At 48.3% G+C, this 60,948-nt stretch overlaps 1 protein-coding gene across 1 annotated transcript; it reads right to left on the bottom strand.

The window, feature by feature from the left end:
• Positions 1–1,305: 1,305 nt before the first annotated feature.
• Positions 1,306–28,494, bottom strand: LOC147113196 (heat shock protein HSP 90-beta). The gene is made up of 11 exons (XM_085998106.1): positions 28,315–28,494; positions 25,012–25,158; positions 19,734–20,100; positions 9,149–9,306; positions 7,706–8,020; positions 7,138–7,303; positions 5,945–6,135; positions 4,770–4,917; positions 3,182–3,450; positions 2,233–2,566; positions 1,306–1,694 (listed from the first exon to the last, which is right to left on the bottom strand). The coding sequence occupies exons 2-11, from the start codon at positions 25,156–25,158 to the stop codon at positions 1,585–1,587; spliced, it is 2,205 nt and encodes a 734-aa protein (XP_085854232.1). The 5' UTR covers positions 28,315–28,494; the 3' UTR covers positions 1,306–1,584.
• Between the last annotated feature and the right edge of the window lie 32,454 nt (positions 28,495–60,948).

The following is a 60,948-nucleotide window of genomic DNA, read 5'->3' as shown; positions in this document are numbered from 1 at the left end:
CAAGGGGGATGGAGTATAAAAGCAGGGAAGTCTTGCTTCAGTTATAGAGTACTGGTGAGGCCACACCTGGAATACTGCGTGCAGTTTTGGTTTCCATATTTAAGATATACTTGCTCTCGAGGCGGTTCACTCGGTTGATTCCGGAGATGAGGGGGTTGACGTATGAGGAAAGGTTGAGTAGGTTGGGCCTCTACTCATTGGAATTCAGAAGAATGAGAGGCGATCTTATCGAAACATAAGATTGTGAGGAGGCTTGATCGGGTGGATGCGGGGAGGATGTTTCCACTGATGGGTGAGACTAGAACTAGGGGGCATAATCTAAGAATAAGGGGCTGCCGTTTCAAAACCGAGATGAGGAGAAACTTCTTCACTCAGAGGGTAGTAAATCTATGGAATTTGCCACCTCAGAGAGCTATGGAAGCTGCGACATTAAATAAATTTAAAACGGAGATAGACAGTTTCCTAGCTGATAAGGGAATTAGGGGTTACGGGGAGAGGGCAGGGAAGTGGACGTGAGTCTAGGTTCGGTTCAGCCATGATCTTATTGAATGGGGCCATATGGCCTACTCCTGCTCCTACTTATGTTCTTAAACAGCCCCCCCACCCCCACTCCTGTGGCTCAGCATCCGATTTCATGGTTACTCGGCAGGACTGCAGCAGAACCTTACAGGAACAGAAGCTTCAGTAAGTATATAAAGCAGAAAGTGCAGACTGGAATATACCAGAACAATGGCAGCTTCCAACGCTCGCCTGGTGTCAGGAATGACGAGTGCAGTGTGGGAGCCAGTCTTCAGTACAGGAAACTTTGGTTTATCTGGAGGTTGTATGTCCGGAAACCTCGATCTAACGGCAGAAATCAGCATTTTTTATTTTAAAACAGTCGGGCTCTGGAAAGCCTCTCTGAAGCTGTTGCTAAGCTACAGAGACGCTTCCAAGGTACGGGCCGACTGTTTACAAGCTGTTGCTAAGCAAGTGTTTGTTGTCAGATACGGAGATGAAAACCTCCGTATCCTTCAACATTAGCGCTGGTCTGTCCGGAAGTTTTCATAGATCGGCATCACGCCGGTCCCGGATATCGCGAAGTTTCCTGTAGTGTCTGTGTCTCTAGCTAATCTTTCCCAAGGGATGTCTGGCCAATCCTAAGCTGTGGAGTACTGCGGCCAATTGAGCTCCCGGTCTGCGAGTGGGCAACTGGGTTGTTGAGTCCCAGTGTATTTGGAGCAGGACTGAATCGGAATTCCACTCACTAATTGTTCTCAATCACCAACTTTCCAAGGCACAAGAAAACCAGATCCTCACTTGTGCCAGTGGTTTCAGATTTTATTTTACAGCACATAGCTGCAAAAATAAAAATGACATGCATTTTAAAATAAAAAAAAAGGACAGCAACATCTGATAAAGGCTGTAGTGCAAGGCTCACTCCCCAAAAGGGAGCAGGCCCCATCCATGTTGCGCTGACCAGACTGGTCAGACGATCATTACTTTACACACACTGCACAACAGATCCTTTTGAAAGTCCAAATTAAATACATCAGTCCAGTTGGAATACATGTAGGAAGATTGTGGGAAAGGAAGCGGGCCCCCTCAGTCCACTTCCTCCATGCGGGACGCATCCTCGTCTCCCTCCAGGGGTGGGATCTCTTCAGCAGCCTGTGGAGTGGGCTCTTCCACAATCACCTCATCGTCATCAATTCCTTTCAAAACAGACAGAAAACCAAATTCAGCCCCACTGCAAAATCTCAAACTGCATCAGCGCAAGTACCAAAATAGGATTTCACTCTGCCGCTGAAGTGCAGCGCCAGCTAGCCCACATAGCCCCGTGACAGTAAGATACTTTGGGACACGAGGTGACGGGCCCTTGTATAAATACACATCTTTCTAGAGTACAACAGCACAGGCACCACTTGCCAAGGCCAATAGCAGCACTCTAGGTCGAGTCTAACCCAGCCTCATACACAGATATTCCAGCTGGGATCACTGACTAGCAAGAACAGTAGACCCAGCAGAGAAGGGATGACTGTGGTCAGCATGGTTGAGTACTACACTGCTCAACACAGGGATACACAAGATTGTCAGGGGTCACGGGCATCACTTGGTGGCACGTTTATCCACCACACTATGAAAGGGCAGCAAAACTAGAGGCGGCTTCCTTGCCCACCAGGGAACCAAAGCCAGGCGTAGTTAAGCTAGCACAATGATACGCAATGAAACCGCTCATTGACAGCCACTTACCAAGACCCAGCTTGATCATTCGGTAGATGCGGTTAGAGTGTGTCTGGGGTTCATCCAATGAAAACCCGGAGGATAGGAGCGCAGTCTCGAAGAGCAGGATCACCAGGTCCTTCACGGCTTTGTCATTCTTGTCTGCATCAGCCTTCTGCCTCAGGGTGTCCACGATTGGATGGTCGGGGTTGATCTCCAGGTGTTTCTTGGCCATCATGTAGCCCATGGTCGAGTTGTCCCGCAGAGCCTGAGCCTTCATGATCCTCTCCATGTTGGCAGTCCAGCCATAGGTGCTGGTCACAATGCAGCATGGGGAGGACACAAGCCGGTTGGAAACAGTCACCTGAGGCACAGAGAGATTCACACATCAAACCGGCTCCAACTGTACCTTGCCTGGTCTATTATAGGTTATACACCATCAGCAGCCACCCCGCCCCCCCTCAAGGTGCAGACCCTTGCTGGGGTACAACTCTACAGCACCCCCCCCCTCAAGGTGCAGACCCTCGCTGGGGTACAACTCTACAGCCCCCCCCCCCCCCCCTCAAGGTGCAGACCCTTGCTGGGGTACAACTCTACAGCCCCCCCCCCCCCCCCCTCAAGGTGCAGACCCTTGCTGGGGTACAACTCTACAGCTGCCGACAGCCCAAGGTACCTCACCCAAGTGGTCACTCGTGAGTGCAGACAGTGAATGTTAATGGCCCACTGTCCAGCAAGGATTACACTAGGGAACAGGCAGAAGTAAGAACCCCAGCTGATCTTCCCTCCCTAGTTCAGGGACACCAAAACCAACGGCAGTTTCCCCCATGGACAGCAGGAATCAAATCTGGGTCCCATGGGTCAGTAGCACACTGAGCAGAAGTATTTAGGGAGATGACTGAACCTTTATAAATATATACCAAGTTACAGAGCATTCCCTAACTGGCCTAAAAGGCTTTGCATGAACTATCTGCGGTCTTACCTTCTCCACCTTCTTGTCCAAGATCTCTTTCATCAGCTTGCACAGGTTGTCATACTTGGCTCGGTCTTCTTCACGCTTCTTCTTCTCCTCCTCGTCCTCGGGCAGCTCGAGGCCCTCCTTTGTGACGGAGACAAGCTGCTTACCGTCAAACTCCTTCAGCTGCTGCACACAGTATTCATCGATGGGCTCAGTCATGTAGACCACCTCAAAGCCCCGCTTCCTCACACGCTCCACAAAGGCAGAGTTAGCGACTTGGTCTTTACTTTCACCTAAAGAGACAGGAGACAACATAAAACCTCTTCTGTTCATCTGCATGGGAGGGACAGTGAAGCTGCAATTGGAATTCTGTACTGTTGGGTTACTCAGGAACCAGGACAACAACTCCCATAGTCCCAGCCTTCCCAGCTTGTAACAGTGCAAAGTCTGAGGACAGCAACATCTGGCGATGTGGGAGGGACAGGACCATGGCTGCCAGAGGCACCAGCAATCTTGCTGTGTCAAGCTGCCAGTGCTGTAACCACCAGGCAGGCTGGCCCTGTGACAGCATGGAAGGATGGGAATCAGGTATATTTCCACAGCCTCTCGGGCAGCCAAACTCCGGACCCTATCGCGCTGCTCCTAGAAACTGGCCAACAGAGTGTCATTAAAGGTCTGAGTGCAGATCACCTACCCTCAGCGATGACAATGCATCTGCAGTACAGAAAAGACACAACTGAGCATAAAGATTACATAAAATTACAGAGACATTTTTGTTAAGTGAGTGGGCAAAACTAGCAGATCCGAGTATTATTTAAATGGTGAAAAGCTAAGAATAACAGAGGATCGAGAGAGATTTAGGGGTCCATGTACATAGATTGTCAGGTGCAAATATAATCAAATAGGCTGATGGAATGTTGGCCTTTGTAACTAGAGGGCGAGAAAAGAAAGGGGAGGAAGTTTTGCTGCAGCTGTACAAAGCCCTGGGTAGACCACACCTGGAGTGGTGTCCGGTTCTGGGCACCGCACCGTAAAAAGGATCCATTGGCCTTGGAAGGAGTGCAGCGTAGTTTTACCAGAATGATACCAGGGCTCCAAGGGTTAGATTATGGGGTGAGATTACACAAATTAAGCTTGTATTCCCGGATTTGATGAATTGAAGTTTTTAGGATTTTGAAAGAATTGATAGGGTAGATAGTGAGAAACTTTTTCCACGGGTGGAGGAGTCGAGGACAACACCGTAAAATCAGAGCCAGGCCATTCAGGACAGAAGTTAGCAAACATTCCTTCATGGTGGTAGAAGTGGGGAACTCTCCTCCACAAAAAGCAGTCGATGCTAGCTCAATTATTAATTTAACAGGTCAATAGGTTTTTGCTAGCCAAGGGTGTGAAGGGATATGGAGTCAAGGCGAGTGGATGGAGTTAAGATACAGATCAGCCATGGTCTCATTGATCAAGAGCTGAATTGCCACCTCCTATTCCTATGATTGGTGAATTCCCTGATCTCTCTCTAGTTACAAAGCAAGCAGAACCAGGCTGGTCCTGCTCACTGCACGCACCCCCCTCCCCCGGCTGTCAACACCCAGCTTGTTCTCACTAAACAACAACCCACCAGTGATGTAGTAGATGCACTTCTGGTTTTCCTTCATGCGGGAGACATAGTCTGCCAGTGGGGTGAGCTCGTCTCCAGACTGTGAGGTGTGGTAACGCAGCAGCTCAGACAGCTTCTTGCGATTCTGAGAGTCCTCGTGGATACCAAGCTGTAGAAGGAAGTCAGCTATTATACCATGTTACAGCAAATCCATAAGCTCACCGGCAAACCCCTCCCACCGATGTACTGAAAGAACCATTCCAAGTCCACACTAGATGGGAGCCCACATTTACTGCCTTTCTTTACTGCGTGGATCTGGTGATTAAAATGGTCGATACTCCCACCCTCTGTGGCATTTCAATCTTCCTGAAATCAGCAACCAGGAACATCAGGAAAGGCTCTCAGCAGAGGCCACTGACTCATTCATAGAGAGCAACACTGGACCCTTACCCAGTGGAATTATAAAATCAAAGTACAGGAAACCGTGGCTCCATCCACCGGCAAAATTCAGGAGTCGGTTCAGGAAGTTTTTTTTCTTTTCGTTGCTTTTTCCCCACCAGTCAGGCTCTGCAAGGTCTAGCTAAAGCTGTTGCTCAGCTACAGAGATGCTTGCAAGCTACGGCCGACTGTTTAGAAGCTAAGCAACAGGGTTTGTTGCTAGATACGGAGCTCAAAAGCTCCCTATGTTTTAACATTAGCGCTGGTTTGTCCGGCAACAGCTCGGTCCCGTTGGTGTGTGAAAACCCATTCCATTGACTAGGCCAGATACACCTGTACAACAGTCCAGGCCCTGATCTTAAAAGGAACATTTGTCCTTGGCTAGCAATAGTTTTGAGAGGTGCTGAGTGGGCCCCCTGTTGTTCTGTACACATGTGCAGTGTAAGGATAGTGAGTCTCACATTAATGTGCTGAATCAGCAGCCACCACACTAGGAGACCTGTGCACCCGTCACCCCCATACTCTAAAAGGCCCTTCAGACTAAAGAGGTTTTACAACAGAGAGTTGCAATAAGTAGTGATTCTAACATGGTAATAGTAGAGCTTTCTGCTGGGCAGATCCACGTGCAATCCCAGCGAGACCACTCCACATGATCCTGGGATGACATGGCTCGACTATACTCACTAAGCAGAGACCCCCGCTCACAAGCAGCATACCGAGTCTAAGCAAGAAGCACACCCTCCTCCTTTCACCCTTACCTTGAGGTTCTTTGAGAACTGCTCGTAGAATTTCTTGTAGTTCTCCTTGTCCTCCGCCAGCTCACAGAACAGCTCCATGCACTTCTTGACTATATTCTTGCGGATGACCTTCAGGATCTTGCTCTGTTGCAGCATCTCCCGGGAAATGTTCAAAGGCAGGTCCTCAGAGTCCACCACACCACGAACAAAGTCTGAGTAAAAAATGGGATTCATACACAGCCAAACATCAGACGTGAGAAAAGGAGGAAACCATGTTAGTCCAGGAGGGCAGAGTGCTACAAATACCTGGGCTACGGGCAAACTAACAAATGTAACAGTGTGCCGAAGTCAACAGACACAGTGGCCACAGATCTTCAGACTTCCGTGTTTAGCGAAAGCCAGGCTCGAGTTCTACATACACAAAACTAAAATTCTAAAAAAGGATCTGTGCGCTTTGAAATGACTGCAGTATAAACCAACACTGATCCAAGATTGCAAACACAAAATGCATAGCGTGTCTGAAAGGCAGCACTCAAACACTGTCCTTTCACACGTGCTGGAGTAACCGGGAAGCTTTCACAAATGACCAGTGTCACTGCCTGCCATGGTAGGCTACACTACCCATTGTTGGCACTGGAGCCAGACCACTCCCATGAGCAGCTGTTACCAGGCAGACCAGACTGTACGGCACCAAATTAGCCCATCCACGGCACTGTAACTGTGATCCAGCACAGGCACTGGACAAGCCCAGTCTAAAGGAGGCCAGAACTTCCAATGCAGCAGAAAATACAAAGGCAGCAAGAGACTCTCGGAAGAATCCCTGGAGCTGGAAGTATAGCTCGAGCCGTCTACACAGGGAAAGGAACCGTACTGCAGTGTGAATTACTGCGAGGGAAACATTCCTCTGCGCGCCCCCCCCCCCCCCCCCACAAAAGCCCCAAACCAGAGACAGATCCCCACCCCAGCTGTCTAGTAAAACGCACTCAGAGGTACTCTGGGATCAGCTCCTCACAACTGTCCATGATGGATCCCCACCCCAGCTGTCTAGTAAAACGCACTCAGAGGTACTCTGGGATCAGCTCCACACAACTGTCCATGATGGATCCCCACCCCAGCTGTCTAGTAAAACGCACTCACTGAGGTACTCTGGGATCAGCTCCACACAACTGTCCATGATGGATCCCCACCCCAGCTGTCTAGTAAAACGCACTCACTGAGGTACTCTGGGATCAGCTCCTCACAACTGTCCATGATGAAGACCCTGCGAACATACAGCTTGATGTTGTTCTTCTTCTTCTTGTTCTCAAAGAGGTCGAAGGGCGCCCGCCTGGGAATGAACAGGAGGGCACGGAATTCCAGCTGGCCCTCGACAGAGAAGTGCTGAGGAGGGGAAAAACCCACAAGTTATTCTCAACCAACTAACCAACCAATCTCAGCTACCTTCTATTTGAAGACAAATGCCTGGCACTGGGAACTGTTCAGGACGGCCTTTGGGATGCCTGAAATGTTCACAATGAGGGGAACGGAAACCTTTCTGGGTGAAGGTCTCAAGCCCCAGGGAGACAAGTTTGAAATGAAGTTAGGAGCAAGACGGGAAGGTGGGGCGAATTGGACTGTGGAATAAGCAGGTTACATGGGGAGGATACTAAAGCAGCTGGCAGTCTCCAGGCAGGGAGTGTTACTTGGCTCGATTCCACAATATACCTGGCCTAGCATGCTGTACGAGTTGCAGTTCCCCACCCTCACAGCACACTGCTGTTTCAATCACATTGACAAACTCACCTTCACAGCAAGATGGTCCTCCCAGTCGTTGGTGAGACTCTTGTAGAACTCGCCATACTCCTCCTGTGTGATGTCGTCGGGGTTGCGGGTCCAGATGGGTTTCGTTTTGTTCAGTTCTTCCTGGTCAATATATTTCTCCTTGATTTTCTTGGTCTTCTTCTTGTCCTTCTTTTCACCATCTTCTTCCTCATCAGACCCTACATCTTCGATCTTGGGCTTCTCCCCTTCCTCCTTTTCTGCACCTTCCTCTTTCTCAGACTTTTCCTCAGTCTCAGCCTCATCGTCACTGATCTCCTTCTCCCGTTCCTTCTCAACCTGAAGAAACAAGTCACAAGATTCGTCAACATGGCCCATCTCTTCCTCCCCTCCAAATAGCACGTACCCGCACTGTTCCTGGACTGTGTACCCAGGCAGACCCACACCGTCACGGGACGCTCAATACGAGTACCCAGGAAAGACTTACGGCAATCAGCAAATCCGACTTTATAGAGCAGCAAAAAATTCTCACTTTTCAGTGACAGCAATCCACCATAACGGTGGATAATTGAGATCGCACCGTGCTGCAACAGACCGACGGTCGGTCATTCAACGGCATTGCCACACCTTTTAAACTGCTGCTCGACCTTTACCAATAGAAGCTGAAGCAGCCTATGTCACAACAGCAAACAGGTTTACCAATAGAAGCTGAAGCAGCCTATGTCACAACAGCAAACAGGTTTACCAATAGAAGCTGAAGCAGCCTATGTCACAACAGCAAACAGGTATACCGATAGAAGCTGAAGCAGCCTATGTCACAACAGCAAACAGGTTTACCGATAGAAGCTGAAGCAGCCTATGTCACAACAGCAAACAGGTTTACCAATAGAAGCTGAAGCAGCCTATGTCACAACAGCAAACAGGTTTACCAATAGAACCTGAAGCAGCCTATGTCACAACAGCAAACAGGAGGTGGAGAATAAAGCACTGAGCACAGGGGCTTGACAATCACCACAAGCCATGACCATTTAACAAGGCCAAGCAAAAGGCAACTGGGATACAACTTGGAGTGGAATGATCAACTCCCAATTTGTGGAATCATTTAGGTTAATAGCGAGCTAAAGCTCAGAGCTCTGAAACAACACCAGGCACAGCATCTCTTTCCGAGAGCTACAGTAAAATTGAATCCTTGGGTTCTCCGAATAAATCATCAACAAGCATATTGCAAAGCAGTACTTCAGCATGGGCAGAGTTTCCTTCCAATTCCAGTGTTTTAGTACAACTACCAGTGCTGTCAAATTCACCCCACTAAATAAACAGGGTTTCCAAGGTACTGGGACACACTGAGGGCAGCACCACATCAACACTAGTGACAAGGGATGGTGGGGCCCTAGGAATTGGGAGGGAAATCATTTAAACAGTATAGGTTTTGAAAAAGGCTAGAGCCAACAGCGTTTCAGTACTTACAAAGAGTGTGATGGGGTAGCCGATGAACTGAGAGTGCTTCTTCACAACCTCCTTGATCCTCTTCTCCTCCAGGTACTCAGCCTGATCCTCTTTCAGGTGCAGGATCACCTTGGTACCACGAGTGATTGTATCAAAAGAGTTGTCCCCATCACCCTTTCCTGAAGAACAAAATACAGGGGATTAATATAACGTAGATACCGCTCCCTAACCACCCTGCTCCAGGAGCCATCAATCTCAGAATCACAAAGTAATAATGAAAGGGGCAGAGCCATAGCAACAGGAGGCAGCCACTCGGCCCATTCCGTTAGCTATGGCAGTTCCATCTATGTAATGCCAGTTCCCCTAGATTCTGATGACACCATTCAATAAGTATGGGATAGTACACAGCCAATCACTCCAATCTCCCTCCACCCATCATGGGGAGGCTACTTGCTCACCCACTGGGTCTAGACAGGAGATCGGCAGGGCATTCCACAATGGAGAGTATCTTCACTCGTTTACCTTATACAGGGCACTAGATAGTGATCAGCAATGGGAACCCTGACTGACTGCTCATCCCTAGTCCATGGGTGGAGACCCTTACTGCTGAGGTCAGTATTGACCAGAGATTAAACCGGCACCTTCAGTACCACACCAAGCTGTCCCTTTCTGCAATAATTGGACTGCTTGGGTTTACATGTCTCCCTGTGCGGAGATCGTTTGCAGCAGCTCTGAACAGTGAGCAACACAGGTGTCCAAAAAGCTGCTTTGAAACTTTGTATAACTTCCCAGACTGGCTAAAGCATTAAACCATGGCAGGAAAAAACAGAAATTAGCAACAGGACTTGAGGCATGAAGAGTCCTTGTAATAACCAATTCTCTCACTTGAACAGAACGTGCCAGGCTAAGGGGTGACTCAACCACTTAAAAAGGGGCATTCAACAGCCAAAACCAAATGGCCCTCTAACGAGTGTATCAGGAAGGAGTTTTCTGTAACCCAGTAAAAAGTAAAGAGCTTTACATTCACACCAGTCCAGGAGCGCCCTCTATCACGGTGCACATTCAGCAGAGATTCCAGGAGCCCAGTGAGCTAACTCACTACCTACACCTCACTCAGTCGAGCCAGGATTCCACGTCCATCAGTTGTAGGGCCTCTGCTCACGGACACGCTGGCCCACAATTCAAACAAGCACCAGTGGAAAAGCAGCTACAGATTTTGCTAGAGTAATGCTCTACATGTTGTAAGCAGGCTTTAAAACTATGGGTTGGTGTGTGGAACAGTGTAAAAGTAGGCGAATGCACCAGTTCTTACATTCAATGTAAAAGGCAATGTGAACTTGCCACGTGAAGGAAGGAAGCGTGCTGCTGCCTCTCATTACCAATCCATCAGACCTACTAAACTGAGACAGCAGAGCTCAGAGAAGTCTGAAAAATAACAGCATTAAACACCACACAAACTCTCAGCTGCACTGCTATCAGCAATACATCAAGACACTATTTACCTACCGCAAGCTGACACCACTCCCAGTGTGAACTAACCGGTAATAAGGGAGTATGGCGGAGCAGAAGATACGGGTTCAGTGCCTGAACAAGTGTTTTAATGACGTGCCTCCGAGTTTTGGGGCAACACCCAATGATCCGTTTAGTTTCTGTGCGTGTGACGATTTTACTGCTCGTGTTTCGGATTGTGACAACAGGTGCATCAGTAAGTTGATCACACTGCACACGGACTAGTCCAGTCAACCCAGCATCATCGGTTATGCATTTACCTAAAAAGGTGGCTCAACCGTGGATAACGAGGGAAATTAGGGACAGCATAAAATCAAAAAAAAGGGCATATCAACTGGCAAAAAAAGCACCAGACCGGAAGATTGGGGGCAGTACAGGATACAGCAAAAGAGGACAAAGGGATTAATCAGGAAGGGGAAAATAGAATACGAAAGTAAACTTGCAGCAAACATAAAGACAGACTGCAAAAGCTTTTATCGGTGTATCAGGAGGAAAAGACTGGTAAAATCCCAAGTCGGTCCCTTGCAGTCCGATTCAGGAGAATATATAATGGAGAATAAGGAAATGGCAGACCAATTAAACTCATACTTTGGTTCTGTATTCACAAAGGAGGACACAAATAACCTCCCAGGAATATCGGCAAACATAGGGACTAATGAGAGGGAGGAGCTGACAGAAATTAGTATCTCTAGGGATATGGTGTTGGGTAAGTTGAGGGGACTGAAGGCCGACAAATCCCCGGGGCCTGATAAACTACATCCTAGGGTACTTAAGGAGGTGGCCCTGGAGATAGCAGATGCTCTAAGGATCATCTTCCGGAACTCCATTGACTCGGGAACAGTACCCGTGGATTGGAGGGTAGCTAATGTTACCCCAATATTTAAAAAGGGGGGTAGAGAGAAAGCAGGGAATTATAGACCAGTAAGCCTTACATCGGTTGTGGGCAAAATGCTAGAGTCCATTATTAAGGATAAAATAGCGGAGCACTTGACAAATGGGGAAAGGATCGGACAGAGTCAACATGGATTTACAAAGGGTAAATCGTGTTTGACTAATCTGCTGGAATTTTTTGAGGAAGTAACTGGTAAAATAGATGGGGGAGAGCCAGTGGATGTGGTGTACCTTGACTTCCAGAAAGCCTTCGATAAGGTTCCACACAAAAGATTATCATGCAAAATTAAGGCTCATGGGATTGGGGGCAAAGTATTAACGTGGATAGAGAACTGGCTGGCGGATAGAAAACAGAGAGTTGGAATAAACGGCTCGTTTTCGGAGTGGCAGGCAGTGACCAGCGGGGTGCCGCAAGGATCTGTCCTGGGACCCCAGCTGTTCACAATATATATAAATGATCTGGATCAGGGAATTGGATGCAATATTTCCAAATTCGCTGACGACACTAAACTAGGAGGGGTGGGCTCTGATGAGGATGTCAGGAGGCTACAGTGCGATTTGGACAGGTTGGGGGAATGGGCGGATACGTGGCAGATGCACTATAATGTGGATAAATGCGAGGTTATCCACTTTGGGGGTAAAAACAGGAGGGTAGATTATTATCTAAATGGCAATAGATTAGGAGATGGGGAAGTGCAGAGGGACCTGGGTGTTCTTGTGCACCAGTCACTGAAGGAGAGCATGCAGGTGCAACAGGCGATTAAGAAGGCAAATGGTATGTTGGCCTTCATATCAAGGGGGTTCGAGTATAGGAATAGGGATACCTTACTACAGCTGTACAAGGTGCTGGTGAGACCGCATCTGGAGTATTGTGTACAGTTTTGGTCGCCCCATCTGCGGAAGGATGTTCTTGCCATGGAAAGAGTGCAGCGGCGATTCACCAGGCTGATACCTGGAATGGCGGGAATGACCTACGAGGAGAGATTGAATAGTTTGGGCTTGTACTCACTGGAGTTTAGAAGATTGAGAGGGGATCTCATCGAAACATATAAAATTATGGCAGGCCTGGACAGGCTGAATTCAGAGAGAATGTTTCCAATGGCAGGGGAGCACAGAACCAGGGGCCACAGTCTAAAAATAGCGGGCAAATCATTTAAAACAGAGATGAGGAAGAATTTCTTCACTCAAAGAGTGGTGAGCCTGTGGAATTCCCTGCCACAGAGGGCTGTGAAGGCTAATTCAATAAATATTTTCAAGAGAGAATTGGATATATTTCTGAAGGCTAAGGGGATTAAGGGTTACGGAGAAAAGGCGGGGACGGGGTACTGAACTGGTAAGATCAGCTAAGATCTCAGACGAAGATCAGCCATGATCTCATTGAATGGCGGAGCAGGCTCGAAGGGCCGAATGGCCTACTCCTGTTCCTATCTCTATGTTTCTACTTAATGAACCCTCCTGCTTGCTAGGAAGTCTTGAATGGATTAAGGAGTTTTATCCCAGTCAAATCCACTATCCAATTTGGAATGGAGCAAGTAATCCCGTGATCAAACAGGCTAATCGTGTCGGGGCACCTGCACCATGTGCCCCTAGCCTTCAATATAGAGCAGGGCCGAGCGCAGCATCCATCAAGACGCTAGCTACAACAGGAGGGAACAGCGATCACCATGAGCTGCACATACTCCCAGAAAAGCTCAGAAAGTCACCGATCCAACAGCATCAACACGTGCCCCATGCCCAGCATTCCAGAGTATCCAGGCTTCCAAGATCTCAAGGTGGGTCCGTTTGACTAGTTTTACTCTCACTGCCCAGTGTGCAAAACCGCAAACCCGCTTCAGTCTCAGAACTGCACCAGGGACAAGAGGATGCGCACTGAAAATGGCAGATTGGTTTGTTTGCATCCAGCATGTATGGTGCTTTCACAGAATAGAATCAGAGATTCTTTCACAATAAGCCATTGCTCCTCCTGGATTAGCAATAGAAAATACTGGAAATACTCAGGTCAGGCAGCAACTGTGGAGAGAAAGTTGACGTTTCAGGTCAATGACCTTCCAGCAGCAGTTTGCTCCTCTTGGAATTTGTCTAACACGACTGGAATGGAGCCTCCACTGGAGCAGTGTGACTGGAATGGAGCCTCCACTGGAGCAGTGTGACTGGAATGGAGCCTCCACTGGAGCACTGTGACTGGAATGGAGCCTCCACTGGAGCACTGTGACTGGAATGGAGCCTCCACTGGAGCAGTGTGACTGGAATGGAGCCTCCACTGGAGCAGTGTGACTGGAATGGAGCCTCCACTGGAGCACTGTGACTGGAATGGAGCCTCCACTGGAGCACTGTGACTGGAATGGAGCCTCCACTGGAGCACTGTGACTGGAATGGAGCCTCCACTGGAGCAGTGTGACTGGAATGGAGCCTCCACTGGAGCACTGTGACTGGAATGGAGCCTCCACTGGAGCACTGTGACTGGAATGGAGCCTCCACTGGAGCACTGTGACTGGAATGGAGCCTCCACTGGAGCACTGTGACTGGAATGGAGCCTCCACTGGAGCAGTGTGACTGGAATGGAGCCTCCACTGGAGCAGTGTGACTGGAATGGAGCCTCCACTGGAGCACTGTGACTGGAATGGAGCCTCCACTGGAGCACTGTGACTGGAATGGAGCCTCCACTGGAGCAGTGTGACTGGAATGGAGCCTCCACTGGAGCAGTGTGACTGGAATGGAGCCTCCACTGGAGCACTGTGACTGGAATGGAGCCTCCACTGGAGCACTGTGACTGGAATGGAGCCTCCACTGGAGCACTGTGACTGGAATGGAGCCTCCACTGGAGCAGTGTGACTGGAATGGAGCCTCCACTGGAGCACTGTGACTGGAATGGAGCCTCCACTGGAGCACTGTGACTGGAATGGAGCCTCCACTGGAGCACTGTGACTGGAATGGAGCCTCCACTGGAGCACTGTGACTGGAATGGAGCCTCCACTGGAGCACTGCCCCACGTGACTTGGTTAGGTGTTGGAGTTTGATCTCCGCTATTTGAGCCACTCACCTATTGCCAGTAGGGTATACCACCAACGTTCACTTTACACTGCGCAGCGCTCCAGGGGTCCCATGCAGCTGGCTTTGCAATGCAAAAACTGTGTGTGCGGTATTTTGAATGGCCCTCAGTGCCAACATTTTTTTTTAATATAGAGGGAACATTGTATACCACACTCCGTTATTATATGCCACTGCTTTTAAAATATGACAGCACAGCTTGTTCTGCCACCTGATCACTACCTATGGTTTGACAGCACCTTCTCCGTCTGTACATGGCTGCTCTCCCACTTCCACCTCCTGTGTGTTTCTGTTACTCGTGTTCCCCTTTCCCAGGACACTTGGGAGTATCACAATCTGACAGACTAACTCCAGCAGAAGACTTTACCTACCCCTATACTTCACCTCCCACCTTGCCTGAAGAATTGCAGAGATTCTGGTTGAGAGAAGGGCTTGCAATTGAACAGAGTAAAGTTACAAGAAAACTCCCATTAAAAATAGCCTGGTGCTCTGCTCAGGATCACCGGCAAAATCTTTCCAGCTTCAGGCATAAAGACTTTATAAAAAAACATTAGGGGATGCTAACCAATTCTCACATCTCCCCTCCCTAACTTTAGGGTAGAGTCTGGCAGGAAGCCTTCACTCCAGCCCCGCTCTCCATATTTCCAACAAGGGGAACAGCACCTCCCAGAACATAGCAGCTGTTAACTCCCTCGTCCAATGGAGTCTCCAATTCCAAAGCATCGCAGGATTGGCCGGGGATTACACCCCCCCCCCCCACCCGAGCAATTCCACGACAAGAGTCTGCAAGACTACTTCAATGAGAGACTGAGGGAGCAGGCACCCAGACGCAGCAGCTGATGCTAAACCGCCGTGCCATCACTTGCTACAACAGCCCTGCGCTGGGATATCAGAAATGCTTCAAAGCCGTGGAGCGGCTGAGTAATTGGCAGTGCAAACACTGGCTGGGGCAAGTCCCAAACCAGCTTGGAACTTCGACACTGCAAGAGTAACTGCTGGAATTAGCTCCCCTTTGGACACTCCAAATCTATCACTGAATATACTCAATGACTGAGCATCCACAGCCCTCTGGGGAGAGAAGTCCATGGATTCACAACTCAAGAAACGTCTCCTCAGCTCAGTCCTAAATGGCCGCCCCCTTATCCCGAGACTGTTACCCCCTAGTTCTAGACTCTCCAACCTGCAGCACGGTGGCATAGTGGTTAGCACTGTTGCCTCACAGCGCCAGGGACCCGGGTTCAAATCCGGCCTCGGGTGACTGTGTGGAGTTTGCACATTCTCCCCGTGTTTGCGTGGGTTTCCTCCCACAGTCCAAAGATGTGCGGGTTAGGTTGATTGGCCATGATAAAAATTGGCCCTTAGTGTTAGGGGGGATTAAATACGTGGGGTTACGGGGATAGGGCTTGGGTGGGATGGCTGTGGGTGTAGGGACCGGGTGCTAGGGTTTGGATGATCAGCCATGATCTCGTTGAATGGCGGAGCAGGCTCGAAGGGCCGAATGGCCTACTCCTGCTCCTATCTTCTATGTTTCTACATCCACCCTGTCAGAATCAGGGTTTCCTCAGCAGCTGACTTGAGTAACAAAATGTTTTTTTAATGAAGTGATGAGGCCATAGAGCAAATAATCAGTCGGATGTGGCGCGGGGCAAATGATCTGTGCCAATTAATGCATTCAGCACGCTGCCAGTTTAAGGCAGTCTAATCTCATGATTGCGACTTTATTTATAGCTCTGTAAATACCGACGCCAGGATGTAGACAAGTGACAGAAGGTACTTGCTTTTAAAACGTAAGCACTGGAAAGCAGCTTACGTTAAGCAGCTACTGTGAAGATATTTACCTCACGTGCTCCACTGTGACTGCAGTTGGGATCAGCCAACTCACTGCCTCGAGTGGAACCTGGGACCATACAGCTGAGCACCGAACATATCCAACTGGACTGCCTTGGAGTTTAAGCTCTCCAGCGGTTGACTTTCCCGTCTGAGCTGTGCCATTATAGGGAGGAGCCGAGGCCTCAAGTCTTCTTGGTAGCAGTGGTGCAAGGGGATCCTAAACACTGGTAGAAGGAAAACTGTCCGATTCCTGCAGTGTATTCTCACATAATGCAAGACAAAACATTGTGGGAATATACAGCAGCGGGTGTGATGGTATCTGAAGAGAGGAGGTGGGTGATGTTTCAGAATTGAAGAGGTAAGCCCGCAGGCATGTTCACATGCACGTTGGGTTGAGTTTATTATCTCTATACAACAGATGACACAGCAGGACCAGGGAACAAGAATTTTGTTAAACGGAAGTTCTTATTAAAATGGATCATCTCGTTAAACCAGTATGTGTTTTATTGAAATAACAGAAAATGCTGGAAACACTCAGCAGGCCAGGCAGCATCCGTGGAGAGAAACAGAGTTAACGTTTCAGGTCTGGGACCTTCCATCAGAACTGGAACAAGCTGGAGATGTAGCAGATATTAAGCAGGTGCAGAGACCGGGGGGGGGGGGGGGGGGGGGTTAGGAGGGGAGGAAGAAATAGAAAGAACATCCTGTACTTTTGTAAGAGGCAGGAAAGATAAAATGTTGCAAATGGGAATGGCAAAAATCATACTGCATGAGAAATGGGGGCAGGGTAATGATCTGAAATTGTTGAACTCGATGGAGTCCGGCAGGCTGCTATTGACAATGGTTTAAAATCCTCAGCTGAACTTACTGTAGGAACTGTACAGACTGAATTCACGGCAATAAACAATGAATAAGATTTACCAATGCAGCATCCTCATTTGACCAGTTGAACAGTATCGGGGCAGAACAAATACTTAAACTGAAAGATATTTCAGAGGGTACCCACATCAAACAGGGTTTCAGCTGAGCAGCATGCGATGGATATGTTGGGGCTGTTTTGTATGGAAACACCTGATGTTTCGTGCTCCTTTCCTGGGGGACAGGCTCCCTCGCCACTGCCACAAACTCCTGCCAAACCTTTACAACCTACATTATTCCACTTAAAATAAAATAATTATAGGCCAGTCAGCTTAACATCGGTGGTAGGAACAGTAATGGAATCCCGACTAAAGGAGAAAATAGAACATTTAGAAACCAAAAATATAATGAAGTCAGCATGGATTTCAAAAAGTCTTGCTTGACCAATCTTATTGAATTTTTTGAAGAGGTAACAGAGAGTAGACAAAGTTATTGCAGTAGATGTAATTTATCTGGATTTTCAAAAGGCCTTCAATAAGGTACCCCATAATAGGCTGACGAACAAGGTCAGAGAATGCGGAGTCAGGGGACAAGTAGCAGAATGGATTGCTGGCTGGCTTCAAGACAGAAAGCAGAGAGTGGGGTAGAGGGCAGCTATTCACAGTGGCAGGAGGTGGGTAGTGGTGTTCCACAAGGATCAGTGCTGGGACCACTGCTGTTCACAATTTACATTAAGTTTGGAATCAAAAACACAATTTCTAAATTTGCAGATGACTCCAAGTTGGGGGGGGAATAGTCAATACTGAGGAGGACTGCAACAAGTTACAGGAGGACATTAATAAACTTGCAGACTGGGCATATAATTGGCAAATGAAGTTCAGCACAGGTAAATGTGAGGTATTACATTTTGGTAGGAAGAATAGGGAGGTCGCGAGTCTAGGTGGGGTAGAGGAACAAAGGAATCTCAGAGTACAAATACACAAATCACTAAAAGTTGCGACACAGGTTAGCAAGGCCATAAAAGCGCAAACCAAGCACTGGGTTTATTTCTAGAGGGATAGAATTGAAAAGTATGAAAGTTATGTTAAACTTGTATCGAACCTTGGTTGGACCACACTTAAGAGTACTGCAGACAGTTCTAGTCGCCATTTTATAAAAAGGATATAGAGGCACTGGAGAGGGTGCAGGGAAGATTTACAAGGATGATATCAGAAATGCAAGGGTATACATATCAGGAAAGAATGAACAGGCTGGGTCTCTAAGAGAAGGCTGAGGGGTGACCTAATAGAGGTCTTTAAAATGATGAAAGGTTTTGATAGAGTGGATACAGAGAGAGTGTTTCCACTTGTGGGGAAGAGCATAACTAGAGGTCATCAATATAAGATAGTCACCAAGAAATCCAATAGGGAATTCAGGAGAAACGTCTTTACCCAGAGAGTGGTGAGAATGTGGAACTCGCTGCCACAGGGAGTGGTTGAAGTGAATAGTATCGATGTATTTAAGGAGAGGCTGGACAAGCATATGAGGGAGAAGGGAATAGAGGGTTACGCTGAGATTTAGATGAGGAAAGACGGGAGGAGGCTCGAGTGGAGCATTAACGCCGCCGCCATGGACTGGTTGGGCCGAATGGCCTGTTTCTGTGCCGTGTACCCGATGCAGAGGCTAGCACTGAGCCTGGGCTCCCACACCACAGAAGTTCAATACAAAGAGCAGACTGCAGCTTTGCCGGGTAGGGTTGGGTAATGCTGCTTCACCCTTTACACCTCAGTTCATCCAACAGAATGGCAGAGGACAAAGCCCCATTCTTCAACATTAGCAACCACCCCACAATTTGTACAGCATCTCAAAACTAAGCACTCGGTAGGAGAGTCAGTTATATAAACAGAGTGACAAGGCGAGTGGCCGAGAGAAGCCCCCTGCTCTTCAAATAGTGCCATAGATATTTAGACGCCATCTAACCAGGCAGATGGGCTTTGATGTAACAGCTCACCCAAAGAGCACCAACAAAGCACCCCCTGCACACAGTACTCGAGCGTCAGGCTGAAATACAAGAGTTGAACCCACAACCCAGATGCTGCCAATGAGCCAGGTGCTAACACAGGAAGGGACAGTTGAATACCACTTGCTAACCATTCCTCACTTGTGTTCCTATGCCATTAACTAACTTACTCACCTCTTGGAGTTGACTCCTTCACTGGAATGTGGTTTCGAAGTGGCAATCACACTGTCACCTTGAAGTGGCCATTATTCAAGCTAGACAGTGAGCGCAGGCTATCCAACTGGAGGACAGGCCAGCTAAGCCCTAACCTGGCATCCACAAACACTCGCTCCTGCTCTAGTTTAGAGTTGCAGGCTACACCTCAGGCATCGAGACTACAATCATTTCAATTCCCCACTGTCCAGTTTTCACCCCATGGGTGCAGGGTAGGGTGGGTGACAATCCTCACTGGGTTCTACACTCGTTACTTACCAGTGTAGGTTTTGACGGTGAAGGAGCCTCCAGCCGATGATTCCCAGATGTACTCCTCGTCATCATTGTGCTTGGTCAGCACGGTAACCTTCTCAGCCACCAGGTAGGCAGAATAGAAGCCAACCCCAAACTGCCCAATCATGGAAATATCTGCACCAGCCTGCAGAGCTTCCATGAAGGCCTTGGTGCCAGACTTGGCAATGGTGCCCAGGTTGTTGATCAGGTCCGCCTTGGTCATCCCAATGCCGGTGTCGATGAAGGTGAGGGTGCGCTCACGGATATTGGGGATGATTTCAATCTTCAGATCCTTGCCGCTCTCCAATTTTGAAGGATCAGTCAGGCTTTCATATCGGATCTTGTCCAGAGCCTACGGATTCAAATGCAACGGCAATCAGATAACGAAACTAACCCATGACCGTCAGGCAGCAAGTTACAAACCCCTGCCAGCAATGGAATCCCACACAATAGAGAGAGATAGAACCAACATACTACTCGGAACACATTGAAACATTTACACCAGGGCAGCACGGTGGCATAGTGGTTAGCACTGTTGCCTCACAGCGCCAGGGACCCGGGTTCGAATCCGGCCTCGGGCGACTGTCTGTGTGGAGTTTGCACATTCTCCCCGTGTTTGCGTGGGTTTCCTCCGGGTGCTCCGGTTTCCTCCCACAGTCCAAAGATGTGCGGGTTAGGTTGATTGGCTATGATAAATTGACCCTTAGTGTTAGGGGGATTAAATATGTGGGGTTACGGGGATCGGGTGGGATATGTGTTGGTGTAGGGGTTACGGGGATCGGGTGGGATATGTGTCGGTGCAGGCTCGATGGGCCGAAATGGCCTCTATCTGCACTGTGGGGTATCTGTGATCTGTGATGAGGCAACTCTCCCCCCCCCCCCCCCCCCCTCCAATCAAGAGGCTTTGGAAAAAGTTCAAGAGGCAAAAGTATTTTGGGAGGGAGTTCCAGAGAAGGGCCCAAGCTAAAGGCTTTACAGAGTGGATGGACCGCACAGGGAACTGGCTTGTTAACAGGCACATAGCAGAAATAGAGGTGAAGGTGGGTTGCGACCATGGAGGAATTTACTTTGTACGAGTGGGGAATGGGGTGATTGGCAAATGAGACTGTCCAGTTTTGGGAAGATTGGAGTTAGATATATTTCTTAAGGCTAAAGGGATCAAGGGATATGGGGAGAAGGCAGGGACAGGGTACTGAATTTGGATGATCAGCCATGATCGCATTGAATGGCAGAGCAGGCTCGAGGGGCCGAATGGCCTACTCCTGCTCCTATCTTCTGTTTCCCAAGGGTGGAGGATGAGAGGCCAGCACGGAGGTCAAGTCTGATGGGGTTTCAGTGGTGATGGGCAACACTGCAGAGGGAGGAGGATGCAGTCTTTATGATATATAGGGCCGGAAACTCAGCTCAGTTTCATTGGTTGCAGTCTGGCTGAGCAATCTACAGCACTGTGGGAGTACCTACAGCAGTTCAAGGCAGCGGCTCACCACCACCCTCTCAAGGGCAATCTACAGCACTGTGGGAGTACCTACAGCAGTTCAAGGCAGCGGTTCACCACCACCTTCTCAAGGGCAATCTACAGCACTGTGGGAGTACCTACAGCAGTTCAAGGCAGCGGCTCACCACCACCCTCTCAAGGGCAATCTACAGCACGGTGGGAGTACCTACAGCAGTTCAAGGCAGCGGTTCACCACCACCCTCTCAAGGGCAATCTACAGCACGGTGGGAGTACCTACAGCAGTTCAAGGCAGCGGCTCACCACCACCTTCTCAAGGGCAATCTACAGCACTGTGGGAGTACCTACAGCAGTTCAAGGCAGCGGCTCACCACCACCCTCTCAAGGGCAATCTACAGCACGGTGGGAGTACCTACAGCAGTTCAAGGCAGCGGTTCACCACCACCTTCTCAAGGGCAATCTACAGCACTGTGGGAGTACCTACAGCAGTTCAAGGCAGCGGCTCACCACCACCTTCTCAAGGGCAATCTACAGCACTGTGGGAGTACCTACAGCAGTTCAAGGCAGCGGTTCACCACCACCCTCTCAAGGGCAATCTACAGCACGGTGGGAGTACCTACAGCAGTTCAAGGCAGCGGCTCACCACCACCTTCTCAAGGGCAATCTACAGCACGGTGGGAGTACCTACAGCAGTTCAAGGCAGCGGCTCACCACCACCTTCTCAAGGGCAATCTACAGCACTGTGGGAGTACCTACAGCAGTTCAAGGCAGCGGTTCACCACCACCCTCTCAAGGGCAATCTACAGCACGGTGGGAGTACCTACAGCAGTTCAAGGCAGCGGCTCACCACCACCCTCTCAAGGGCAATCTACAGCACGGTGGGAGTACCTACAGCAGTTCAAGGCAGCGGCTCACCACCACCCTCTCAAGGGCAATCTACAGCACGGTGGGAGTACCTACAGCAGTTCAAGGCAGCGGCTCACCACCACCCTCTCAAGGGCAATCTACAGCACTGTGGGAGTACCTACAGCAGTTCAAGGCAGCGGTTCACCACCACCCTCTCAAGGGCAATCTACAGCACTGTGGGAGTACCTACAGCAGTTCAAGGCAGCGGTTCACCACCACCTTCTCAAGGGCAATCTACAGCACGGTGGGAGTACCTACAGCAGTTCAAGGCAGCGGTTCACCACCACCTTCTCAAGGGCAATCTACAGCACGGTGGGAGTACCTACAGCAGTTCAAGGCAGCGGTTCACCACCACCTTCTCAAGGGCAATCTACAGCACGGTGGGAGTACCTACAGCAGTTCAAGGCAGCGGTTCACCACCACCTTCTCAAGGGCAATCTACAGCACTGTGGGAGTACCTACAGCAGTTCAAGGCAGCGGCTCACCACCACCCTCTCAAGGGCAATCTACAGCACGGTGGGAGTACCTACAGCAGTTCAAGGCAGCGGTTCACCACCACCTTCTCAAGGGCAATCTACAGCACGGTGGGAGTACCTACAGCAGTTCAAGGCAGCGGTTCACCACCACCTTCTCAAGGGCAATCTACAGCACGGTGGGAGTACCTACAGCAGTTCAAGGCAGCGGTTCACCACCACCTTCTCAAGGGCAATCTACAGCACGGTGGGAGTACCTACAGCAGTTCAAGGCAGCGGCTCACCACCACCTTCTCAAGGGCAATCTACAGCACTGTGGGAGTACCTACAGCAGTTCAAGGCAGCGGTTCACCACCACCCTCTCAAGGGCAATCTACAGCACGGTGGGAGTACCTACAGCAGTTCAAGGCAGCGGCTCACCACCACCCTCTCAAGGGCAATCTACAGCACGGTGGGAGTACCTACAGCAGTTCAAGGCAGCGGCTCACCACCACCCTCTCAAGGGCAATCTACAGCACGGTGGGAGTACCTACAGCAGTTCAAGGCAGCGGCTCACCACCACCCTCTCAAGGGCAATCTACAGCACTGTGGGAGTACCTACAGCAGTTCAAGGCAGCGGTTCACCACCACCCTCTCAAGGGCAATCTACAGCACTGTGGGAGTACCTACAGCAGTTCAAGGCAGCGGTTCACCACCACCTTCTCAAGGGCAATCTACAGCACGGTGGGAGTACCTACAGCAGTTCAAGGCAGCGGTTCACCACCACCTTCTCAAGGGCAATCTACAGCACGGTGGGAGTACCTACAGCAGTTCAAGGCAGCGGTTCACCACCACCTTCTCAAGGGCAATCTACAGCACGGTGGGAGTACCTACAGCAGTTCAAGGCAGCGGTTCACCACCTTCTCAAGGGCAATTAGGGATGGGCAATATGTGGCTTTGCCAACGACGCCCACATCCCAGGAATGAATAAAATAAAAAGAAACATGCCAGGAAAAGCTCGTTGGGTGAATGCAGAGGGAACGGTGCAGGGGATGGAACTTATATAGAACCTACAGCTCAGGAGGCCATTTGGCCCCATCCTGCCTTTGCTGAATCTTTGAAAGAGCTATCAAATTAGTCCCACTCCCCATCTCTTTCCCCATAGCCTTGCAAGCTTTATTTTTCAAGTATTTATCCAATTCCCTTATGAAAGTTACTATTGAATCTGCTTCCACCACCACAAGGTACTGGATTCTACATTATAACTCGCTGCATACATTTTTCTCAGCTCCCCTTTGGCTAGAGATGAACTGGCTACCTTCCGATAAGACAGGAATGGAATTACATTAACGCTTCAGTGCTTCAAGGGGCAAGTCACAATGGAATAATTTGCAGAGCTCTGGGGAAAGAGCAGCGGAATGGGAGTAATTGGACAGCTGTTTCAAAGAGCCGGCACAGGCTCGATGGGCCCAACGGTCTCTTGCTGTGCTGTGCAAGTCCATGAACGAATTTGAAGAAAGGAATTGGAGATGAACGTGGAGCTGGGAGGGAATGAAACACTGAAAGACCTCGAGGAAAGGGAAGTTGCAGTTGTTAACTGGCAAGGACAGGTCGAGGGGGTTTTAGTCAGAGTGGGTAATAATGGCAGTTTTGAATTGGGGGGGGAACCACTGACTGTGTCAGCTAGCACAGGGTCAGGAAGGGGAATTGAGTGCTGGGGAGTGGGGAAGGGAGTTAAATCGGTAGGTAGTTGGCAGGGGACTCAAGTGTCATTACATGCCGAGGGATTGAAACGTGTGGTGCGGTGCCAGGAGTATGGGGAAAGGCTAAAATATGAGTTTGGTACAACCAGGCAGGGGGTTTTCGGTAACAATGAGCGTACTCACCACCCATGAGCCATGTTTCTGCCCGCGCCAAACCAATATAAATCAAGCGCCATGAGACCGTGGATGGAAAAAGCAGCATTACACACAGGTAACTGAACACCCTGGCGGGGCAGAGATTGCTGGCCACCAGTGGAAGGGGGAGGAGGTTGGTCAGACTAATCCCCAGAGGACACGCTGAAGGAGATGGTCAGCAGGGTGCAGCATTAGGGGTCACACTGAAATGTGCCACGACAGACCCGGTGGAGAATACCAGAGGTGCACAAGCAAGTCAGTTTGTGGGGGTAGAGGAGCTTGGAAGCCGCTTGCAGCCAGTGAAGGGAGTCTAAATTAGATGACATGGTTTAGACAATCAATAATGCAACTCATTCCTAAAAGCGTAAACATCAATTCCTAACCACAAGTGGATACTAAGGACACTATAACTTTGCAGCCCTAATATTGGGACAGTGCCAAGGGCAGCCAACTCATTCGAGACACAGAAAAGGAGCCAGGGCGGGTAGAGCAAGGCGTCAACACAGCAGCATTTCCAAGAACAGGAGAATGGCAGAAATGTCTGAAGAACTCACATCAGAAGCGTTGGAGATGAGTTCTCGGAGGAAGATTTCTTTGTTGGAATAGAAGGTATTGATGATCAAGGACATAAGCTGAGCAATCTCAGCCTGGAAGGCAAAGGTCTCCAACTCATCATCAGCGGTGTGAATCTCTTCAGGCATCTAGGAAACAAAACCTCTCATGAGTATGGGACAAAACATTCCACTGGCTTTCTCATGCTCCACCTCCGCTACGATAGAGCTGCAGTTAGCTCACTATATAAAAGGAACCCATTAATCTTCTACTTCACGCAAAGGTAACCCAACAGACATTATTTCTCACATACGGAGTAACTGACAGCAGCAGAATAGTCCAAGGACACCCTCCCCACAACCCCAGGGCCAGGTGTGGCCCACAGGCTCCGACAGCCTAGCACTCACGTCAAGCACTTCAGCCCTAATTGCACTTCTTGTTTATTTACTTGGATTATCCGGTTTAAATCTTGTGGGCCTCAAAATTTGGAAAGGGCGGTTTTAGTTTTGTGATTTGGATGGTGGATAAATCATACATTAGAACAGCATCTGTTAGTATCTGCAACTTAATGGTAACACAGGTTTACACATTATATATAGCTCTCAAGGTTCTAGGCTTCTGGGATGTGGGCATCGATGGCCAACATTTATTGCCCACCCGGTGTTACAACTTGAGCACCTTTAATGCAGGAAACAGCCAAAGGCAGGTCTGTACCTATGCAGCATTTCTTAATACCGACCAGTGTTGGCACAGGCCCCAGAAATAGAAATCAGCATTTAGCGAGTTGGTGTCAATCACACTGACATTCAGGTGGCCCTCACACAAACGATGTCACAATAAACATATGCCTCCATTAAATACGTCTGAATAGTTGGGCTATTCTCTTGCTCAGACCAGTTAGTGCCAGCAAATTAATGGGAACATGCAATTAAATCTGTTGCCCGTGATTTGCGGCCCGTGAATATCGGATGTTGGGGCACTCCAACCCACGTTTCACCTTCGGCAAACAATTAAGGGGCAGTGTAATTGGGGGCTGGGGCCCTGGTCCCACTCATCGTGAGATTGTGCATAAGCAAAATACTGCAGATGCTGGAAATCAGAAATAAAAACAGAAAATGCTGGAAATACTCAGCGGGTCAGGCAGCATCTGTGGAGAGAGAAAGCGAGTCAATGTTTCAGGGTGGATGACCGGCTGAGTATCTCCAACATTTGCTGTTTTACACCAGAAGCGCCCGGGGGCAGAGGGCGGACTGACGTCAGCACGTTGCTCACTGCGGCACCCAAATCCGCAGACTCATGCTAGCCGGAAGTGACGTCAGCGGCCGCAATTTCCGCTTCCCTTCATAACATGGCGGCGCCGCTGAGCGGTGTTGAGCACATGGCCGCCCGGTGAAAGGCCGCGGGGCGGGGCCGGGCAGAGTGCAGCAAAACCCGGCTCCAAACAGCAGCGGCACCTGAAGGGCCGGGCCGGGCCCGGACACTCCCCGCACCACCTCCACAATATCCGGAAGGCCGGGAACCCGCAACACAAGGGGCAGGGCCGGGCCTCCCCCCCACCCCCCCGGGCCTGGGCTCGGCGGCGGCTCTGAACCGCGAGTGAGCGGGTCGGGTTGGAGCCCAGCGCCCTGATCACAGCAACATCGCACACACAGGCGGAACAAGTGGTGCAGCGTGTTGCTGCTGCTGGGTCACAATGGGCGGTGTGTACACCGGAGGCCCCGGTACAACACTGGCCACATTAAAGCCCGGCCTCAGGAAAGACCCAGCCCCTGCCCGCTCCCCGGTGTCCACTCCTCCCACTGAAGCAATGCCGGGCTGGGCTCTCTAGAGCGGAGGGCGGTGATCCAGCCCCCATTATTGGGGGGTGGTCCCAGTTCACAGCGCAGTAACTGACAGGGCCCCGAGTGTGGCTCAGTGACTGGCGGGCGGGCTGCAGTCCCAGCTCCTGTTTCACAGCGCGGGGCCCGGGGCCCAGAGCCCGGGAACAGGCCCAGCCCACACTGTCTCCAGCGGTGGGAAGCTGCACTTACAGCAACTCGAGTAGCGGCCGAGACAGCCCGCAACACTGAACAACAGAGATTTATAAATACTGAGCTCGGACACTGCCCCGCACTCTCTGGCTGTACCCACACACACACACACACGTAGGCGCTACTCCAATGTTAGGGTCCATGTCCTGCCTCTCCTTATATGTTCACACGGAGCTTGCTGCTCTCTCTGGCACCACTCCACCACAGCTGGCTGTACATTACACTCATCATTCTCAACACAAACCTAGCACTCACCTTGCTGCGTTTCTCTGGCACTTCATTTAATTACATTACTTACATGGTGACATGAGGCACTGACCTCCCCATCGCTCTCCCCCCCCCCCCAGCTCCCCTCACCCTCCCTCTCTCCCCCCAGCTACTCCCCTCACTCTCCCCCTCCCCTCCCCCACCCTCAGCTCCCCCCTCACCTCACACTCGCCCCCCTCCCCCCACCTCACTCTTCCCCCTCCCCTCCCCCACCCTCAGCTGCCCTCAACTCTCTCGCCCCCCTCCCTCCAGCTACTCCTCACCTCACTCTCCCCCCCCACTCCCCTCCCCCACCCTCAGCTGCCCTCACCTCTCGCCCCCCTCCCCCCTCACCTCACTCTCGCCCCCCCTCACGCTCCCCCCTCCAGCTACTCCTCACCTCACTCTCCCCCCCTCTCCCTTCCCCCACCCTCAGCTCCCCCCTCACCTCACACTCGCCCCCCTCCCCCCACCTCACTCTTCCCCCTCCCCTCCCCCACCCTCAGCTGCCCTCAACTCTCTCTCCCCCCTCACCTCCCTCCCCCCTCCCTCCAGCTACTCCTCACCTCACTCTCCCCCCCCACTCCCCTCCCCCACCCTCAGCTGCCCTCACCTCTCGCCCCCCTCCCCCCTCACCTCACTCTCGCCCTCCCACGCTCCCCCCTCCCTCCAGCTACTCCTCACCTCACTCTCCCCCCCTCTCCCTTCCCCCACCCTCAGCTAGCCCCTCACCTCACCCGCGCCCCCTCCCCTTGCTCCCCCCTCACTCACTCTCCCCCCCTCACTCTTCCTCACTTTCACTCCCTCCCTCTCACTCACTCTCCCTCTCCCCCTCACAGAAACCCCAGTGCAGATAGAGGCCATTTCGGCCCATCGAGCCTACACCAACACATATCCCACCCTATCCCCGTAACCCCACGTATTTAATCCCCCAACACGAAAGTCAATTTATCATAGCCAATCAACCTAACCCGCACATCTTTGGACTTGCGCCCCTCGCTGTCCCTCTCCCCTCGCTCTCCCCCTCACCTTGCTGTAGTTGTGCCGGGTGGTTTATTCCGGGACTGTGGTGGATTTCTCCGGTAGCTGGGCCTGTGCCGGGGTATTTCGGGCCGGGTGTGGGTATTTGGAGCCGCTGTGGGTCGATCAGCCTCTTCACGCTCTCCCGCTTCTCTCCCGCTCCGCTGCCTCCGCCGAAAGGAGCGCCGCGCCCTCCGCCCGCACTATATAAAGCGGCCGCACCACCCGGCGCGCCAGCCGGGTATCAATCCGCGCGGAGCCAGCCGACAGCCCGCTGCAGCCCCCAACCCCCCACCCACAACACCGGCCGACAGCCCCCTGACCCTGTCCCGCTCCTCACCCCTCTCCCTCCGGGCTCCCACCGGGCTCGGCGCCCGCCGGGGCGGCCGCACTATTTGGCGCGGCGGGGGCGGAAGGCAGGCGGTGAAGCGGTGCAGCGGTTTGTTCCAGCACTTTCCACGCGCGGCCCCTGCCGTGACGTCAGCCGTCACTCGGCGGCGGGGCGGGGCCTGGAAGCACGGGGCGGGGCCTGAGCGGCGGGGCGGGGCCTGGGGCACGGGGCGGGGCCTGGAGGCGCGGGACGGGGCCTGAGCGGCGGGGCGGGGCCTGGGGCACGGGGCGGGGCCTGAGCGGCGGGGCGGGGCACGGGGCGGGGCCTGGAGGCGCGGGACGGGGCCTGAGCGGCGGGGCGGGGCCTGGGGCACGGGGCGGGGCCTGAGGGGCGGTTGGAGCGGTTGCCATGGACACGCAGACAAAATGGCGGCATGGCTCCCCTCCCCCACCTCTTCCCCAGTGAAAAGATGCTGTTTTTGGTGCGATCAACTAAAACTGTAACTTCACAAAAATACAACAAATGAAACTTAACAAATGAAATTAAAACCTGGTTACTGGGGTTGATGCCAGGTGAGAAGATGTCCTGCAGGCTGCCCCCACTATTTCAAGGGGCCGCTCCTCCAATTCTGGTTACACTTCAGTTGCCCACGCTCATCATTTTGGCCACCCGGTACGGAGGGGAGAGGCGTGGCGAGTCGGAGGACCTCCTCGTGCGTCCGCGCCTGGACATGAGCACGGCCAAGGTGGTCATTCACTGTTCGCCTGGGCGTGGCGACGTCCACCCTGGCGGTGTCCGCCCTGGCGGTGTCCACCATACGGTACCCCTGGGGCCTTCCGCGACCGGTGGGCAATGCAGCGACTGCAGTGCTTCATCATCCCGGGGAATAGAATTTTAATTTTATTTGTTAAGTTTCCTTTAATGTTTTTTGTTAAGTTACATTTTATTTGTTTGTTTCACCAAAAGAGCTGCAAGATGCACTGCAGCAACTCGCCAAGGATTCTTCGACTCCCAAACCCGCCACCTCTACCACCTAGAAGGACAAGGGCAGCAGGCGCATGGGAACACCACCACCTTCAAGTCACACACCATCCTGATTTGGAAGTATATCGCCGTTCCTTCATCATCGCTGGGTCAAAATCCTGGAATTCCCTCCATAACAGCACTGTGGGAGTTTCTTGACAACATGGACTGCAGCGGTTCAAGAAGCTGGCTCACCACCACTTTCTCTCCCGCTTAGGGAGGGCGGTCAGGTGCTGGTGTGCCTACTCACCTGGGCGGCAACTTTCTGTCTTCGGATGCTGCACAGATACCTGTACGTCGAGAATCCTCCTCGATGGTGTGCGCTGGAGATGTATTTCTTCCGTCAGCTGCACGGCCTCAATTACGACATGCAGCTCCTGTTTGTGGAATTAGGCGCTACATGTGCCTACCTGCGGGAGCTGCCTCTCTTCTACCAGGAACTGCTATGGGTCTGGAACAGCGTCGCCTCCAGGCGCAGTTCTCCCCTGTCAGGAGTGGCGGCTCTCCTTTGGGAGCCGCTGCTCAGGAATCCGCGCCTCCACGACCGCCGGCTCGGGTGGCTGACTGGGTGCAGGGCTGTGCGTGGCAGGGTGACTAGAATCAGGGACCTGCTCGATGGCAGAGGAGCGGGCTGGATGGCGCCAGAAGAGCTGGCGCAGCGCCTGTCCTTGGCCAACGTCCGGCGTGCGGCCAAAGCCATCGAGTTGCTGAAAGCGGCACTGGGCCCTGACTCCACTAGGTGTATCGAGGAGGCTCAAGCATGTGGGGCGATCCCGTTCAAACTGACCCCCGTTCGGACGGAATTCCTCATCGTCGCGCGGCCCTGAAACCCCTCTTGGGAACCGGCGCCTCACAACTTGAGCTGCCTCGGGGAAATACCCTCCGTGCCCTTTAGTTCTGCGCGGAGGGGTTTCCTGTACGGGCTGCTCCTGCACACTCTCCACTTTGTCATCTTTGCCTGCCGACCGGACACGCCTTGGCGTGCCATCTTGCCGTCCAGCGGAGGCGGAGGTCCCCAATGGGGGGCTCTCTATGCGGGAGTCTTCCCCTTTTCTATTGGGGACTTGGCCTGGAGGGTGTTGCACGGAGCAGTCCCGTGCAATAAAATGTTAAGTAGGTTCACGGACTCCCAGGCCGCCTGCCTTTTTTGCGGCCTAGAGGAGTCCGTGTTCCATGTTTATACAGAATGTATGAGGTTGCAGCCCCTGTTCCATTATTTGAAGGGGCTGCTCCTTGATTTTTGGCTGCACTTCAGTCCCACGCTCCTGATCTTTGGTCACCCGGTGCGGAGGGGAGCGGGCGGGTCGGAGGACCTCCCGGTAGGACTGCTCCTGGGCCTGGCAAAAGTGGCCATTAATAGGTCATGGCAGCGGGTGGTCGAGGGGGTCGTCCGGCCCGATTGCCTGCCTCTCTTCTGCGTTTATGTTCGTACCCGGGTGTCCCTGGAGATGGAGCACGCGGTGTCCGCCGGCACGCTCGAGGCCTTCCGAGACCGGTGGGCGCCGCAGGGACTGGAGTGCATCGTCACCCCAGCCAACCAAATTTGAATTTAATTTTGTTAAGTTTTATTTAAAGTTTTATTAAGTTACAGTTAGTTGGGTCTAACCAAAAGAGGACCACCACTTTCTCAAGGGCAATTAGGGATGGGCACTAAATGTTGGCTTTGCCAGCGACGCCCACATGTTGAGAATGAATAAAAAATGATTGTTTGTGCCCCTTTAAAACATAAGAACATAAGAAGTAGGAGCAGGAGTAGGCCAATCGGCCCCTCGAGCCTGCTCCACCATTCAATAACATCATGGCTGATCTGATCCTAACCGCCAATCCACTATCACAGAACCAGCTCCTGAATCTAACAGAATTAGACACACGAAATAGGAGCAGGATCAGGCTACACGGCCCCTGGGCCCGCTCCGCTACCCACAGGGCCATGACCGATCCGAACCTAGACTCATGTCCAAATTCCTGCCCGCTCCCCGTAACCCTTAATTCCCTTTACTTCTAGGAAACTGTCTATTTCTGTTTTAAATTTATGTAATGATGTAGTTTCTACAGCTTTTTGGGGCAGCATATTCCATGGACCTACCACCCTCTGAGTGAAGTAGTTCCTCCTCATCTCAGTTTTGAAAGAGCAGCCCCTTATTCTAAGACTATGCCCCCTAGTTCTAGTTTCACCCATCATCGGGAACATCCTCTCCGCATCCACCCGATCCCACCCCTTCACAATCTTATACGTTTCAATAAGATCGCCTCTCATTCTTCTGAACTCCAATGAGTAGAGTCCCAATCTACTCAACCTCTCCTCATATGTCCATCCCCTCATCCCCGGGATTAACCGAGTGAACCTTCTTTGTACTGACTCGAGAGCAAGTATGTCCTTTCTTAAGTATGGACACCAAAACTGTACGCAGTATTCCAGGTGCGGTCTCACCAATACCTTGTACAACTGAAGCAATACCTCCCTATTTTTATATTCTATCCCCCTAGCAATGAAAGCCAACATTCCATTGGCCTTCTTAATCACTTGCTGCACCTGCATACTAACCTGTTGAGTTTCGTGCACCAGGACCCCCAGATCCCTTTGTACTTCAGTACTTTCCAGTTTCTTGCCATTAAGATAATAACTTGCTCTTCGATTTCTCCTGCCAAAGTGCATAACCTCACACTTTCCAGTATTGTATTCCATCTGCCAAATCTCTGCCCACTTACTTAGCCTGTCTATGTCCCCTTGCAGGTTTTTTATGTTCTCCTCACTCACTACTTTCCCTCCCATCTTAGTATCATCTGCAAACTTTGATATGTTACACTCGGTCCCCTCCTCCAAATCGTTAATATAGATTGTAAAGAGTTGGGGACCCAGCACTGACCCCTGCGGAACACCACTAGTTACTGATTGCCAGTCTGAGAATGAACCATTTATCCCAACTCTCTGCCTTCTGTTAGATAGCCAATCCTCTATCCATGCCAGAATATTACCCCCAATCCCGTGATTTTTTATCTTAAGCAATAATCTTTTGTGTGGCACCTTGTCAAATGCCTTTTGGAAGTCTAAATACACTACGTCCACTGGTTCCCCTTTATCCACCCTATATGTTACTTCCTCAAAGAACTCCAGCTAATTTGTCAAACATGACTTCCCCTTCATAAAACCATGCTGACTTTGTCCTATTAAATTATGATTATCCAAATGTCCTGTTACTGTCTCCTTAATAATGGACTCCAAAATTTTACCTACCACAGATGTTAGGCTAACCGGTCTATAGTTTCCAGCCTTCTGTCCACTGCCCTTTTTAAATAAGGGTGTTACATTAGCAGTTTTCCAGTCTGCCGGGACCATTGCCGAGTCCAGGGAGTTTTGGAAAATTATTACCAATGCATCCACAATCCCTACCGCCACTTCCCTCAAGACCCTAGGATGTAAGCCATCAGGTCCAGGTGATTTATCCGCCTTGAGTCCCATTATTTTACCGAGTACCACTTCCTTAGTGATTTTGATCGTGTTTAGCTCCTCCCCCCCTTTAGCCCCCTGTTTGTCCAGTGTTGGGATATTCTTAGTGTTAATTTGCTGGCCGATTGATGTATCCTGTCATCTTAATTGGCAATTAAAAGGAGAAGATGTCCCGGGCCTCAGGTCCATTTCATCCTTCGCCTCATCCAGCACCTCTCACTAAAACTGTTTTTTTTTCCTCTCTTCTTCCTTTCAGGTTTCAGAGGCCCACAAGATATAGAGGCACTGGCAAAGGTACAAAAAACAGATGGTTATGGGGGTACATGTACACAAGTCTTTGAAGGTGGCAGGACAAGTTGAGAAGGCTGTTAAAAAGGCATACGGTATCCTTTGAGAGGCAGAGAGTACTGAAGCAAGGAAGTTATGCTAAACCTTTATAAAACACTGGGCACCACACTTTAGGAAGGATGTCAAGACCTTAGAGAGGGTGCAGAGGAATTTACCAGAAAGTTACTGGGGATGAGGGACTTCAGTTATGTGGAGAGACTGGAGAAAAATAAAAGTGCGGTTTAAACAGAGTGCTGCGAGTTGGGAATTGGTTCTTACTTTACACCAAGGAAAGAGTCCGAGAGCGGGAGCAGTCAAACAACAACAACTGTGAACCCGCTAAAGTGACGTCACAACCAGGGAAGGAGCTGATTGGTAAGTAGGACCTGGTGAGTATTTCTACAGTCCAGTCGTTAAAGTAAAAGTAAGGTCTCTAGTTTAGAGTAAGTAGTGTTTAAAGGGAAGTAAGGTCCCTAGTGTATTTAATATTCTTTAATTTAAAGGAAGTAAAGGGAGTAAATTAAGGGTAGGACATGGCAGGGCAGCTCGGCAGCATGGAGTGCTCCTCCTGTGCTATGTGGGAAGTCAAGGCGAACATATGTGCAGGAAGTGTCTCCAGCTGCAGCTACTCGAAATCCGCGTTTCGGAGCTGGAGCTGCGGCTGGAGTCACTGTGGAGCATCTGCGAAGCTGAGATCTTCGTGGATAGCACGTTTAACAAGGTGGTCACTGCAGGTAAAGAGTGCACAGGCAGACAGGGAATGGGTGACCGCCAGACAGAGTAAAAGAACTAGGAAGGTAGTGCAGGACCTCAAAGGTAGTAATTTCAGGATTGCTACCAGTGCCACGTGCTAGTCAGAGTAGAAATAGAAGGATATTTCAGATGAATACGTGGCTAGAGGAATGGTGCCAGGGGGAGGGATTCAAGTTCCTGGGACATTGGAACCGGTTCTGGGGGAGGTGGGACCAGTTCAAAGCGGACGGTTTGCACCTGGGCAGGACTGGAACCGATGTCCTAGGGGGAGTGTTTGCTAGTGCTCTGGGGGAGGGTTTAACCTAAGATGGCAGGGGGTTCGGAACCTGAGCAAGGGGACAGAGGAAAGGGAAACAAGGGTAAAAGCAAAAGAAAGGAAGGAGAAAACCAAAAGTGGCAGTCAGAGAAATCAACGGTTTAAATCAAACATGGCCACAGTAAATAATAATTCTAATAGGTCTAAGAGCGTTAAAAAAATAAGCCTGAAGGCTTTGTGTCTTAATGCGAGGAGCATTCGTAATAAGGTGGATGAATTAGCTGCGCAAATAGAGGTAAACGAATATGATTTGGTTGGGATTACGGAAACGTGGCTCAAGGATGGCCAAGGCTGGGAACTCAACATCTCAACTCAATATTCGCTATTCAGGAAAGATAGGCAAAAAGGAAAGGGAGGCGGGGTATCATTACTGGTTAAAGAAGGGATTAACACAATTCTAATGAAGGATATTAGCTCTGATGATGTGGAATCTGTATGGGTAGAATTGAGAACTACCAAGGGCAGAAAACGTTAGTGGGAGTGGTATATAGACCGCCAAACAGTAAGGCGGAGGTTGGGAATGGCATTAAAAGGGAAATTAAAGAAGCGTGCAATAAGGGCACAGCCGTCATCATGGGTGACTTTAATTTACATATAGATTGGGCTAACCAAATTAGTAACAATACTGTGGAGGAGGAATTCCTGGAGTGTTTACGGGATGGTTTCCTGGACCAATATGTCGAGGAACCAACCAGAGATCAGGCCATCTTACACTGGGTATTATGTAACGAGAAAGGATTAATTAGCAATCTTGTTGTACGAGGCCCCTTGGGTCGGAGCGATCATAATATGATCGAATTCTTCATTAAGATGGAGAATGAAGTAGTTGACTCAGAGACTAGGGTCCTAAATTTAAATAAAGGAAACTATGATGGTCTGAGGCGCGAGTTGGGTAGGATTGATTGGGGAATGTCACTCAAAGGGTTGATGGTGGATAGGCAATGGCAAACATTCAAAGACCGCATGGATGAACTACAGAATTTGTTCATCCCAGTTTGGCATAAAAATAAAACAAAAAAGGTGACTCAACCATGGCTAACAAGGGAAATTAGGGATAGCATAAGATCCAAGGGGAGGACATATAAATTGGCCAGAAAAAGCAATAATCCTGAGGATTGGGAGCGGTTTAGGATTCAACAAAGGAGGACACAGGGATTAATTAAGAAGGGGAAAATAGAATATGAGAGTAAGCTTGCAGGGAACATAAAAACTAACTGTAAAGGCTTTTATAGATATGTGAAGAGAAAAAGATTGGTGAAGTCAAGCAGTCAGAATCAGGGGAATTTATAATGGGGAACAAAGAAATGGCAGACCAACTAAATACATATTTTGGTTCTGTCTTCACAAAGGAGGACACAAATAACCTCCCAGAGATGCCGGGGAACATAGGGTCCGATGAAAGGGAGGAACTGAAAGAAATCAGTATTTGTAGGGAAATGGTGTTAGGGAAATTGACGGGATTGAAGGCCGATAAATCCCCAGGGCCTGATAATCTACATCCTAGGGTACTTAAGGAAGTGGCCCTAGAAATAGTAGATGCATTGCTGATCATCTGCCAACATTCGATGGAATCTGGAACAGTACCCATGGATTGGAGGGTAGCTAATGTTACCCCACTATTCAAAAAAGGTGGTAGAGAGAAAACGGGGAATTACAGACCGGTAAGCCTGACATCGGTAGTGGGGAAAATGCTAGAGTCCATTATAAAAGATGTAATAGCAGAGCACTTGGAAAACAGTGACAGGATCGGACAAAGTCAACATGGATTCACAAAAGGTAAATCGTGCTTGACTAATCTAGTGGAATTTTTTGAGGATGTAACTGGTAAAATAGATAAGGGAGAACCAGTGGATGTGGTGTATCTGGACTTTCAGAAGGCCTTCGATAAGGTCCCGCATAAGAGATTAGCATGTAAAGTTAAGGCACATGGGATTGGGGGCAAGGTATTGACTTGGATAGAGAACTGGTTGGCAGACAGAAAGCAAAGAGTTGGAATAAATGGGTCTTTTTCCGAGTGGCAGGCAGTGACTAGTGGGGTACCGCAGGGATCGGTCCTTGGACCCCAGCTATTCACAATATATAATAATGATCTAGACAAGGGAACTAGATGTAATATCTCCAAATTTGCAGACGACACAAAGCTGGGTGGGCGTGTGTGCTGTGAGGAGGATGTCGAGAAACTCCAGGATGATTTGGACATGTTGGATGATTGGGCAGAAACATGGCAGATGCAATATAACGTGGATAAATGTGAGGTTGTCCACTTTGGTGGCAAAAACAGGAAGGCAGATTATTATCTAAATGGCAATAGATTGGGAGAAGGGGAAGTGCAACGAGACCTGGGTATCCTTGTGCACCAGTCGCTGATGGTAAGCACGCAGGTGCAGCAGGCGGTTAAGAAGGCAAATGGTATAATTACATAAGAACATAAGTAGGAGGAGCAGGAGTTGGCCATACGGCCCCTCGGGCCTGCTCCGCCATTCAATAGGATCATGGCTGATCCGAACCTAGGCTCACGTCCACTTCCCTGCCCTCTCCCCGTAACCCCTAATTCCCTTATTAGCTAGGAAACTGTCTATCTCCGTTTTAAATTTATTTAATGCCGCAGCTTCCACAGCTCTCTGAGGTAGCAAATTCCATAGATTCACCACCCTCTGAGTGAAGAAGTTTCTCCTCATCTCAGTTTTGAAACGGCAGCCCCTTATTCTAAGATTATGCCCCCTAGTTCTAGTCTCACCCATCAGTGGAAACATCTTCCCCGCATCCACCCGATCAAGCCCCCTCACAATCTTATATGTTTCGATAAGATCGCCTCTCATTCTTCTGAATTCCAATGAGTAGAGTCCCAACCTATTCAACCTTTCCTCATAAGTCAACCCCCTCATCTCCGGAATCAACCGAGTCAACCTTCTCTGAACCGCCTCGAGAGCAAGTATATCTTTTCTTAAATATGGAAACCAAAACTGCACGCAGTATTCCAGGTGTGGCCTCACCAGTACTCTGTATAACTGAAGCAAGACTTCCCTGCTTTTATACTCCATGTAGTGTATCTACTTTGAAGAAGGAACTATATTATGCAGCCCCTGTATACTGCAGTACCAGTAGTGACCACACCTGTATATAAGCCTGTGTAGTAACTTTGTATAGTAGTTCCAGTTTTGTCTCCATTCAGTAAACACCTGTTATAACCAACTTCTGCAGTCCGTGTCTCAATTACACACGGACATTACATTGGCGACAAACAGATCCGAACTTAACTACAGTTCTGCACCACCTCACGGGGATCCATCCCTGAAGCGAAGTTATTAGAGGTCGAAGCCAGAAGGAAGAAATCCAAAAAGAAAAAAAAACAAACAAACAGAAGAAACGGGTGTCGACCGTGGGCAACCGCCCTCTGATTCATCAAATTCGAAGATTTGCAGGAGAGGCTGTCGAGAGCTGGGCTTGGTCCTCCAGTCTATGGTGTTCCAGCTAATCGAGCTGGTGGCAGGTAGTACACTGATCTTTCCTGGGCTGCGGCGGGCTAGAGCTCGATCGGGTGGCTTTTCAACGGGGCCGAGCAGCGTTGTCGGGAAGAGGAGAGAGAGAGAGAGGGTGGAGTACACAGGGCGCGGCCGGTGCTACGAAGCCGGGCAGCGTACAGACCCGAGAAGAGGGAGGAAAGTGTCCCATAGGGTCTGCTCTGACGATGGGAACAGTAATTAAAATAAAAGAAAAAGAAATTAGAAGCGCAGAAAGCCGCGAGGAGCTGCAGTTTGCCACGGGGACCGCGGAGAGCGGCATTGGCAGCAGCGCGGGGGGAAGCGCGCGAAGACCATAGGGCGTCGCCATCAAGGCATAAAAACGGCAGCAACAGCGTTGGCAGCAGCGGAAAAGACAGAAAGCGCAGGAGGCGCCATCTTAATCCAGCGGGGAAGAAGGCAAAGCGCGGGAGGCGCCATTTTGTTCAATCAGGGAAGAAGGCAAAGCGCGGGAGGCGCCATCTTAGATCTCCAAGATGCCGAAGACTGGCAATATCACTGCCTTCGATAATGAAATAGAAGACTGGACCACGCATGTGGAAAAAGTCGAAGTATATTGCAAGGCAAATGAAGTAGCCGATGAGAAAAAGGCATTGGTACTACTAAACTTAATGGGCGCAAGAACATACGGCCTATTGCGGAACCTGATCACTCCAGTCAAACCGATGGAGAAGAGTTTTAACGAAATTGTTGATATCCTACAGGAACACCTAAATCCTACACCGCTGCTGATAGCAGAAAGATTTAAATTCCACAAGAGAAATCAGCATAAAGATGAGAGCAATGCTGATTACCTTACGGAACTACGCAAGCTATCAAAGCACTGCCAGTTCGGAGCAGGACTGGCAGGTACCCTATGGACAAATTTGTCTGTGGACTCCTGAGTGAAGGAACCCAGAAGAGGTTACTCTCAGAGAAAGAGCTGACGCTAGATAAGGCTTTCAGCGTGGCAGTATCATACGAAGCAGCAGCAAGGGGAGCTGCGGAAATACAGCAAAAGCCACAGGAATACGGCACCCATGAAATGACACGGGGATTTGAAAAATGTTATCGCTGCGGCAGAATAACCCATGACCAGAAGGACTGCTGGTTCAAGGACAAAACATGCAGGCAACACGGAAAGATGGGACACATTGCACGAGTTTGCAGGTCCGGGAAGAAGACTAACGACAACAAAAAGACTACTAAGGAAAAGTACAGGAAAGTACAAAAGATGACGGACAGTAGTTCCGAAGACCAGAAGAGCGATAGTGAATCCGGGAACAAGAGACTAAGCTGTCTCAAACTACACAACGTAATCGCAAAAGAGGATCACCGAACCATTTGGGTCACCCTCACGATAGCAGGGTCCCAAGTCAAAATGGAATTGGATACAGGATCAGCCCTGACCGTCATGAATCGACGAGACTACGAGCGGCTATTCTCACACATACCCTTGAAAGACACGTCCATTGTCTTGAAGACATATACGGGACAGAAAGTATACCCCAGAGGGAAAATAAGGGTGCTGTCGAATACAACGGCAAGGAAATACAGAAATTGTACCTGTACATTCTGCAAGATGGTGGACCACCGTTATTGGGATGTGAATGGATCAGAAAGATAAGTTTAGACTGGCACTCCATTCAGGCACTGACTGTGGCTGGTAAAAAGGATGACGACGTCACACCTGGACGATTGTCAAAAATCTTAGCTAACGCTAAAGAGGTATTTCAACAAGGACTGGGAACTCTTAAAGGCGTAACCACCTCGATAAAAATAGAAGAGAATGCAATTCCCAAGTTTTTCAAAGCAAGACTGGTACCGTATGCAATTCGCCCAGCCGTCGAGGCAGAGCTGGAGAATCTGGAGAATGCAGGTGTGTTATCTAAGGTAGACTGGAGCGAGTGGGCGACACCCATCGTTCCTGTCATGAAGAAAACATTAAACAATAAGTCTGAGGAGCCAAGGAAGGTTCGCATCTGTGGGGACTTCAAGGTGACTGTGAACCCAGTCCTTCACACAGTACAGTATCCTCTGCTGAGGATAGAAGATATTTTTGCCTCACTATCTGGAGGGAAACGTTTTACAAAAATTGACCTAGCGCAAGCATATTTGCAGATGGAGGTTGAAGAATCCTCTAGGAAATATCTCACGATGAACACCCACAAAGGTCTTTACCAGTATAATCGACTGGTATTCGGAGTAGCATCAGCTCCGGCTATATGGCAAAGAGCAATGGAACAAGTCCCGCAAGGGATTCCGGGGACTCAGTGTTACTTGGACGACATCCTAGTGACAGATGAAAATGACAGTGAACACCTTGCCAACCTAGAGCAGGTACTCACTAGACTAAGAGAACATGGGCTACGAGCCAATCGCCCCAAGTGCGAGTTTTTTAAGAAACAAATATCATATTGTGGCCACGTGATTGATGAAGAGGGGTTACATAAGTCCCCTGACAAAATTGAAGCGGTAGTTAAGGCTCCAGCGCCTGAAAATGTGTCGCAACTGAGGTAATTCCTCGGATTGGTGAATTACTACTATAAGTTTTTGCCGAATTTGTCCACAATTCTGCACCCACTGAATGCCCTGCTACAAACTGGAGTAGCATGGAAATGGAGCGATGAATGTAAGCGGGCCTTTCAGAAGTGTAAAGGCCTGATCACTTCAAAAGAAGTATTGGCTCACTACAACCCATCACTACCGATAAGACTGGCGTGTGATGCGTCTCCCTACGGCGTTGGAGCGGTACTGTCACATAAATTCCTTGATGGTTCAGAGAGGCCGATAGCTTTTGCGTCACGCTCGTTAACTTCAGCCGAGCGTAACTACGCCCAGATTGACAGAGAGGCCCTCAGCCTGGTGTGGGGGGTGAAGAAGTTCAATCACTACCTGCACGGACAGAAATTTACTCTACTAACTGATCATCAACCTCTTGTCTCCATTTTCAACCCTAAGAAGGGCGTCCCGATAATGACAACACAACGGCTATAGAGGTGGTCCCTTTTCCTAGGAGCACACCAATATGACATAGAGTACAAAGGAACTAAACAGCATGGGAATGCTGATGGATTGTCGCGCCTACCGTTGCCGACGGTGGAAGAAGCACCTGCAGTGGATCCAGTGGAGATATTCCACTCAACCATAGTCGAATGTCTACCTGTGACGAATGCAAACATAGAAAAGGAAACACGAAATGACCCGACACTCTCCAGGGCCTATGATTTAACGGTGAAGGGATGGCCAGCACATGGCAAACCACTGTTGCCAGCATTCTCGCCGAGAAGAGAACAGCTGTCAGTGTGCCGAGGAACCTTGATGTGTGGATCCAGAGTAGTAATTCCACCCAAATTGAAGGATAGAGTACTCAATGAGCTTCATGAGGGTCATCTGGGAGGGGTAAAAATGAAGAACATAGCCAGAGCGTTTGTGTGGTGGCCGGGAATCGATAGAGAAATCGAAGAGATGACCAAGAGCTGTACAGGATGCCAGAAGGTCCAAAACGCCCCACCACAAGCCCCTCTACATCCATGGGAGTGGCCCTCATCTCCATGGCAAAGGGTACACATTGATTTTGCTGGTCCATTTATGGACTCGATGTTTTTAATTGCGGTGGATGCACATTCAAAGTGGCCAGAGGTAATAAAAATGTCCTCAACCACCACAGAAAAAACTATCACAGTCTTACGAACCATATTCACCAGAAATGGGCTGCCTGAACAGATTTGCTCCGACAATGGACCACAGTTTGTGTCTGAAGAGTTCCGGAGGTTCTTAAAGAACAATGGTGTTAAGCATTACACATCCGCCCCATATCATCCAGCCACCAATGGATTGGCTGAGAGGTTCATTCAAACATTCAAGAAGGCTATCAAGGCAATGTGCAATGAAGACATACCCCTACAACACAAGGTGGATAACTTCTTGTTTGCCTACCGGAATGCGACACATGCGGTTACCAACCAAACTCCAGCCATGATGTTCTTCAATCGAAGACTAAGATGCCGCTTGGATTTGGTTAAGCCAAACATCAGAAGAGATGTGGAGAACAGGCAGTTTCAGAATATGAATGAAAGGCCAACCAGGAGTTTCAAGATAGGTCAACCAGTTTTGGCCCGGGACTACCGCACAGAGAAATGGCAGCCAGGAACGATCTGCACACGGCAAGGACCTCTAATGTATACCGTGGACGTTGGAGAGAGCATTGTAAGACGCCATGCTGACCAGATTCTAGAGTCACTGGAAAACGTCAAATCTACACCACGATCCTATACACCTGGTGATGAAACCGAAGTACCAATTGCACCTACCTCAGAATCGGTGATATTGGAAGCAGACGAACCAAACAACGACGTTGATCCCGAATCAACTTTGCCAGAAGAACCTGATACCCCAAAGAGGCGTTATCCGGACAGAATCAGGAAGCCTCCTCAAAGACTGAATTTATAATTGATTAACTTCAGCTAATGTATATAGCAACTGTAATTGTAAATATGTTATTTATTTATTAATCGAATGTTATGTACTGTTTAGCTAAAAGGGGAGGAATTGTAGTGTATGTACTTTGAAGAAGGAACTATATTCTGCAGCCCCTGTATACTGCAGTACCAGTAGTGACCACCCCTGTATATAAGCCTGTGTAGTAACTTTGTATAGTAGTTCCAGTTTTGTCTCCATTCAGTAAACACCTGTTATAACCAACTTCTGCATTCCGTGTCTCAATTACACACGGACATTACACTCCATCCCCCTTGCAATAAAAGCCAAGATTCCATTTGCCTTCCTGATCACCTGCTCCTGATCACCTGCTGTACCTGCATACTAACCTTCTGTGTTTCATGCACCAGGACCCCCAGATCACTGTGTACTGTAGCACTTTGCAGTTTCTTTCCATTTAGATAATATGTTGGCCTTCGTAGCGAGAGGGTTTGAGTACAGGAACAAGGATGTCTTGCTGCAGTTGTACAGGGCCTTGGTGAGACCACATCTTGAATATTGTGTGCAGTTTTGGTCGCCTTATCTGAGGAAGGACGTTCTTGCCATGGAAGGAGTTCAGCGAAGATTCACCAGGCTGATACCTGGGATGGCAGGAATGACGTATGAGGAGAGATTGGGTCAATTGGGCTTATACTCACTGGAGTTTAGAAAAATGAGAGGTGATCTCATTGAAACTTATGAAATTATAAGAACATAAGAACATAAGAAATAGGAGCAGGAGTCGGCCAATCGGCCCCTCGAGCCTGCTCCGCCATTCAATAAGATCATGGCTGATCTGATCCTAACCGCCAATCTACTATCACAGAACCATCTCCTGAATCTAACAGAATTAGACACACGAAATAGGAGCAGGATCAGGCTACACGGCCCCTGGGCCCGCTCCGCTACCCACAGGGCCATGACCGATCCGAACCTAGACTCATGTCCAAATTCCTGCCCGCTCCCCGTAACCCTTAATTCCCTTTACTTCTAGGAAACTGTCTATTTCTGTTTTAAATTTATGTAATGATGTAGCTTCTACAGCTTTTTGGGGCAGCATATTCCATGGACCTACCACCCTCTGAGTGAAGTAGTTCCTCCTCATCTCAGTTTTGAAAGAGCAGCCCCTTATTCTAAGACTATGCCCCCTAGTTCTAGTTTCACCCATCATCGGGAACATCCTCCCCGCATCCACCCGATCCAACCCCTTCACCATCTTATATGTTTCAATAAGATCGCCTCTCATTCTTCTGAACTCCAATGAGTAGAGTCCCAATCTACTCAACCTCTCCTCATATGTCCATCCCCTCATCCCCGGGATTAACTGAGTGAACCTTCTTTGTACTGACTCGAGAGCAAGTATGGCTTTTCTTAAGTATGGACACCAAAACTGTATGCAGTATTCCAGGTGCGGTCTCACCAATATCTTGTACAACTGAAGCAATACCTCCCTATTTTTATATTCTATCCCCCTAGCAATGAAAGCCAACATTCCATTGGCCTTCTTAATCACTTGTTGCACCTGCATACTAACCTTTTGAGTTTCGTGCACCAGGACCCCCAGATCCCTTTGTACTTCAGTACTTTCCAGTTTCTTGCCATTAAGATAATAACTTGCTCTACGATTTTTCCTGCCAAAGTGCACGCTTTCCAGTATTGTATTCCATCTGCCAAATCTCTGCCCACTTACTTAGCCTGTCTATGTCCCCTTGCAGGTTTTTTATGTCCTCCTCACTCACTACTTTCCCTCCCATCTTAGTATCATCTGCAAACTTTGATATGTTACACTCGGTCCCCTCCTCCAAATCGTTAATATAGATTGTAAAGAGTTGGGGACCCAGCACTGACCCCTGCGGAACACCACTAGTTACTGATTGCCAGTATGAGAATGAACCATTTATCCCAACTCTCTGCCTTCTGTTAGATAGCCAATCCTCTATCCATGCCAGAATATTACCCCCAATCCCGTGATTTTTTATCTTAAGCAATAATCTTTTGTGTGGCACCTTGTCAAATGCCTTTTGGAAGTCTAAATACACTATGTCCACTGGTTCCCCTTTATCCACCCTATATGTTACTTCCTCAAAGAACTCCAGCAAATTTGTCAAACATGACTTCCCCTTCATAAAACCATGCTGACTTTGTCCTATTAAATTATGATTATCCAAATGTCCTGTTACTGTCTCCTTAATAATGGACTCCAAAATTTTACTTACCACAGATGTTAGGCTAACCGGTCTATAGTTTCCAGCCTTCTGTCTACTGTCTTTTTTAAATAAGGGTATTACATTAGCAGTTTTCCAGTCTGCCGGGACCTTTGCTGAGTCCAGGGAGTTTTGGAAAATTATTACTAATGCATCCACAATCCCTACCGCCATTTCCCTCAAGACCCTAGGATGTAAGCCATCAGGTCCAGTTGATTTATCCACCTTGAGTCCCATTATTTTACCGAGTACCACTTCCTTAGTGATTTTGATCGTGTTTAGCTCCTCCCCCCCTTGAGCCCCCTGTTTGTCCAGTGTTGGGATATTCTTAGTGTCCTCTACTGTAAAGACTGATACAAAATATTCATTCAGTGTTTTTGCCATCTCCATATTTCCCACCATTAATTTCCCGATCTCATCCTCTAAGGGACCAACATTTACTTTAGCCACCCTTTTTCTTTTTATATAACTATAAAAACTCTTACTATCTGTTTTTATATTTTTTGCTAATTTACTTTCATAATCTATCTTCCCTTTCTTAATCAATCTTTTTGTTATTTTTTGCTGGCTTTTAAAGTTTCCCAATCCTCTATCCTCCCACTAGATTTGGCTACCTTATATGCCCTTGTTTTTAGTCGAATACTATCCTTAATTTCTTTACTTAGCCACGGATGGCTGTCTTTTCTTTTACACCCTTTTCTTCTCAGTGGAATATATATTTTTTGGAAGTTGTAAAATAACTCCTTAAATGTACACCACTGATCATCGTCTTACCCTTTAATCTATTTTCCCAATCTGCTCTCATACCTTCATAGTCTCCTTTATTCAAGCTTAGCACGCTTGTTTGAGATCCAACCTTCTCACCCTCTAATTGAATATGGAATTCAACCATGTTATGGTCAGTCATTCCAAGGGGATCCTTTACTAGGACATTTTTAATGAATCCTGTCTCGTTACACAGGACCAGATCTAAGGTTGCTTGCCCCTGGTCGGTTCAGTTACATACTGCTCAAGAAACCCATCCCTAATACAGTCAATGAACTCATCCTCAAGGCAGCCCTGCCCAATTTGATTTGTCCAGTTAATATGATAGTTAAAATCCCCCATAATTAGAGATGTTCCCTTATTACAAGCCTCAACTATTTCCTGATTGATACTCCGTCCAACAGAGTTGCAACTGTTCGGAGGCCTATAGACTACGCCCACTAGTGTTTTTTTCCCCTTATTATTCCTTACCTCCACCCAAACTGTTTCATTATCCTGATCTTTTGACCCAATATCATTTCTCTGTATTACAGTGATTCCTTCCTTTATTAACATAGCCACCCCACCTCCCCTTCCTTCCTGCCTGTCCTTCCTGATTGTTAAATAACCTGGTATGTTTAATTCCCAGGCATTGTCACCCTGCAGCCATGTTTCTGTAATGGCCACAAGATCATACCCATATGTAGTTATTTGTGCCATTAACTCGTCTATTTTGTTACGAATGCTACATGCATTCAGATAGAGAACTTTCAAATATGTTTTGTGACACTTAGTTCCTGCTTTTGCCCTTTTTATTACTTTACCTTTTACTCCATACCTTCTGCCCCTTCCTGACACGCTCTGGTTTTTAATTTCCCCACTGCTACCTAGGTCTATGACCTTCTCTGTTGTCATTTTTATTATTTGCTCTCTAGGAACCTCCCCCCCACTAGTTAGTTTAAAGCCCTCTCTACAGCCCTAGTTATATGATCCGCCAGGACTCTAGTCCCAGCACTGGCCAAGTGAAGCCCATCCCAACGGAACAGCTCCCTCCTGCCCCAGTACTGGTGCCAGTGTCCCAGGAAGCAAAACCCATTTCTCCCACACCAGTCTTTGAGCCATGCATTTAACTCTCTAATTTTATTTGTCCTAGCCAAATTCGCTCGTGGCTCAGGTAATAATCCAGAGATTATTACCCTTGAGGTTCTGTTTTTTAATTTGACCCCTAGCTGCTCATACTCCTTTAACAGAACTGGCTTCCTAGTCCTATCTACGTCGTTTGTACCAACATGGACCACGACAACTGGATCCACCCCCTCCCACTGCATGTTTCTTTCCAGCCCAGAGGAGATGTCCTTAACCCTGGCACCGGGTAGGCAACACAGCCTTCGGGACTCTCGCTCTCGGCTGCAGAGAACTCTATCTATCCCCCTAATAATACTATCCCCTACCACTACAACATTTCTATTTACTCCCCCCTCTTGAATGGCCCCCCATTCCACGGTGCTGTAGCCAGGTTGCTCATCCTCCCTGCAGTCCCTGCTCCTGTCCCCACAGGGAGTAAGAACCTCGAACCTGTTGGACAAGAGCAAGGGCTGCGGCTCCTCCAGCTCTACCTCCTGGATCCCCGTACCTGCCTCACTCATAGTCACACCGTCCTGTCCCTGACCATGGTCTACATCTGAATTAATTAACTTCATAGGTGTGACCACCTCCTGATACACAGAGTCCAGGTACTTCTCCCCCTCCCTGATGTGTCGCAGTGTCTGAAGCTCAGACTCCAGCTCATCAACACAGAGCTGGAGTTCCTGTAGCAGCAGACACTTGTCACAGACGTAATCACCGTGAGCCTCAATGGGGTTCACCGGCTCCCACATCTCGCAACAGTAACACATCACCTGCTCCATTCTATGTAATTAATTAAATTTTTTATTGTTAGTTATGGACACCCTCTGCCCGATTTTAGATGCTAGTATCCCCTTTAATTAATTGGATTTAAATTAAATCAATCCCTCTAGTTACACCAGTTAAATGGTTTACCAACAGTCACTCTGCACCAGAAAGGCCTTATTAACTACAACCCACAGAGTTAAAGTTTGAAAAGAGCACCTAACACCCCACTTACCCTAACTCACACTTACCCAAACTCACAGCACTCTCTGCTGACTCGCACTAGGACTGGTCTTTTTATACTGTTTGTTTGTTTACAGTCAAATGAGTCACCCCTGCTGATTGGTTAGAAAATTGGTTTCCACTGCCTGCTGTGCCAATTTACTCCTACTGCAGTGTAACCTTGTTTTACTCTTCTTAAACCAACAGAATCCCAAATATTTAACTTTTCCCCTTTACTTAAACTGCTTAAGTAATCTTATCAAGAATGATTTAAAGAGAAATAACAATTAAAGAACTCTCACACTTACCCAAACTCTCAGCACTCTTTGATGACTCGCACTCAGACAGGACAGGACAGACTAGATGCAGGAAGGATGTTCCCGATGGTCGGGGAGTCCAGAACCAGGGGTCACAGTCTAAGGATAAGGGGTAAGCCATTTAGGACAGAAATGAGGAGGAATTTCTTCACCCAGAGAGTGGTGAACCTGTGGAATTCTCTACCACAGAAGGCGGTGGAGGCCAGTTCATTAAATATATTCAAGAAGGAGTTAGATATATTTCTTAAGGCTAAAGGGATCAAGGGGTATGGGGAGAAAGCAGGGACCGGGTACTGAATTTGGATGATCAGCCATGATCGAATTGAATGGCGGATCAGGCTCGAGGGGCCGAATGGCCTACTCCTGCTCCTATCTTCTATTAAAAAGCAGGACCTTGTAAGGGGTGGTGTGTGTGGTTAGCTTTGCCTCGGACTCCCTGAGCGGCTCGAATCGCTCCCACTCCCTTGGTTCTAGACTTTGGACTTATTTGGGGGTTGTAATGAAATTGCAACAGACAACTGAGTTGGTGAAAAAACTTAGATTTTTATTTGAGACAGGAAAATATACAATCCAATAATCTTATTACTCTAAAAGGGGGAACACTTCGGAATATACGAGGGAGAATGACAATAGACAAAATACTTCACCCCTCCCAATTCCACTGCACTAACTAGGTTGGATTCCAGAGGACCAGGGAAATGCTCACCAAACGACTTTCTTGACAGTTGTAGAGGTTCACAATTTCGGGGTTCTCTTTAGGTGTGGCGGTTGGGGCCTGCCGTACCCCGGATGTGGTAGAAGACTTCACCTGCGTTGGGTTTTCAGTCTATGCGTGTCTGCTGATGCGGTCGGGTGCGTATTGGACCTAACGGGTAAGTACCTAATTTCCTTTGGTTAGGTATAGGGTTTAGAGTCTTTTTCATCAAATCTTACCCAGGGGTAAGTCAGGATAGCTTGTAGAGTGGAAACAAACCCGCGAGTCTTCGGTTTCTTCCAGGTTGGTTTCTTGTTGGTCGCGGTGGCCCAATATTACCGAGTTGTTGGTAATATTGTTGGTTGTTTGTTTCTTGGGGCCCTTGGTTGCCGCCATTCCTTTCCGTTCTTCTGTTGTCCTTCCGTTGATTGATTGTCCCGAGGCTGATGTGTCTTGATGATGATGGTGAGGAGACTGCGTCTCTGTCGTTGTTCCGAAAAGACTTCAATTGACTGCCTGTCCGAATGACTGTCTGTGTGTAAAAACAGGCCTCAATTATACCGTTTGAGTTGCTTATCTGCCCGCCAAATCTTCTCTGGCCCATTGTTAATTTTGGCGGGCTCATTAACATTAATAGTTTTAAAATTCTTTAATGAGTTCCGGGCTGGTCCCGTCTACTTTTGATTAACTTAAGTTGGTGTAAACTACTTTCGGGATGGTTCGTCGAAACGTCAGTTCGTGTTTAATGGCTGTTTAAACCCTTGTCCGGTTAGTGAGTTTTGCTGGGGTCAGGGTCCCTTTTGTTGATCAGTGGCATGTACTGTATTATTCATATTCTTGATGGCTCTGCAATTTTGGCGGGAACTGTCCATCCATAGGCCTATTGTCATTTATGTGGAATGACTGAAGCAGTCCAGAACATTCCCAGACAATCTGGCCTATGCCAATACTCAAACTGTTTGTTTTACAGGGGCCCATCCCAACTGCTTTGTCGCAGCCTTGCACAGGCCTGGACATGTCCTTTCAAAATAACCAAAAATCTTGGGGTTTTAACTTTAAGCTCCTTTTCGGCCCAATATTCGTTTAAACAGTCCAAAATCTCTTCTTTTCTTGGTGTGGTGGAATCTGTAGAATTTTGCGAACCTTACAACCTCAAAGGTTGCAATCTCTGGATTACTCCCAGTGCCACGTGCTAGTGAGTATAGGAATAGGAGGATAGAGCAGATGAATGCGTGGCTAAAGAGTTGGTGCAGGAGAGAGGGCTTTAGTTTCCTGGATCACTGGGTCTGCTTCTGGAGAAGGTGGAACCTGGACAAGTCGGATGGGTTGCACCTGAACCGGAACGGGACCAACATCCTTGATATAGGTAAAAAGCGGGATGAGATCCTAAAAGCGAGGGAGTTAGGAGTTAAATTAAAAAAATAGGACCTCAAAGGTAGTAATCTCAGGATTGCTACCAGTGCCAGGTGCTAGTCAGAGTAGAAATAGAAGGATATTTCAGATGAATACGTGGCTAGAGGAATGGTGCAAGGGGGGAGGGATTCAAGTTCCTGGGACATTGGAACCGGTTCTGGGGGAGGTGGGACCAGTTCAAACTGGACGGTCTGCACCTGGGCAGGGCTGGAACCGATGTCCTAGGGGGAGTGTTTGCTAGTGCTCTGGGGGAGGGTTTAAACTAAAATGGCAGGGGGTTGGGAAGCTGAGCAGGGAGACAGAGGAAAGGGAAACAAGGATAAAAGCAAAAGATAGGAAGGAGAAAAACAAAAGTGGCAGTCAGAGAAATCAGCGGTTTAAATCAAAAGTGGCCACAGTAAATAATTATTCTAATAGGTCTAAGAGCGTTAAAAAAACAAGCCTGGAGGCTTTGTGTCTTAATGCGAGGAGCATTCGTAATAAGGTGGATGAATTGGCTGCACAAATAGAGGTAAATGAATGTGATTTGATTGGGATTACGAAAACATGGCTCAAGGATGGCCAAGGCTGGGAACTCAACATGCAGGGGTATTCGATATTCAGGAAAGATAGGCAAAAAGGAAAGGGAGGTGGGGTAGCATTACTGGTTAAACAAGGGATTAACACAATTGTAATGAAGGATATTAGCTCTGATGATGTGGAATCTGTATGGGTAGAATTTAGAAATACTAAGGGGAAGAAAACATTAGTGGAAGTGGTATATAGACCTCCAAACAGTAAGGCGGAGGTTGGGGATGGCATTAAAAGGGAAATTAAAGAAGCGTGCAATAAGGGCACAGCAGTCATCATGGGTGACTTTAATCTACATATAGATTGTGCTAACCTAATTAGTAACAATACTGTGGAGGAGGAATTCCTGGAGTGTTTACGGGATGGTTTCCTGGACCAATATGTCGAGGAACCAACCAGAGATCAGGCCATCTTACACTGGGTATTATGTAACGAGAAAGGATTAATTAGCAATCTTGTTGTACGAGGCCCCTTGGGTCGGAGCGATCATAATATGATCGAATTCTTCATTAAGATGGAGAATGAAGTAGTTGACTCAGAGACTAGGGTCCTCAATTTAAATAAAGGAAACTACGATGGTCTGAGGAGCGAGTTGGGTAGGATTGATTGGGGAATGTCACTCAAAGGGTTGATGGTGGATAGGCAATGGCAAACATTCAAAGACCGAATGGATGAACTACAGAATTTGTTCATCCCAGTTTGGTATAAAAATAAAACAAAAAAGGTGACTCAACTGTGGCTAACAAGGGAAATTAGGGATAGCATAAGATCCAAGGAGAGGACATATAAATTGGCCAGAAAAATCAATAATACTGAGGATTGGGAGCGGTTTAGGATTCAACAAAGGAGGACAAAGGGATTAATTAAGAAAGGGAAAATAGATTATGAGAGTAAGCTTGCAGGGAACATAAAAACTGACTGTAAAAGCTTTTATAGATATGTGAAGAGAAACAGATTGGTGAAGTCAAGCGTAGGTCCCTTGCAGTCAGAGTCAGGGGAATTTATAACGGGGAACAAAGAAATGGCAGACCAACTAAATACATATTTTGGTTCTGCCTTCACAAAGGAGGACACAAATAACCTCCCAGAGATGCCGGGGAACATAGGGTCTGATGAAAGGGTGGAACTGAAAGAAATCAGTATTTGTAGGGAAATGGTGTTAGGAAAATTGATGGAACTGAAGGCCGATAAATCCCCAGGGCCTGATAATCTACATCCCAGGGTACTTAAGGAAGTGGCCCTAGAAATAGTAGATGCATTGCTGATCATCTTCCAGAACTCGATAGACTCTGGAACAGTACTCATGGATTGGAGGGTAGCTAATGTTACCCCACTATTCAAAAAAGGTGGTAGAGAGAAAACGGGGAATTATAGACCGGTAAGCCTGACATCGGTAGTGGGGAAAATGCTAGAGTCTATTATAAAAGATGTAATAGCAGAGCACTTGGAAAGCAGTGACAGGATCGGACAAAGTCAACATGGATTTACAAAAGGTAAATCATGCTTGACTAATCTACTGGAATTTTTTGAGGATGTAACTGGTAAAATAGATAAGGGAGAACTAGTGGATGTGGTGTATTTGAACTTTCAGAAGGCTTTCGATAAGGTCCCGCATAAGAGATTAGCGTGTAAAGTTAAGGCACATGGGATTGGGGGCAAGGTATTGACTTGGATAGAGAACTGGTTGGCAGACAGAAAGCAAAGAGTTGGAATAAACGGGTCATTTTCCGAGTAGCAGGCAGTGACTAGTGGGGTACCACAAGGATCGGTGTAGGGGGTTTCTCTTGCTCGTTCTGGTCTCCTACCAGGCTTCATGCAATAATTACCCTTGAGTGGTTCGACCCACTCTTCCCTACGGTTCTAGACCTTGGACTTAGGTGCAGGGAACTGTAGTGCAGAGAAAAACTCAATAGACCAGGTTGAATAACACGAAATGGAGGCTTTTATTATAAAACAGTTTGCAGCATTGTAAAATACATGTCATAAGCACAGATCAAAATAACTACAATCATGCACATATCTATAAACTTAACTCTATGGAAATGGGGAACACACGGCACGTCGTAAAAGGGGAAACACATTACGATTACCCTTAACCCCCTCCCCTAGACCTAAACTAAGTTTCGACTTGAGGAACTCGGAATCATGCTCACCACTTTCAGATTCGCAAAAGAGGGGGTTCGCAGCCTTTTGGCACAGCTTTCCGTCGTCACGTGGATTTGGAAGCTTCTGGCACAGTTTGTTTTTCTCTCAGGCGATGGAGCAGCAGATACAGTCTCGATGAGCGCTCGTCATGGCTGAATCCATTACCGACGTGACTTTAAGAACTGGATGCCCATGGAAGACTCAGTCACCGATGTGATGTTGCAGAACTGCACAGGGAAAGTTCCTGGTCGAATGGTATGTTGAGGCCCTGGAGGGCTAGGCCCGGAGTGTCCTTTTATTTCTCCCTCCGGCCTGGCTCGTCGGTTTTCCTGAGGGTGTCTTCTCCTTCGGCCTGGGTCGTCGATGATCTCCCGACAAAAGTACCCGGGCCACCCTCGTCGTCTTCCCGTCGTGGCCGAGCCTTGCCTGGCCGAACACCGACCACGCTGCCTTAACCGAAGAGTCCGTCCCGAAACGTCCTACTCGAATTCTGAAGCTACCGAGGCAGAAGAAGCGTGTCCCGAAGCGTGAATCTGAAGCGAAGCTGAAGTCAAACCCAAGCGAAGCCCCTGATGGACTTTTCAATCCACAGTTATACCTTTTTGGGACAGTCTTATTTCCCGCCAAATCATAGTCCTGTCTTTGTAATATTTTTGGCGGGCAGAAATCTCTGCAGGGGCGCTTTGTCTTACAACGGGAGCCAGTGATAGCTTAACTGGCCTTCCTGGCCGATAATGTCTTTTACTTTGTCACCGTAACTCGGTTCGTATATTGATCGGTCTGGAGATTGCCCTTGATGGCTGTTAAACGGTTTTTCCTTTGTACAGTAAATGGGTTTAAGTGTTCATTCAAATGTCCGCCCATTTCTTGATGGGCCCCATCCTGTTACCTGAAACTGTCCTGTACTTAGAATCCAACTAATATGTATGCTCAGTTCCCTGAGTTTCGTTTTCCCGATACTGGCTTTCGCGGGCTTATTGTCCTCAATCCACAAGCCTGTCTGGCTTGCAGTAACAGAAATCAAATGGTCCCAGAAACTGATCACGAGGTCCGGCGGCCATTTTGTATGCCCTTTTTATCAAAGGTTTTTCTGTACAAGCTTCTTTTGGTCAATAAAACTGCCTTATTAACCCTGTTTTCTTGTGTGATTAAGTTACTGAAAATTTCGAATTTTACATCGGTCCTAGGACCCCAGCTGTTCACAATATATATTAATGATCTGGATGAGGGAATTGGATGTAATATCTCCAAATTTGCAGACGACACAAAGCTGGGTGGGAGGGTATGCTGTGAGGAGCATGTCGTGAAACTCCAGTACGATTTGGACAGGTTGGGTGATTGGGCAGAAACATGGCAAATGCACTATAATGTGGATAAATGTGAGGTTATCCACTTTGGTGGCAAAAACAGGAAGGCAGATTATTTTTTGAATGGCAATAGATTAGGAGAAGGGGAAGTGCAAAGAGACCTGGGTGTTCTTATGCACCAGTCGCTGAAGGTAAGCATGCAGGTGCAGCAGGCGGTTAAGAAGGCAAATGGTATGTTGGCCTTCGTAGCAAGAGGGTTCAAGTACAGGAACAAGGATGTCTTGCTGCAGTTGTACAGGGCCTTGGTGAGACCGCACCTTGAGTATTGTGTGCAGTTTTGTCATCTTATCTGAGGAAGGATGTTCTTGCCATTGGGGGAGTGCAGCAAAGATTCACCAGGCTGATACCTGGGATGGCAGGAATGACGTATGAGGAGAGATTGTGTCAATTGGGCTTATACTCACTGGAGTTTAGAAGATTGAGAGGGGATCTCATTGAAACCTATAAAATTCTGTCAGGTCTGGACAGACTAGATGCAGGAAGGATGTTTCTGATGGCCGGGGAGTCCAGAACGAGGGGTCATAGTCTAAGGATAAGGGGTAAGCCATTTAGGACTGAAATGAGGAGGAATTTCTTCACCCAGAGAGTGGTGAACCTGTGGAATTCTCTGCCAAAGAGGGCGGTGGAGGCCACTTCATTAAATATATTCAAGAAGGAGTTGGATATTTTTCTTAAGGCTAAAGGGATCAAGGGATATGGGGAGAAGGCAGGGACAGGGTACTGAATTTGGATGATCAGCCATGATCTCATTGAATGGCGGAGCAGGCTCGAAGGGCCGAATGGCCTACTCCTGCTCCTATCTTCTATGTTTCTATTTTTCTTGCGGGGAGGTTTGCTAGTGCTGTTGGGTGGTGGGGTGGGGGGGGTTTAAACTAACTTGGCAGGGGGATGGGATACGGAGTGGAGCTATAGTAGGGGGTGATGCACAGCCAAATATAGAGGAAAAAACAAGTCAGCCTGGAAGGCAGAGCAAATATGTAACGGCACAAGGGAGTATGGCAAGGCTGGATGGCATTTATTTTAATGCAAGGAGTCTTGCGAGTAAGGCAGATGAATTGAAGGTATTGATGAACACATGGGAGTACGATATTGTTGCTATCACAGAGACATGGTTGAGGGAGGGGCAGGTCTGGCAGCTCAATATTCCGGGGTATAGAATCTTCAGGCGAGACAGAGGGGGGTGTAAAAGAGGAGGGGGTGTCGCAGTATTAATCAAGGAGTCAATTACTGCTGTAAGGAGGGATGATATCTTAGCAGGTTCCTCTAATGAGGCCATATGGGTAGAACTTAAAAACAAAAAGGGGGCAAGCTCTTTGTGGGGAGTGTACTATAGGCCCCCAAACAGTCAGGGGGAGATAGAGGAACAGATTTGTGGGCAAATCTCAGAGAAGTGTAGAAATAATAGGGTAATAATAGTAGGGGATTTCAACTTCCCCAATATTAACTGGGATAGTCAAGAGTGTGAAAGGTTTAGAGGGTGCGGAATTCTTAAAGTGCATGCAGGAGAGCTTTTTGAGCCAGCATGTAGAAAGTCCTACAACAGAGGGGGGCGGTACTGGACCTAATTCTAGGGAATGTAGCCGGGCAAGTGGTAGAAGTGTCAGTAGGAGAGCATTTTGGTGACAGTGACCATAGTTCGGTGAGATTTAAGGTAGTCATGGAAAAGGACAACGATGGACCGGAAATAAAGGTTCTAAATTGGGGGAAGGCCGATTTTAATATGATAAGGCAGGATCTGGCCAAAGTAGACTGGGATCAGCTACTTGTAAGAAAATCCACATCAGAGCAGTGGGAGTCTTTCAGAAAGGAAATAGAGAGAGTACAACGCCAACATGTTCCCGTAAAGGTTAAGGGTGGGACCAACAAACCCAGGGAACCCTGGATGTCAAGGGATATACAAGAATGGATTAGGAAAAAACAGATACAAAGGACTAAAAACAGTGGAAGCCCTAGAGGAGTATAGAAAGTGCAGGGGGGTACTTAAAAAAGAAATTAGGAGAGGCATGAAAAAACACTGGCGGGCAAAATAAAGGAAAATCCCAAGGTGTTTTATAAGTATACTAGCTGGAATACCCAGCGTTGCCAAGGGAACTGAAGAACCCTCTGACATGCTTATAAAACTGTTTATAAAACTGTTGGGATTGAAGAGCTGTTCCTAAGCACCCAGGAGGTGATTGTTTAATTTAGGTTTTTGTTAATGGGGATCGACAGTAGCCAAAAATTCAAGTTTTTACAGTTTTCCTTCTATGTCACTTTGGAGGTAGCAAGCAGAATTATAATTTTGCAATGTTATCATTGACATTAATGTGTCATGATCATATAATGATTGTGCATTATTGTAAAAAGCAATAACATTGTTGAAATTTTTAATGAGAGGACCACATTCCGCTTAAAAAAAGACTCAAACAATGATTATGATTTAAAAATGCAATTTTCCATAGCCAACCCAGGAGGAAATTGCATGGCTTCGTTTTTTTAAGAGTTTCCGAGATTAGGCATTTTTATTGAGAAAAAAAAATCCTTCGCCAAATGCGCCAACTATTTGCATAATACAGCGCTGATGGACAGGTATTGATGGCGGAGTATATTTTCTTTCTCTACGCCCTTCCCATCGTTACTTGGCAGCGCGTAAAACATAGTGGCTTTGACGGAATTTTAATCTAAATAAAAATACCAAATTCGGTATAATCTGTATAAATTTTTTTTTCAATTTTGCAAGCGTGTATCATTGCATAATTGAGGTGGATTAATGTTGTGCATTAACATGATAACAGCATTTTCTTTAAGTTTCAGTTTGTGTGTTGGAAGGCAGGGGTGCTATATTTTGTTCGGGTTTTACAGTTACCTTTTTTCCTTCCCTAATGATGGCATTATTGGAAAGCCCGTTGATATACAACGTTTTCTGTTTTTCCTGAGGGAGTTAAAAGAAACAGATTCCTTGATGTACCAACTCTTGAACATGCCACGTACAACTGGCCATGTGAAAAACAGGGCGTGAGTAAGTTGATGCCAGCAACCTTCAAAGTCTGCCCCTGTGACTTGTTGATTGACATTACAAAAGAAATTGTTACAGGAAACTGTTGCCTTTTAAATTGAAATGGCAAGTCATTTGGTATCATTGGAATTCGAGGAATGAGAACATCCTCACCTCTGGCGCAGCCTGATATGATGGTAGCCTCAATGAGATTTGGCATGAGCTTTTTGACTGCCAGTCTGGTTCCATTGCACAACTTTGGTGGATCAATGTTTCTTAAGAGCATGATGGGGGTGCCCTCCTTCAGTACCAGTTTGTGAGGAGGTGTTCCTGAAGGCTGCAATGAGTTGAGGAACTCAGTGGGGTAGTGTACTCCATCAGCACTGTCACAAACAGTATCAACACTTTTATAAATTCACTCTTGGCCAGGGAGTTTTTGAAAAAGCAGCATGTTGATGTTGTTGACAATATCATTCTTGGGTGCAAGTATTGACAGTTCACACAGCCACTTGGGATCTTTGAAGTGATTGAGGAGGTCTGGATACACCTTTGAGATCAACTCATCAACTGTTCTGACTTGACTGCCACAGCCTGGAGGAATCGTGATTTGACCACTGCTGTCAATTGGCAACTTTCCATCTCCCAAATTTAGCAACAGTCGGGTAAAGGATCCTGCCATTTCGTCACCATGCATATGAACACGCATGTTTGTGATCAAATGGACTGTTTGCACAGCTGGCCACAGATGCGATGCCTTGAGACATGCATTGAGTTCATCTGCTGGAGTTCCTCTGGGGACAACTGGCAGGATTTGGCAGAAATCACCTGCCAGCAACAGGGTGGTGCCACCCATCAGCCTATTGTTGCCTCTCAGATCTTGAAGAGTTCTGTTGAGTGCTTCAAGTGCCCTCTTGTGGGCCATTGTACACTCATCCCACACAATGAGTCTACACTTTTGAAGCAACTCAGCAGCACCAGTTCCTTTGCTAATGTTACACACTGGGTGCTCTTGTCTTGTCAGATCCAGAGCAAGAGCAAAGGTTGAGTGGGCAGTGCGACCTCCTTGGAGAAGAGTTGCAGCGATTCCTGATGAGGCAACAGCCAGTGCAATGCATCCCTTAGAGCGAACCATGGCCAGTAAAAAATTGATCAGGAATGTCTTTCCTGTTCCACCAGGTGCATCGAGGAAGATAATGCCACCAGCATTGTTTTCCACCATATCCACAACCAACCTGTATGTCTGTTTCTGGTCTGGAACCAATTTAGGTTCAGTGACGGTGACAAAGGAGGTCAGTTCCTCAACATTGTAGGTGGTTTCTGTTAAGTCTGTGAATTATTTAGTTAATTAAGACACAGACTAATGAGTAACAATAAAAACAGGTCTTTACTGGTTGGAGGTAGGGACTATACTGAATACAAGATTACTGCACAGTGCTTATATACCGGTGTGTTCACCCCCGGTATTACGTCTACAGCAGCCTGAGAAAGTAGTACATCTCTTAAGGTGGAACAGGCTTAAGCTCTCTTAAGGTGGAACAGGTTACATACACAACAGTTTCCCTGAGTACCTCTCTGCTGAGACCTGGAGAAGTATTCCTACAGGGAGATGGAAGGTTCAACTCAGTCAGAGACTTGCCAGCCAATGCCAAAGTCTTCTCCAAAAGGATCAATACCTGATTGTACATTGCATCAGTGAAGTTCAACTCCATTGCGGGGTTGGCTCTCCTGAGTTGGTGTAAGATGTCTTCTGTCAGGCTGTCTTTGTGATCTTCCCACAACTGCATCGGGTTGGAAGGGCTGCAGAGGGCAATTATAATGGCAAAGAGATTTCGTAGCCTATTGGGGGAGTAAGACAGAGCAGCTTCTGTCATCGTTGCATGCCAATGAATGTCATCCTCAATGAGTCCTCTCCTGCGGCAAGCTTCTTGAAAGGAGGCACAGAGATGGCCATTGAAATTCTTGAGGTCATTAAATGATGTTGGGCCAGCAACCTCCATGGAGGAGTAGACGAAGGTGAAAGCACTCTGCGTTGTTTGGATGGACCGTGTAGACTCTGCCAAGTGCATCAGATGAGTACACCCCTGTATGACCAGGAACTTCCTTCTGACCTGGTCCAGGGCGCCGAGCCCGCCATGTCTTGTTTGGCTGCCAGGTGTAGTACTTGGGCACCTGATGATACAAAAGTGTCTTGGCAAAGTCAATTGTTTGGCACAACTCAAAGAATGCTGTCATTTTGTCTTTGGAGGTTCCTCGGCACGTTGCCTGGCATTTACTGGTCGGAAGAAAACCCTTTGTCCATTTTGCAAGTGCACATCCAATTTAGTGACAGTGGGGTAACGCTTGTTGATGTCAAAACCAAAAATTCGCCAGGCTGCCTCATTGCTGCAGATGTAACGGCCCATCAGATGTGTGGCGATCTCATCATTTTGATTTTGCTGTCCAACCCGTTGAAGATCAAAGACAGCTTGGTTACTGCCCTTATGGATGTACTTGCACACATATTTGATAGACTTAACTGAGTGGCAGTACTCCACATTGATGTGACATTTGAAGAGCCTGGATAGGAGTGGACAATAAGGATTTGACTGACCAGGTTGACCTGACTCACCAGAATGCTGATTTCGCATTCTTATTTCAGTGCTGAAACCTCCACTCTCTTTGCCCCTTCTCCTGTACAAAGGATAGCCATCATCCCCATGCTGAGTTTGTTCGCGGAGTGGCTTTGGGTACCCTTTTGTACATTCATTGTTTTTCATGCAGGGAGAAGAAGGGTTGTGTTGCCCACAAGGACCATGAATCATATTTTTTACAACAATATCAAAGAGGATTGGATCCTTGTCCTTATCGGGTAGCTCTGCAGAGATGAAGGAATCAACTTGATTGGGGTGAATCTTTACCTGAAGCCAGAGTAAAAGATGAACACGAGGAAGTCCTCTCTTCTGCCACTCAATGCTGTACATGTAGCAATGGGGTGCACCAAAAATTTTGCCTACAGTCTGGAGTTTTACCAGTTTTTTAACTTTGAGGTTGATGACCTGTGCTATGAGGTCATGCCTTTCAGTACCAGCTTTGGGTGGGAACTCCTGCCATTGGGGATTGCAAGTCATGGTGATAAAGAGGTCAGGTCTGCCATAGTTTCTGACATAGGTCATGGCATCCTGTGTGTGCTCATGCATGTACCTAGGACCTCCAACAAAGGTGGATGGTAGGATGACCATTTGACTAATGTCCTCAGTGTAGCCATCATTGGCCACAGCATCTCGCAAGTGTATATAGTCTGTGACTCTCAACTGATTTTGGTTATTCCGGAACCAATTAAGCCGCTCTCCTTCCATTTTTGCATACATGTCAGTGAGGAATTGGTGGAGAAGTCCTCCACACTGAAGCAGGTGGTTTGAAGCAGTTTGTCGTTCCATCAGCCTGTATGCATAGAATTCCATGGCAGATACCATCTTTTGTCTTTGGGCTGTAGGTGGCACACCAGTTTTGGGGTCAACATGTGGGATCTTGTTATAGGCATCGTATCCATCTTCCCCATGGCAAAACAAAAGCGGGTATTGCAGAGGATCATATGACCTGTGAAGCTCAGAAATTCTTTTGAGTGGACCACCTCTCATATGCAAGACAACGTCCCGTTGTTCAAATTCTTGGCCCACAATGACAATGGCTACTTCATTGGTGGTAGGAGCATTGAAGCGTCGCTCATGTTCACCTGCAGGAGTCTTGTCAGCTTTGATGACAACTTTGAGGTCTTCATTTGTTGTTTTTTCGATGGCTGTTTTGAAACTCTTTACATATGGGTTTTGCTGATGAAGCATCTCCTGTAACCCACGCAAAGCTTGAAGCTTGATTTGGTATTGTTGTGCAGGGAGAACAGCAGCTTCCCTGCGGCGATTGGCTTGCTCCTCGTCATCACCCAAGAAGTA

Source organism: Somniosus microcephalus, chromosome 9 (assembly GCF_052327205.1).
Source record: "Somniosus microcephalus isolate GS21.2 chromosome 9, FLI_Smic_1.0, whole genome shotgun sequence".
Classification (NCBI taxonomy): domain Eukaryota; kingdom Metazoa; phylum Chordata; class Chondrichthyes; order Squaliformes; family Somniosidae; genus Somniosus; species Somniosus microcephalus.
The sequence above is the reverse complement of the archived record's forward strand: the minus strand, read 5'-3'. Positions and strand labels throughout refer to the sequence as shown.

Coding starts and splice junctions, on each gene's coding strand:
- LOC147113196 (XM_085998106.1), bottom strand. CDS start 25,158: ATGCCTGAAGAGATTCACACCGCTGATGATGAGTTGGAGACCTTTGCC. Junction 20,101..25,011: donor TCATCTCCAACGCTTCTGAT/GTGAGTTCTTCA, acceptor TTGAATCCGTAG/GCTCTGGACAAGATCCGATA. Junction 2,567..3,181: donor TGGACAAGAAGGTGGAGAAG/GTAAGACCGCAG, acceptor TCTGTGCCTCAG/GTGACTGTTTCCAACCGGCT.